General features: G+C 48.4%; 1 protein-coding gene across 1 annotated transcript; it reads right to left on the bottom strand.

Annotated features, from left to right (window-relative positions):
• Window positions 1–42,124: 42,124 nt before the first annotated feature.
• Window positions 42,125–60,475, bottom strand: LOC138581866 (zona pellucida sperm-binding protein 4-like). Its single transcript, XM_069652844.1, has 12 exons — window positions 60,263–60,475; window positions 59,160–59,281; window positions 58,624–58,717; window positions 58,376–58,531; window positions 56,784–56,971; window positions 56,257–56,351; window positions 44,414–44,544; window positions 43,547–43,736; window positions 43,305–43,452; window positions 43,129–43,207; window positions 42,851–42,952; window positions 42,125–42,313 (listed from the first exon to the last, which is right to left on the bottom strand). The coding sequence occupies exons 1-12, from the start codon at window positions 60,447–60,449 to the stop codon at window positions 42,144–42,146; spliced, it is 1,662 nt and encodes a 553-aa protein (XP_069508945.1). The 5' UTR covers window positions 60,450–60,475; the 3' UTR covers window positions 42,125–42,143.
• Window positions 60,476–72,089: the final 11,614 nt, after the last annotated feature.

Genomic DNA, 72,089 nt, shown 5'->3' with positions numbered 1-72,089 from the left:
TTCTCACAGAGAGCCTCATTGTCTCTCTGTGCTTCCTGTGTCATTTTAGAGTACTGGGCCAATTTTTGCTGCAGGAGGGTTACCTCCTGAGTCCTGTCCTTACTGGCCTGGTCACCCTTTGCCAGAGCATCTTCCATCCTCCTGGAGTGCTCTAACAGTTTTGTGTAATCTTTTTGGAGTTCACCCAGTCCATGAAGGGCCAGGTGATTTTCTTCCATCTTATCTTTTAAATAACTGACCTCCTGGCCTAAGGTGTACCTTTCCTGAATAAGAGTACCCCTCTGTGCAGCCAGGTTGTCCCTTTGTTTTTGCAGTGCACCAGCTTTCTGGCGCTCCTCATCGAATTCTGTCTGGGTGTCAAGATCTTCTAGAATTAATTTATTATTTTCTTCTTTTTCTTGGTCTAGGCGGTTTTGCAGGGTGACTACCTGCTCTGTGCATGCTCCATTAAAATGTATTTGCTGTTCCAGCTTTTTGTGGATCTGTATTAGAGAGTCCAAACTTAGTTGGGACTCTTTCTGCAGGGCAGGTACTTTGGTATCCTGCTCTACCTTCTCCTGCTGTAGGATATCCATATCTTCTTTTATTTTTGTCAGGTACTGCCTGGTTTCATTTTCTGATTCATGGCTCTTTTGTAGCCTTTGCTCTGCAGAGTCCAGATCAGTTTGGGCTTTTTCTAATGATTGTAGTTGCTTGTTTGCCAGATCTTGGCCTTCGGCATATTTGTCCTGTATTGCTCCAATGTGGAGGTACAGATATGCCGCTATTTTGCCAATCTTACTTTGCTCTTCTTTTACCTTAGGGGCCATATACAGTTCACTCAGTGCCATATGTAATGGACCCTGATCCTGCCATGCATTTAATCCTGTTGCAGTGGCTTGTTATTTAATTTCCTGCAACCACACATTCTGATCCTGCTCTGTCCATTCACCCCTGACAAGTAGTGTGTGCAGTAGGTGTTCTTTTGCCATATTGATTTCTACCAAGGTCGCCATTCCGGAAATATTAATTTCCTTTCTGACTTACAGGAGTTGTTTTATGTTTGCAAACAGACCAAATTCCTTAGAGCGTTCCTAGTGAAGGGTGCTTTTCACAGTGTAGCACAGTGTGGTAGCCCAACAGGGTTTATGTACCCCGTCAGTTAGCACGCTGTATTAGACTGTCACAAGTGGTATGTCTAATTCAGAAATCCCAGCACGAGCCCCCAATCTTGTAAGTGTTTTCAATCCGGCACTTCACCTAAGACAATGCCTAGCGTGGGATGCGCAATTGAAACCCTTAATTATTTATTTGTGTCTATAAATTCTTTTCTTCTAAACGATGTACCTCTTATATCACGCCCCTCTCTTTGATGGGATGGGTTCTGGAAGTTAGGCCCAGATGAAAGTGGTTCAGCTATGCTCTGAGCCTTTCTGGTTGCAAAGTTTCTGTAGTCTGGAACAAGGAGTATGAATGGATCTCCTTCAGAGTGTTTTGCCAATATCGGGATGGTGGGTGGATCAGTGTGTTTTTCTAAGTCCTCAGCTGTCTCTATTTATGTGTTTGATAAAGGGGTGGGTAAGCTGAATTATCCTCGGCGCACCCCCTAAGTAGTCTATTGGCTAGAGCCTGCTCTCTCCCTTGATTGGAGGAGAAAACAGAGTGTCGTCATGATGATGTGGTTTATGAGGCAAAACATCCTCCCCTTTGCTTTTTGCACATAAAATCTATTTTTGATATAATACATCTTACATGTGTACAATCTTTATACCAATAACATACATAGATCACATATTTTGTGGAGCACACCCTCTTCCAAGCCTCGTAGCTGTGAGATCTTGGATATGGATTTGACAGATTTTCGCTCTTTTTGTCCAGGACACGATATCTAATTTGTCAAAAATTTTGTACATATGTGCGCATTAATATATGGGCATAACCGTATGAAGTGTCATGCTTCTGACATAAATACAATTGCTACAAAACTCAAATTTTCACTGTGCCTTCTCCAAACATCGAGTTCTGGCTCCTTTTAAAATGTGCACATAAAAAAATCACATTAACAATGATGTTGATTCTATAATTTTTACAAAATTGCACAGTTCTTTATCAGTATTTTTCAAAAATATGCTCTCTGCGCTTTGTGAATCAACAAAAGTGTCTGTCCCCGCCTCCATCTTGCAGCTCAAGAGCAATCTCCGTCCCTTCCTTCTCGGAGAGGCCATTCTTGACACTTCACAATCTGCATATGCTTTCAGCAAAGGAAGGTCCATTGTGTCTTCTGCAGCAGCAGCCGAAGATACTCCGCCCTGATTCAATCAACACAAAGGTGTAAGTTCCCCAACTTTGGTGGGAAGCAGGAGAGATGCCTTTTGTTGGGGGGATTCTGGGGGGAACTGGTTTTGGTGACTTTGAGTTCAGCTTAAATTCACTGTCAATTTCTTACATTTTTCTTGGTTTAAAATAAAACTTACAATTTTTAAACAAGCGCTAGAACACTAATTTCAGTCCCTAAACCATGAAGATTAAATAGTTGCAACCTATATTACTTTTGATAACAGGTCACTTAATTCTCAGGCATTTGATTTCAATTGCACAAGTTTAAGCTTCTGATGCAACTAATGACAGCTGTCATACAGGCGGCCGCTGGTACTGCACCCATATTTTGACAGATTTTCACAGTCAAGCACACTTTTTACTGTGGATATTTTGATGAGAGATTCTGCTTTTCATGACATTGTATGTTCATATTGATTCCTTATGTTCATATTGATTCCTTAGATGAAGTGACGGGTAACACCCAGCGAGGATATTGGATGTTTTGTGACATTTTGGACTGACATTCTGTATTTTCAGCAACCAAGAAAAAGGGATTTAAGAGCAATTTCCAGGTTTCTTTCAATAAAGTACTGCCTTTCATGCAGTTTCCATTTTTCCTTGGTGAGCAGCCCAGTAACATGTTTCAGCAGTGAGGTCTCCTTTCCACTACTGACAACAGGCAAAGTAGATTTGGCAGCCATCTTTTTTCAGTTTCAAAGCACAATTTTCATAGGTTTTGGCGTGCATAGGGCTTTTGCTGCCATTTTGATGATACTTGCACCATCAGCACACAGGGATGTCGCAGCACAGAGCCTAGTGGGTTAAAACATCCCACACTCTAGGCGACTATCCTATTGTTGAAACTACCGTTACCAAAAAGCCTTGGGCAAGGCGCAAAAGGGATCAACAGGGGTCTAGTAAAACCCTCTGTACAATCATGTCTTTGACCGACAGATGATTGTGAAGCTAAGGGAAGTGAACCCTGTATTGTAAGAACTGTTCAAGAAACTGTGTGATTGACAAAGTTGGCAGAGTTAACGCGATCGAAGGATGCCGATAGAGATGGGGTGAAGCTAAAAGTCCCAATGAATAGTGTGATCACACGAGTGAACCCAGCAGAGGGATGTCCACCGTGAACTGTTTAAAAGACATTAAGAGTTGTGAATGTCACAGATGAGATCAAGTTGAAAAGCCATAGTGAACCCGATAGAGGGAAGCTAATATTCGAGAAGGGTCTGAGCCCAGAAGAGGAGGATCCAAGGGTGAGAAGGCATCACCCAACGTACAAGCAGAAAGGAACTTTTGTTTGTTATTTTTGTTGAATACATCAGGTCCTCGGTGGCAAGTGACTTTTTGTAGAAAAGAGACTGAACTACTGAAGCTCTGATAGCTGAGCGCAGAACTGTTGGCTCGTGCTCAGAAAGCTCAAGCGTGTTCTGTGCTCCAGAGTCCTGCCTTGTCCCCTGCTCAACATGGGGGTAAGGGAGACCCCGACTACCGCATCCTGACTTATTATTTGTGAACACTTCTTTCTTGTGAAACTCATTCCGCATTCTTTGTTTGTATTTAGCGTAAGGATTGGCAATGGATTTTTCTTAGTATAGGCCCTTTTATTTTTGACAAGACACCACTAGGACTGCCTCATTATTTTTTGATGGTTGTAGCTTGCTCCCATCTTAGATTTAGGTTTAGATTAGGCGTTTTTCCAACCCACATATAGAGTTTAATAAACACCCTTGAACTGTGATCACTTGCGTCTGTCTTGACTGTTGCCATGATGAGTTCCTTACAGCAGATGACTGCTTTGCTAATGCACCATCCCGATCAGTGGCATGAAATTCTGAGGGCTGGCACCGGCAAGGGATGGCTTTCCAACAGTAGCACCATCAGAACTTTGGTAGGTTTGCGTGTGTTGGAACTAGTGAAAGGCTTGTTGGCTGAAGCAATTTGTGAGTCGTACAGGATTGCATGGCAACATTTTCAAGAAAAGAGGGGCAGCACTAGATGGGGCTTGAGGAGGATCAGTCCAGGAACAGAGCAAAGCAATGATATTGGTGGAGGGCTGTCTTCAGTTACAATTTCAGCAAAGATATAGGGTATAGACTTCTATGGTAAATGTGCATACATGGGCCTGTGGCTAGCAGAATGGCCAGGAGGATGTTGCATGGCTGGGCCAGGGAGAGTGGGGATTGTTTGAAACCCATCTGTGGCTAAAAGGGTTGATTTCTGCGATGATTGAGCGTTACTCTGCTGTGAAAGGAGTTTCAGCCAGGATTTTCAGTTCTTTGGGCCACTAAGGGTTTCGGAATTGGGTGGGAGTTGAGTATGCAGGATATACATTGGCTGGAGGATGATGTCCGCCTGTGGATCAGAGTTGCAAAGGTGTGGCTATGGAGCTGCACAGGTCTGATACAAGAGACATTTGCCCAGTGAATGCATTAGAAAACTATGGAAAGAGAAGAACATTGTGGGGTGGGGTGCTGTTCTTTGTCCATGACATTGTAAAAGTTTGGCAATGCTGAGGTTAAGTGGGGTTGGATCTGGCTTATTTGGTGTCCAGTTAAAGTTTCGAATCCTTTTGGTTGAATGCCAAAAGGATCGAATCAATAGGCCCGGAAACAAAAGGGTCGACATTTTTTTTTTTTTACAAGTATATTTTTTTGTGGGGTTTCGTATACTTAAAAAAGGTTGTTTTTGATCAAAACGGGGGTTTGGGGGTGGAACCCCCCTCAAAAAAGGAAAAACAAAAAAAATTCGACCCATTTTTTCAATCCTATTGACTGGATCCTTTTGGCATTCGACCAAAATGATTCGAAACTATGACCTATAACCGCTTATTTTGGTACCTGCACTTTCCGTATTGGGGCAGACAGAGGGGACCAGTTTGGGTATGGGAGTGAAAGGGATTAATGCCTTTTGCAAATGGAAGTCCTGCAAGGTTAGCATGTATGTTATGGGGAAGGGGATGCATGTCTTATTGTGCCCCGCCCCACATCCATTTTAGTACCAAATTATTTTTGATATTTCATTGTAAAATGGACTGGACAGCAGGAGGATTATGGAAAGCAACTGGGGAGAGCATGCAGTGATGCAGGATTGGCATAGTTCAGCCTAGTGTGGCGTGGGGGAGCAGGGGGAATGTGTGCTGTGATCAGTTGCTACCCATGTTATTTGAACTGGAGCCAAGAGGAGGATGGTGGACTGGGTGATCATTCCCTTAGGAGAGGACAACTTTTCATTTTTTTTTGATACAGTGAATTCTTCTTGGAGAGGAAAACTTGGTACAGTGGACTTGTCTTGAAATCATGAAGGCAAGATTATGTCCAGGCACTAATATCATGTGAACCCTGCTACTACCGTGAAGGGTAAAGAGGGAAGGAGCCGACATCAATTGACAAGGCTGGGAATGGGGAAGTGTTGGGTTTTTGTAGGGCTACAGGTATTGGGGTAGTGTGACGTGAAAACAATTAGGAAGGCAGCATGCTTTAGGCAGGACAGTGTTCCTTGGGACATGGACCTAGTGGACAGTGTTATGGAGGTGATGAGTGGGGTAAGATTAGGAAGGCCAGTGGGACACCATCTGGGGAGGAGGGCCCCACTGATTGCCAGAACAAAAAATAGAGAGCAAATAAATTATAGAGAATGTTAACCACGTTTACAAAAGAGAGTAGCTGGATTTGGTTGAAGAGAGAATAACACTACTTGGTCCTAGAGCTGGCAGATAGACTGTAGTAAAGAAATGGGGGAGAACAGAAAGAAGGCCAAAAGGATAAAGTGAGACAGGTGGGGGGGACGGGGTGGGGTTGCCCAGCATGGAAGTAAAAAGGGCAAAGGGGCAGGAAGAGGAGCAAAGAAAGTTGTCGTGAACAAAAACAAAAAGGAGATAAGTGGTGGCAAATGTTTAATATCTGTAAAAGGGGGTCTGCTTTGAATAAAGCAGCCTTTCACCAACAAAAAGGCGAGTCAGTGTTTGAATGCCCCTCCCCCCAGCCCCCCACAAGGAGCAGCTGCCAGTTCACCAGCGATGTCCACACTGAGTATAAGAAGCAGGCATACCATCTACCAATCACCACTACACTCTGAAGGATACTGTGAGGGGTCTGAAATGAGAGGCAGACACAAAAAGGTAATATTTTCAACATGAGTTATTTTTATTAAAGAAAAAGTTTTGACAAAGGTGCCTCAATCCTTACCCTTACCAGAGGTTCCCAGCCTCGGAAATGAAAACTAAGACTGTTTATTCATTTTGACGAGACCCAGACTGATCCTGTGTGTCCAAACTATATCTGACCCTCACACTTAAAAGGTGCAAGGTAAATGTTCTGACTTTGTCAATGAAAAGGGTGCAGAGACCATGACAACATTTCAACAAATAATCCTTGAATCCAGGAGGAGTTCCCTTGTCCTGGATTGTTTCAGGTTGGTCAACCACAGTGGGGGTCATTAGGAGGTTGGAGATAGCCATGGCGCTATTGGCGCTATGGCTACCCCCTTACCGCATACCGGGTCCGGGTTCCCTGAATGGGGAATTACCGGGCCATTCCAACTTTGGAGGACCCGGTATTTCCCCATTCAGGGAACCCATCCCCATTCCCATTCGTGCCCCCATAGGGCTCAATGGGAATGGGGACCATGCTAATAACGGGTCCGTTGTTAGCATGCTGGCCCTTTAGCGGCTCCCACTAAGGGCGCCTGGTAAAAGCCAGCCGCCCTTAGCAGGACCCACTAAAGGACCTCATAATGCGGCAGTAAGGGGTTAACGGCACCAGCGGCATTAACCCTTACCGCCAACCTCGGAATGAGCCCCAGTGTCTTCCTTAAGGTCTGAGTTTAAAGAATGGCTGAGATATTTCTTTCACAAAAGGAGTTTCTTAAGAATTGCAAAAAAAAAGTCTTTTTCCGAACAATGATTGTAGAAGTGGCAGAAATGCCTTTTCCTATGACACAGTTTGGAAGGTGGCAAAATAAGCCTCTTCAGCTTTAAATGTAATGTCGTCTATTTTTCAAAAATACTTCGCAAATGAGAGGATGGCAAAATGTTGCTCTCTCATTACTGTTCCAAGAATGGTTTCCTGGGGTACTCCCCTGCCAGGAATTCTTTAATTATCTACTGGTATAACCCCCTCTTCCAGGCACCTTTCACTGTATCTCTCTTCATCAGAGAGAAAGAGAAGTGGTGACATCACAAGAAGTGAGCGTGACGCACAGAGAATAGTGGCTCAAGAAGAGGATGTATAGACTTTATGGAGTATGATGACGAAATAAAGGACTGAGTAAACTTTCATAAGCAGAATGAAGATTGCACATGTGAAGAGCACTGCAGAAAATGCAAGCGGTTTTATAACTGCACAGATGCAGTAACGCAAGTAGACTAAGTAATCTTAAAGGCTAGCTATGCGTAGTGAATAGACTGCAGGCGGTGCCACCATTACATAGAATTCTGACGTCCGTGTCACATAGCTCAGACCCATGGAGAAAGATGGATCAGAAAGCTGTGTTGCAGCAACATGAAGAGCATGGAAAGGCCTGGAAGAACTGCCTGGCCTGGTGTCAAAAGATGAAGTAGCCAAGAACTGGTTATCTATCTGAAAAGAACAGGAACTGTGAGACGCTGATTCATCTTGTATCAAGGTTCTTAAGAAAGAACACAATGAGTTTATTAATTGAAGACAATTAAATGCTGCAAAACAGGCCGAACTACGGTCTCCAGTCACGTGAGCCAAGGATGGAAATAGGAGTTGGGCGTGCAGACCAGAACTGTGATCAGAATGTGCCTATACGCCCTTATATTCCAGGATACTTTGCAAGGCCGAGTACAAAGACAATCTGAATGGCAGATGCATGAGCGATGAGATGTTGGGCTTATTGGGTGGGCAGACACAGTGAAGTCCACCCTCTGATACCTGGGGTACCAGCTTACATGCTGCTAGTGAGACGAAAGTTGCAGAAGGGTACTAGCGTGCCAACAAATTGAAGAGGACCATGTAACAAAGGGCCTTTTAGTTTGATAGCCAATGACGGCCTGTGTGTCAAATAACTGTTGAAGATGACTTGCACTAGGTGTGGGCTTAAATTGTCCACCTGACTGTAGAGACCCAATCACAACCCGTCCATATATAGAAAGTATAGATGTTCCCCTTAAGACAATCACAATTCCCCGTAGGTTTTTCTCATTTGCCACGTAGTTTGACGTCACGCATGACAAGTTGTTGCTATGGAAGTATAATTTTTTATGAAATGTGGAGGAGTGAACATCCGTTGATGTCCGTTGTAACTCCGTTTCAGACAATTGATAACAGTCGAGAGAGACTTTTTGCCAACTTCCTGAGTTGGTCTTATTTGGTGTGAGAGTTACTCTGCATCCCATCCATGCATGACGTGTTACTGATTTAAGGACCCCCTGGGTTCACCTGGTATACTTCCTTGCCAGCAATCTACCACCCCCATTCTGGTTCATGTATCAAGGTTGGGGGCGAGGGGGTGTTCACTCACTAGATCCGTTTCAATGAAATCTAGGCTCAAATGGATTCAATACAAGATTCTGACTAGGGTACACTGCATGCTGGGCAATATGCCCTTATACTGACAGCCTGAGCCCACGCTCTAAAAGCAAACATGCAGGTCACCTACACATGCTATGGAGCTGCCCTAGACTTTTGGAATTCTGGGACCAAGTATATGTAACAATGGCTGAGGTGATAGACCGCCCCCTAGTACAGTCCCCAATGAGTTGCCTTTTTTGGGATGAGTAATATTCCGGATAGATAAGTACTCGACATGGCATGCATACTGTGAAAGGATGCATTTTGAGGAAGTGGAAAGGTTGTAGTGCACTGTGAAAAGAATGGGAGAGACGTGCTGTGGGAAAATGAGTGTGAAGAGTTGTATGTAAACATTACCTTGACATCTAGCCCTAGAGACACCTGGATTCAATTCTATAGCTATAGCACATACTGTACAATAATTGGTTTGGGGGGGGTTTATTGAGGTGGGTAAATACAGGAGACCCTCAGATGACAATAACACAATCGACCGATTATGACAATCTGATACATTTTTTGTTCTTTTTCTTTAGCTATGTAAAAGAAAAATGTAAACCATGTACTCTTTTACTATGCAAGTTTCTAAAAACGTGCAAAACTATCAGGCCGATTCATGGAATGAATGTGCGCCGAAAAACCGTGCATGTGTGCGAAAACGTGCGATTCGCAGTGAAATAGCGAAAATCGCAGTGCAAGTGCGATTATCGCATAGAAAACAGCGCACACCTATTCATGGAAGTCCGTGCACGCGCAAAATGTGGGATGTGCACTGAAAAAGTGCGTGGCGCACGCTGGCGCACGCTGGCGCACAGGTCATCGAACGCTGTGCGATAAGGCCACAGCGAATTCGCACACAGCGCGGCGCACACAACAAAAGTAGGCGTAACATGGGGCGTTACACGCAGAATGGGGAACAACTCGTGAAAATGTGGGCGACACGGGGGAAGTACAGGAGGCAAGTGCGCGGCACGCCCACACGCTCGCCTACAACACGTATTCATGGAATGGAATAGGGAAAAACAGCGCACGGCCAAAGACGCGCACAGGCCCATACATGTTCGCCACACGAAAGCAGGCGGTAGCGTCCCTGCGCAGGATAAAAATGTGCGCGCGAAGTCCTACACGCGAATGGCCTGGGTGCGTGTATTTCAGGGGTGCACGAGAAGTTCCACACGCGATTGGCCTGGGCGCGTGTATTTCAGAGGTGCGCGAGAAGTTCCACACGCGATTGGCTTGGGCGCGTGTATTTCATGGGTGCGCGAGAAGCTTCACACGCGATCGGGCCTGGCGGAGCGTGTGCGTGTATTTCAGAGGTGCGCAAGAAGTTCCACATGCGATTGGCCTGGGCGCGTGAATTTCAGGGGTGCGCGAGAAGTTCCACAGGCGATTGGCCTGGGCACGTGAATTTCGGGGGTGCGCGAGAAGTTCCACACGCGATTGGCCTGGGCGCGTGTATTTCAGGGGTGCGTGAGAAGTTTCACACGCGATTGGGCTGGGTACGTGTATTTCAGGGGTGCGCGAGAAGTTTTACACGCGATTGGCCTGGGCGCGTGTATTTCAGAGGTGCGCGAGAAGTTCAACACGCAATTGGCCTGGGCGCGTGTATTTCATGGGTGCGCGAGAAGTTCCACACGCGATCGGGCCTGGGGGAGCGTGTGCATGTATTTCAGAGGTGCGTGAGAAGTTCCACACGCGATTGGCCTGGGCGCGTGAATTTCAGGGGTGCGCGAGAAGTTCCACACGCGATTGGCCTGGGCGCGTGAATTTCAACGGTGCGCAAGAAGTTCCACACGCGATTGGCCTGGGCGCATGTATTTCAGGGGTGCGTGAGAAGTTTCACATGCGATTGGGCTGGGTACGTGTATTTCAGGGGTGCGCGAGAAGTTTCACACGTGATTGGCCTGGGCGCGTGTATTTCAGGGGTGCGCGAGAAGTTCCACATGCGATTGGCCTGGGCACGTGAATTTCAGGGGTGCGCGAGAAGTTCCACACGCTATTGGCCTTGGTGCGTGTATTTCAGGGGTGCGTGAGAAGTTTCACACGCGATTGGGCTGGGTACGTGTATTTCAGGGGTGCGCGAGAAGTTCCACACGCGATCGGGCCTGTGGGAGCGTGTGCGTGTATTTCAGAGGTGTGCGAGAAGTTCCACACGCAATTGGCCTGGGCGCGTGAATTTCAGGCGTGCGCGAGATGTTCCACACACAATTGGCCTGGGCGCGTGTATTTCAGAGGTGCGCGAGAAGTTCCACACGCGATTGGCCTGTGTACGCGATTCCATTGGACCAAAGGCCCACTGATTGCCAGAATTCCCCATTCCCAGCCTTGTCAATTGATGTCGGCTCCTTCCCTCTTTACCCTTCACGGTAGTAGCAGGGTTCACATGATGTTAGTGCCTGGACATAATCTTGCCTTCATGATTTCAAGACGAGTCCACTGTACCAAGTTTTCCTCTCCAAGAAGAATTCACTGTACCAAAAAAAAATGAAAAGTTGTCCTCTCCTAAGGGAATGATCACCCAGTCCACCATCCTCCTCTTGGCTCCAGTTCAAATAACATGGGTAGCAACTGATCACAGCACACATTCCCCCTGCTCCCCAACGCCACACTAGGCTGAACTATGCCAATCCTGCATCACTGCATGCTCTCCCTAGTTGCTTTCCATAATCCTCCTGCTGTCCAGTCCATTTTACAATGAAATATCAAAATATAATTTGGTACTAAAATGGATGGGGGGGGGGAGTGTTGGGTTTTTGTAGGGCTATAGGTATTGGGGTAGTGTGACGTGAAAACAATTTGGAAGGCAGCATGCTTTAGGCAGGACAGTGTTCCTTGGGACATGGACCTAGTGGACAGTGTTATGGAGGTGATGAGTGGGGTAGGATTAGGAAGGCCAGTGGGACACCATCTGGGGAGGAGGGCCCCACTGATTGCCAGAACAAAAAATAGAGAGCAAAGAAATTATAGAGAATATTAGCCACGTTTACAAAAGAGAGTAGCTGGATTTGGTGGAAGAGAGAGAATAACACTTCTTGGTCCTAGAGCAGGCAGATAGACTGTAGTAAAGAAATGGGGGAGAACAGAAAGAAGGCCAAAAGGATAAAGTGAGACAGATGGGGGGGGGGTTGCCCAGCATGGAAGTAAATAGGGCAAAGGGGCAAGAAGAGGAGCAAAGAAAGTCGTCGTGAACAAAAACAAAAAGGGGATAAGTGGTGGCAAATGTTTAATATCTGTAAAAGGGGGTCTGCTTTGAATAAAGCAGCCTTTCACCAACAAAAAGGCGAGTCAGTGTTTGAATGCCCCTCCCCCCAGCCCCCCACAAGGAGCAGCTGCCAGTTCACCAGCGATGTCCACACTGAGTATAAGAAGCAGGCATACCATCTACCAATCACCACTACACTCTGAAGGATACTGTGAGGGGTCTGAAATGAGAGGCAGACACAAAAAGGTAATATTTTCAACATGAGTTATTTTTATTAAAGAAAAAGGTTTGACCAAGGCGCCTCAATCCTTACCCTTACCAGAGGTTCCCAGCCTCGGAAACGAAAACTAAGACTGTTTATTCATTTTGACGAGACCCAGACTGATCCTGTGTGTCCAAACTATATCTGACCCTCACACTTAAACAGATTATCAAAAGTTGCAAGGTAAATGTTCTGACTTTTAGTCAATGAAAAGGGTGCAGAGACCATGACAACATTTCAACAAATAATCCTTGAATCCAGGAGGAGTTCCCTTGTCCTGGATTGTTTCAGGTTGGTCAACCACAGTGGGGGTCATTAGGAGGTTGGAGATAGCCATGGCGCTATTGGCGCTATGGCTACCCCCTTACCGCATACCGGGTCCGGGTTCCCTGAATGGGGAATTACCGGGCCATTCCAACTTTGGAGGACCCGGTATTTCCCCATTCAGGGAACCCATCCCCATTCCCATTCGTGCCCCCATAGGGCTCAATGGGAATGGGGACCATGCTAATAACGGGTCCGTTGTTAGCATGCTGGCCCTTTAGCGGCTCCCACTAAGGGCGCCTGGTAAAAGCCAGCCGCCCTTAGCAGGACCCACTAAAGGACCTCATAATGCGGCAGTAAGGGGTTAACGGCACCAGCGGCATTAACCCTTACCGCCAACCTCGGAATGAGCCCCAGTGTCTTCCTTAAGGTCTGAGTTTAAAGAATGGCTGAGATATTTCTTTCACAAAAGGAGTTTCTTAAGAATTGCAAAAAAAAAATCTTTTTCCGAACAATGATTGTAGAAGTGGCAGAAATGCCTTTTCCTATGACACAGTTTGGAAGGTGGCAAAATAAGCCTCTTCAGCTTTAAATGTAATGTCGTCTATTTTTCAAAAATACTTCGCAAATGAGAGGATGGCAAAATGTTGCTCTCTCATTACTGTTCCAAGAATGGTTTCCTGGGGTACTCCCCTGCCAGGAATTCTTTAATTATCTACTGGTATAACCCCCTCTTCCAGGCACCTTTCACTGTATCTCTCTTCATCAGAGAGAAAGAGAAGTGGTGACATCACAAGAAGTGAGCGTGACGCACAGAGAATAGTGGCTCAAGAAGAGGATGTATAGACTTTATGGAGTATGATGACGAAATAAAGGACTGAGTAAACTTTCATAAGCAGAATGAAGATTGCACATGTGAAGAGCACTGCAGAAAATGCAAGCGGTTTTATAACTGCACAGATGCAGTAACGCAAGTAGACTAAGTAATCTTAAAGGCTAGCTATGCGTAGTGAATAGACTGCAGGCGGTGCCACCATTACATAGAATTCTGACGTCCGTGTCACATAGCTCAGACCCATGGAGAAAGATGGATCAGAAAGCTGTGTTGCAGCAACATGAAGAGCATGGAAAGGCCTGGAAGAACTGCCTGGCCTGGTGTCAAAAGATGAAGTAGCCAAGAACTGGTTATCTATCTGAAAAGAACAGGAACTGTGAGACGCTGATTCATCTTGTATCAAGGTTCTTAAGAAAGAACACAATGAGTTTATTAATTGAAGACAATTAAATGCTGCAAAACAGGCCGAACTACGGTCTCCAGTCACGTGAGCCAAGGATGGAAATAGGAGTTGGGCGTGCAGACCAGAACTGTGATCAGAATGTGCCTATACTCCCTTATATTCCAGGATACTTTGCAAGGCCGAGTACAAAGACAATCTGAATGGCAGAATGCATGAGCGATGAGATGTTGGGCTTATTGGGTGGGCAGACACAGTGAAGTCCACCCTCTGATACCTGGGGTACCAGCTTACATGCTGCTAGTGAGACGAAAGTTGCAGAAGGGTACTAGCGTGCCAACCAATTGAAGAGGACCATGTAACAAAGGGCCTTTTAGTTTGATAGCCAATGACGGCCTGTGTGTCAAATAACTGTTGAAGATTACTTGCACTAGGTGTGGGCTTAAATTGTCCACCTGACTGTAGAGACCCAATCACAACCCGTCCATATATAGAAAGTATAGATGTTCCCCTTAAGACAATCACAATTCCCCGTAGGTTTTTCTCATTTGCCACGTAGTTTGACGTCACGCATGACAAGTTGTTGCTATGAAAGTATAATTTTTTATGAAATGTGGAGGAGTGAACATCCGTTAATGTCCGTTGTAACTCCGTTTCAGACAATTGATAACAGTCGAGAGAGACTTTTTGCCAACTTCCTGAGTTGGTCTTATTTGGTGTGAGAGTTACTCTGCATCCCATCCATGCATGACGTGTTACTGATTTAAGGACCCCCTGGGTTCACCTGGTATACTTCCTTGCCAGCAATCTACCACCCCCATTCTGGTTCATGTATCAAGGTTGGGGGCGAGGGGGTGTTCACTCACTAGATCCATTTCAATGAAATCTAGGTTCAAATGGATTCAATACAAGATTCTGACTAGGGTACACTGCATGCTGGGCAATATGCCCTTATACTGACAGCCTGGGCCCACGCTCTAAAAGCAAACATGCAGGTCACCTACACATGCTATGGAGCTGCCCTAGACTTTTGGAATTCTGGGACCAAGTATATGTAACAATGGCTGAGGTGATAGACCGCCCCCTAGTACAGTCCCCAATGAGTTGCCTTTTTTGGGATGAGTAATATTCCGGATAGATAAGTACTCAACATGGCATGCATACTGTGAAAGGATGCATTTTGAGGAAGTGGAAAGGTTGTAGTGCACTGTGAAAAGAATGGGAGAGACTTGCTGTGGGAAAATGAGTGTGAAGAGTTGTATGTAAACATTACGTTGACATCTAGCCCTAGAGACACCTGGATTCAATTCTATAGCTATAGCACATACTGTACAATAATTGCTTTGGGTGGGGTTTGGGGGGGGTTTATTGAGGTGGGTAAATACAGGAGACCCTCAGATGACAATAACACAATCGACCGATTATGACAATCTGATAAATTTTTTGTTCTTTTTCTTTAGCTATGTAAAAGAAAAATGTAAACCATGTACTATTTTACTATGCAAGTTTCTAAAAACGTGCAAAACTATCAGGCCGATTCATGGAATGAATGTGCGCCGAAAAACCGTGCACGTGTGCGAAAACGTGCGATTCGCAGTGAAATAGCGAAAATCGCAGTGCAAGTGCGATTATCGCACAGAAAACAGCGCACACCTATTCATGGAAGTCCGTGCACGCGCAAAATGTGGGATGTGCACTGAAAAAGTGCGCGGCGCACGCTGGCGCACAGGTCATCGAACGCCGTGCGATAAGGCCACAGCGAATTCGCACACAGCGCGGCGCACACAACAAAAGTAGGCGTAACACGGGGCGTTACACGCAGAATGGGGAACAACTCGTGAAAATGTGGTCGTCACGGGGGAAGTACAGGAGGCTAGTGCGCGGAACGCCCACACGCTCGCCTACAACACGTATTAATGGAATAGGGAAAAACAGCGCACGGCCAAAGACGCGCACAGGCCCATACATGTTCGCCACACGAAAGCAGGCGGTAGCGTCCCTGCGCAGGATAAAAATGTGCGCGCAAAGTCCTACACGCGAATGGCCTGGGTGCGTGTATTTCAGGGGTGCACGAGAAGTTCCACACGTGATTGGCCTGGGCGTGTGTATTTCAGAGGTGTGCGAGAAGTTCCACACGTGATTGGCTTGGGCGCGTGTATTTCAGGGGTGCGCGAGAAGTTCCACACGCGATCGGGTCTGGGGGAGCGTGTGCGTGTATTTCAGAGGTGCGCAAGAAGTTCCACACGTGATTGGCCTGGGCGCGTGAATTCCAGGGGTGCGCGAGAAGTTCCACACGTGATTGGCCTGGGCACGTGAATTTCAGGGGTGCGCGAGAAGTTCCACACGCGATTGGCCTCGGCGCGTGTATTTCAGGGGTGCGTGAGAAGTTTCACACGCGATTGGGCTGGGTACGTGTATTTCAGGGGTGCACGAGAAGTTGCACACGCGATCGGGCCTGGGGGAGCGTGTGCGTGTATTTCAGAGGTGCGCGAGAAGTTCCACACGCAATTGGCCTGGGCGCGTGAATTTCAGGCGTGCGCGAGAAGTTCCACACACAATTGGCCTGGGCGCGTGTATTTCAGAGGTGCGCGAGAAGTTCCACACACGATTGGCCTGTGTACGCGATTCCATTGGACCAAAGGCCCTGACAGCGCGCGTAATTGGAGGATAGGGCCTCAGTGCATATACGCGGAAGTGACGTTGGACGTGTGGTGCGGTTTAAAAGGCACGTGTAGTACGTCATTTCCTTGTACGTGCTTCCCGTGGAGAGCGAGTGGGTGAAATCTGTACTTCTTGTCGGTTCACACGCGATTTACTTCACAGCGTTTCTAGTTCGTACTCCCTGTTACCTCTGTCAGTATTTTTCTGATTTTCTCTTCGACCTGTTTCCTCAAACAACGTTGACTTCTACTTCTGTCCTGTCTCCTCAGACAGTGTACAAATCTTCTTTTGGCGGGGGTGTTGCCAACGCGCACACGCGCGTATTTTTCACGCTCTTTTCCCAGTCAGACGGTGAGTCGCGCACGTATTTACCAACTGTGCTAGCCCCGTGTGTAGCGTACCCCTTCAGAGGTCATTGTAGGCTGCGTGTGACACACATACGTTCATTTTTGTGTTTCTGGGTGCCACAGCGTAGTGCGGGTTCCTTTTCCCACGCACGTGGTCTACGAGGGTCGCGTGCACGTCATATTCTGTTTTAGGGGTGCCTCTGCCTTGCGTGAGCCGTCATCTTTCCCCAGGGGTTCCATACAGCCTTGCTAGAGCACTTGGGTATGAATTCCATCTAGTACCCTACCCCTTTGACCCCCAATTTCCCAGGACAATTGTCTACTGCAACTCCCATACGCACAACTCCATCAGTGCCATGGCTGGGAGGCGAGCAAGTAGTAAGGGTGGCAAAGGTGGCCGAGCCTCAAGAGGTGGGCGTGGTGGGCGCAGTAGGGGACGTGGCCAGGATTTTTAGACTACCCCTTGCCCCCCACGTGTGGAGGACCAGTCAGGGACACACATCCCCCCCCATAGTTGAGGGAAATGTGGCTGACACCATCCCAGCTCAGCCCTTGTTGGACCGGCCCGTTGTGGCACCTGACCTAGCACAGGGTGACTCCCAGGCTGACTTCCAGGTCGCCAAGTCTAGGCCACGGGTGGCGGCGCAAGCCAGTGTCACCAGGCCATGTGGTACAGGGGCAGCCATGTCATCTGCTGCCCCGAGTAGGCGGGGGGTGGAGGCTGCAGGGGCAGCTGCAGCTCCGTCCACCCCAGCTCTGACTCTCCCAGCCAGGACAGTGTTGGTCCCGGTACATCAGACTGAGGTTCCCCCTGCCATCATCACACTTCAGCTAATGCCTGCAGAAAGTCATGTGGTCAGTGTGCCATCGCACACTACTACTACACAGTCCACCGGTGCTCCTGCCTCTAGTGTCCAGAGCGGCGTAGGGCACTCCGGATCCCCACCACCCACAAAAAGAAAGAGGAAGAGTGCTACACGGCTACACGGTCCGGCACGCCAAGGAAGCCTAGCTTCAATAATGCCGAACTGGATGCACTTGTGCAGTATGTTTCCGAACATGACGCCGAAATGTTGGTCACTTCAGGGTGTAGGATCACACCTGCTCGACGTCAGGCACACTGGCAGTCCATCGCGGACAGCATAAGTGCCCTTGGGTTTGTGAGGCGCACAGCTGTTGAGTGCTACAAGCGCTGGAACGACCTTAAGCGTAGGGCAAAGAAAAAGCTGGCCTCAAGTCATGCCGCAACTCTGGTGACTGGAGGTGGGTCTCCACAAGAGGACATTGAACTCACTCTACATGAGCATGTTGCTGGGACCTACGTCACTGAGGAGCAGATCCAAGGTGTGGGAGAACTGCCAAATTACGAGGCATTGTCCGGTGAGTGCACATGCATGTGTGTGTGATCCATGTGTATGTTGTTTGTGGGAGGGGTTCTGGTTGAGTGCCAGGTCAGGGTGTGTGTGCCTGAGTGTTTTGAGCCACCCATGTGCTTCATCCAATGCATTCGGCGCCCCGGGATTTGGGTATTGCAGTATCCCTTCTGCCCACAGTAGGCATTTTGCACTACATTGCGCCAGTTGCCCTTGAAGTGGCATCTTGCAAAAACATTGTTCCGTATTTAGCTGTGTTCATTCAGGCTGATTGTAGAAATTCACCCGGTTCTACTGCGCATCACTCTGCCCTATTGTCACATATATGACATGCCTATGGTACATGCCATCTGTGTGATGGCATGTGTCATGTATGTGTATTGGACATGCCACTCCCAGGCCAATGTGTGATGGCACTGCTAGCCAGCATGCAGCTAATGTGTTGCTCTTCCATCTTGGTGCCATCAGTGTCTGACATTTTCCTCCCCTTCCAACTCATGGACAGCGCATGCATGGGAGGGTTATAGTCATGTGGGACATGTGTAAATCAAGTACTGGTACTGTAGCTTGTCTGGCCTAATAGCGTGCCATGGTTCTAATGCCTGTTTCCATTTTTTGTCTTTCATGTTTTTGCAGAGGATGACGCACTTGATGCTGTTGAGGGAGAGGAGATGGTACAGGCCCAGGAGGGATCTGTAGCACGACCAGGCACCAGTGGGGGACGTGGTTTGGTAGTGGGGGAGAACCCTCTCCTGCTGCAGGCCATACTGTCCAGGGGTGTCCCTGGCTGCACCTCCCCAGAACTCTTTTCAGGTGTTGATTTGGATGAGACCTATGTGGATTCGCAGGTATGTGTTCATGGAAGGGATACTGTTGTGTCCGACCCACCTGCACCAGGGGTAGAGCCCACTATGGGGATGTCAGTGTTGGTAGGTGCGCCTGTGGTGGTTACGGATGCAGGGCCACACCCCGCAACATCTGATCCTGTTCCTGGGCCAGCAGATCAGAGGGGAAATGCAGTCCTGCAGCCTCAGGCAGTGCCGACACAGCAAGGCGCAGTTCGCCTTGCCCCAGACAGGTGTGGTGCCCGCCAACGCGGTGGCCGTCCGCCACCGGGTAATACCGCAGGGGAGCAATCCATATACGGTATGGCCAACCAACAGGCAGCATCATCAGAAATGATTGCTCAAGCCATGGAGAGGGTGGCCACTTCCATTGTCCCCCCAGAAAGGCAGATGGAGCTACTACAGCAGGCAACAGACTCCATTTGCCAATCAGTCAGGGAGGACATGTTGGCGTCCAACAGGGACAGACAGGCGGCCCTGGACAATCTGAGGGAATCAATTGCTCTAGATGCCCAGGGACAGAGGGAAGCCCTGAGGGGAGAGGTCCGGCACCTCAGGCAGACTCTTGTGGACCTTGAGGCTTCCACTGTCACCAGGACGGAAAATCTGCTGGAGCGCGTCACCCGTACGCTCTCAGCAGAGATGCAGGCAACTCGGGCGGAGGCCCGGGCAACTCGGGCGGAGGTCCGGGCAACACGTCGGGTGTTGCATGGGGATCTCCGCACCATATCCCTCCAGAACGAGGCCTTCCACACCCGCATGCTTGCTGCCATGGAGGACCAAACTAGGGCTTTGCGTGGGCTGCCTCCCATAGCACCACCACCTCCTGTGGCAGCAGCAGCAGAGGTTGAGGAGAGCGAATCCAGCAGTGAATCTCCCACAATTTAGTAGCCGTGCAGGCCATGAGCCCATGGAGGTGTTTTTTTTCCCCCAACATTCACACAGGTGGCTGTTGGTGGGCACCCTGTCCTCGGACCTCCTGGGTGGCCTCCCCCACCCCCCTGGCCCACACATGGCCATTTTTGATTTTTGCTTTTTTGTTGCAGTGTGTTGCCTTGTGTGGCTCCCGTGGGCATCCACTGTATTCCGGCTGGGCACATGCAGGCTTGTCCTAAGTTTGGGTTAGATGCTTGGGTTCGTGAGACACACACCCCTCCTGCTTCCCTTTTCCATGGGCTTGCAAAGGGTGTGCCCAAGTGACAGTGACTTACACAGTGACGTTGGACTCCCACGACATGTGTGGGCCGTCTGTAGTCAATGCTGTGTATACTTTCCTAGTACCTATTGTTGTTGTATTGTGCACTGCATGGTGTATTGATGTGTGCTTGTGCATCCATGTCTCCCTCCTAATTTGCAGGTTCATTCCTCATGTCTTCACAAGGAGCTCATGTTGTGCGCAGTGGACTTCCAGATGTGCGTGGCAACAAATATTGTTGTTGTATTGTGCACTGCATGGTGTATTGATGTGTGCTTGTGCTTCCATGTCTCCCTCCTAATTTGCAGGTTCATTCCTCATGTCTTCACAAGGAGCTCATGTTGTGCGCAGTGGACTTCCAGATGTGCGTGGCAACAACACTGTACAGTTGGAGGTGGTGGATGTGCTGGCATTCTCATGTTGTAAGACTACGTATCCTTTACCTTAGAACTGTCATGTTTATGCTATGTCAATTGTATTGTGGTAAGTATTTGGTCATGTGTGTTGTTGTTTCTACATTTATGTGGCCATATTGTGTGTGGCCAGTTTCCATTAGGGACACTGTACTTTGTGACACGTGTCATGTTTGGGGGATGACTTTGTTTGCTCTCACATGGCATGTCATGCCATGGTGTGTTGGATGGCGGTGCTGGGGAGGGGTTGGGTGACATGGAACTGTTGTCATGTTGTATCTTGCAAGGGGGTAATGATTTTAGCAGCATAGAAGTGTGTCTTTTGAACACAGCATTGGTGGTGTTTGTGTAGGTAGGGAAGCACACAATGGAACACTTCCAGATGTACAATCTCAGGCTGGTATGGTTGTGACAGTTGACTGTCCATTGACACATCATAATTGTCAGTTACAATCATCATTGATTGTCAGCTGGTATGTGCCAGGGCTTTGTGCACTCCACAGGGTTGTGATTTTATGTGAAGTAATTAGCCATGAGCTGCGTACGGGCTGCCTCACCCCATGCCCTTTCCCCTCCCATGCGCAGTGGGCATGCATGTGGTTGGGGATGTGGGGGCACCACCATGTCCACGGACAGGCCCCGGCGTGTTGCAACGTTGTGCAGGACACATGCTGCCACTATGATCCTGCACACTACTGGGGGAGCGTATAACAGCTGCCCGCCAGAACGGTCAAGGGAGCGGAAGCGTGACTTGAGCACTCCGAATGTGCGCTCCACGATGCCCCGGGTTGCAATGTGGGCTGTGTTGTATCTTACCTGGGGTGGCGTGGTGGGGTTCCGAATTGGCGTCATCATGTGGGTGCTGAGAGGGTAGGCACTGTCCCCTGGGGAGGTGGTGATGGGTATCATTAGTGGGGTTGTGACATTACTCAGTATCTGACATGCATGCATGCGCAGTGGCATTTATACTCACCGAGCAGCCATGTATCGCCATGCCGCCCAGCTTCTATGTCCCGGTTTAGGGTAGACATTCTGTAGATGAAACTGTCGTGGGTGGAGCCTGGATAGTTGGCGTATACTGAGGTGGTGATTCCCTTGGCATCACATACTACCTGTACGTTGATGGAATGCCAGTGCTTGCAGTTTCTATAGATGTGCTCAGTTGCCCTGGGGGGACGTAGAGCCACATGGGTGCAATCAATGGCACCTATCACTTTGGGGAATTGTGCCACCCTGTAGAAATCTTGGGCGACAGCCTGCCTTTCTGTAGGTGTTCTGGGCAGGTATATGTGCCTGCGGACTGATGGGCGTGCAGTGATGATGGCCAAGACCTGGTGTAGGCAGCGTGACTGTGTGGCCTGTGACACCCCCCCCCACTATGGCACTTGTCCGCTGAAATGATCCAGTGGCCAAGAAGTCCAGTACATTGAGGACCTTCTCCAGGGGGCTGAGTGCTTGGGAGCACAGGGTGGTTGATGTGAGGTCATCCTCCCACTCACTGACCAGGTCGAGTATTATGTGAGGTGGAAACCTGTACCTCTCATACACATGGTCATCAGGCATCCCAAAAAGGCTGGTTCTGGGTGTAAAAATTCTGGCCCGGACTATCCTCCTCCTCCTCCAGCGGTATCCCACGGCCACTGCTGCTAGGAACGGTATGTTCAACCTGGCGTCTGAGCTTGTTTGTTGTTTGCGTGCACTTTTATGCTGTGCGGGTGGACGTACACCTACTTCCTGCTGGCGTACGTGTTTCCGGATTGGCCACGTTCGATTCCATGAATACGTGTTGTAGGCGAGCGTGTAAAACTTCCCGCGCACCCCTGGAATTCACGTACCCAGCCCAATCACGTGTTGAACTTCTCAAGCACCCCTGAAATACACGCACACGCTCCCCCAGGCCCGATCGTGTGTGAAACTTTTCGCGCACCCCTGACATACACGCGCCCAGGCCAATCGCGTGTGGAACTTCTCGCGCACCCCTGAAATACACGCGCCAGCCCAATCGCGTGTGGAACTTCTCGCGCACCCCTGAAATATACGCGCCCAGCCCAATCGCGTGTGAATCTTCTCACGCACCCCTGAAATACACGCACACGCTCCCCCAGGCCAATCGCGTGTGGAACTTCTCGCGCACCCCTGAAATATACGCGCCCAGCCCAATCGCGTGTGAATCTTCTCACGCACCCCTGAAATACACGCACACGCTCCCCCAGGCCAATCGCATGTGGAACTTCTCGCGCACCCCTGAGATACACGCGCCCAGACCAATCGCGTGTGTATCTTCTCACGCACCCCTGAAATACACGCACATGCTCCCCCAGGCCCGATCGCGTGTGGAACTTCTCACGCACGCGTGTTCCCGAAACCCGTCATACACGTTCCCCGCTTTGCGTTTGCTGTTTGCCAGTCCGTTGAACTGGTCCGGGTTGGCGCAGCCCTTGCCGATGGTTTTGCGATCTTGATGGCTTTTCCTTGCGCGAAGGTGTTCTTGGGGGCGTAACTGGCGCTGCTGCAGGCTCGCTGCGCCACGTCTGCTTTTGGAGGCGAGAATCCATGAATACGCTGTGCGCGGAAATTGATTTTATCGCACGCTGCTGGCGCAGACATTCGCACGGGCACGCTGTGCGCCAGCCGCGTGCGACACTTTTGTGAGGAATTACATGAATCGGCCTGTATCTATACAGTACATCTAACCTTTGTACAGTGATTCTTTTTAAAATGTGATTGTAAGTGAGCTATAAAAAATGATTAAAAATATCTAGTAAAAAAATGTATTTGGGTTCTTAGATCAAACTTCATGCCAGCCGGAGTCCAGGCTCCCAGCATGGGACCGGCATTGAAACACATGCTGCTTGTTGCCTTTCTTACAAGAGTTGATAAGGTCCTTTTGGTTTGTTAATTCATTAATAACTTTAAATATTAAAAATGAATATAAACATTTTATTTTTCCTTGATCACTATTTTAAAAAAATGTTACTATTAACTCAGGTCAAGATTACATTTTTGTCAATGGTGTTTTTCCATGAATTACTACTTTTTTATTAATATTATTTCAGATCAGTATTATGGTCACTGAAATGTATGAATTACTAAACATTTTTATTGATCATTGTTTCTGCGCATTAAAAGGTGGTGTGCTTGGATCATCCCTATAAATTGCTACCTGAAAAGTGTTACATTAGAGACCCTGATGATTGGCTGAAGAGTCCCGCCGCCAGTCCCTAGCCCCTGGTGTCCTCATTGGTCAGGCCGTGGGCCCCCAAGCCTGGGACCACCGTTGTTCCCAGCCCGCAAGACACCTGCTCACGTATATGGTGTATTGCCAAGGTGGGACTATGTGACAGTGTGCAACAATGGGGGACTTCTACTAATGCCATGAGAGAGGTCAATTCCCAGCGCATGCTGTAGGTGGATTGTTACAATTTGTTGCAAGCTCGGTCCCAGGCGTGAGACGACTTCGTCTTCCCAGCCTCCAGGCCTTAGCATCACGTCAGTTCGGCCGGGTCACGTGTGAGACGACCATCAGTGAGGCTGAATTACTTCGATTTGAGTTGTATTTTGGCTTGGCATCTTCTCCCCTGCAGCCAGTCTTACTGTGGCGCGGTGGATGTGGCATGTCACTTGCAACATCATGGCCTTGGAAGTTACAGTCCTTGCCAGAGCTATTCTGCTTGCACAGCATCTTGTGGCTTGAGGTTTCAGTGAGAAGAGTCTGGCTTTCTGGATATTCCTAAGGCCTACTTTGGCTCCGACTATGTATTCAACGTAATTGTCCATAGGTTTAGGATTGTGCCATGGTTGGTCAGGTCTCTTGAGTGCTTCTGTCCTTCCATAAGGGTAATAGCATGTAGCATCTGCAAGCATATACACGAGCGCTTCCAGCATCTTGTGTTTCTGTGGTGCTGTAGCGGGCCTAGGTGGCAAAATAATAAACATGCAGACAGTATGTACATGTCACTGTCCTCTAGCTCATAGAACTGTACACGTGTGTTCTTCGTCTGTGTGTGTCCCAAATGTGCAGATTGCACGTGTGCCTCTTGTCTAATGCAGATATATTGTCATGACGTCTCTAAAAACTTGCAGCATGGCTTGTGGGGGCGTCAGTCGATTTGGTCCATATATTCGTCTCCAACTCGGTCTTGTTCATCCTCGCTTGCTTTCGGTAGCGTTCGTACCACCGCAGGGTTGTATGGTTGGGTGACTGGGTACCACTCATGGTGCGTGCCTATGCTGCGAGCGGTGGGGACCGGTGCAAACTCATATGGTCGGTGGTTATTCTGTCAGGGGTACTTCTTCAAGTTGGGGGGGGCCCACCAGGAGGGAAGCGACATTCGGGTTTTCCCTCTTCGGTAGTAAGTTTGATATTACTAAACTTGGTTATTCACTTTGACTAAAAAAAGAAAAAAAACTTGGATACCACAGATTACACAAAAACCCCCAAAATAAAATCTGGAAACATCTGATGTATGCCAGCAGGTGAAGGGCAGTTTTAATCCCCTTATAAAAGGCATTTGTTCAGACTGACCCGATATTGCTGACACAGTGTACACACACAACCCGTGTACATTTGTTTTAATGTTTGGAAGAGGCATCTTAAAACCTTGGATCTGGCAATGCACACAATACTACAGTACCAACGTCCTAAAACCTGCTCTGGCACCAATTACAACACAGACCCTTTTCCCTTCAGGCTGATCTTTGGCAATAATGTGTTGCACCTGACTAGGAAGCAACACTGCAACTGCAGTCATGAAGACATGTTTCTAGATGAATATAGGCAGGCAGATTTGGTCCCTGTGGAGGGACTGTAGTCCAAAATGCATGGTTTCCTTTTGTCTCGAATACATTCTTCCTTGCTTTTTAGATCTATGAAAATTGATCGCCATGTATAACAATACAGGATTTGAACAACACAGGACGAAATAAACTATCATAAATCACATGTGTGGTCCTTCCAATTTTCTTGATTATACTATCAAGAATCAGTTTACACCAATGAAAAAGTGACAATTCATTCCTTTTGAGTAGCACCCGTGGCAGAGATGTATGGTAAAATATAAGTGTGCATTTTAAAATATATTCCCAATAGCACTGGTGAAATCTGCTAGCTGTACAGGCAAGTAACTCAAACTAGCTCTCTTTACCAAAAAGGAAAAAACTAGCCCGGCTGCGAAGGGCAGCTGTTGTAAGCCACGGGACCCAGGAGGAACAGGAAGCAATAGTTGATGCTGCGCTGTCTAAGCCACGCCCTCCTACCCTTAAGCGCTCCCTGGAGGACCCGGAGCAGGGAAGCCCGGCTGTGAAGGGCGGCTGTTTTAAGCCATGGGCTGTTGGAGCAGCATGTGAGTGGAGCACCAACAGCTAAGAGCGTCCCTACGGTAAGACTGTTGTGGCACTGCAAAAGATGTGGTCCCCAAGACAGTTATGACTATCATGACTTCCAAAGCTATTGCCCATACGGCACCTTTTATTTTTAGGACAGTTTTAGTAGCGCTCCAGGAGCAAGCAGTGTATGAGGCTATTCGATTAGCTGGGTGTGTGGGAGTGCGCCTGAGCCCCCACAGTGAACTGTGAGCCAGCCAGACACAGATTGTTGCAATCTATTAAACTCTAATTTGCTTGAAACTGAACTTTTTCTAATCCACCAAAAGTTCGATTTCTTTTGTTTTTTGCAACCCCCTACATCAGTTGGCCCTTCATTAGCACCCTAAAGTCTGTCGCCTGTCCCTCTTTACTTCCTCTTTATGTCTCACACGACTTTACTGTCTGCTGCGCAGCTGTGTGTGTGCGCGCGCATGAAGGACATAGAAGGGCAATTAGGGGGTGAACAACAGTATACTAGCCTCCCCCTGGAATGCATACTAAGGTATTTAAACCCTTGGTACTATTAGCCTAATAATGGTCAAAAGAAAGGTGGATGGACCAATTCCCCCTGGTGCTAGCCAATGGAAAGTCTCGAGACTGTTTAAACCCATAAAAGACATTAATCAACTAATCTCAGAAATAAAAAGGTCTGGGGGCGCTGTTGCGCGGCGATCAAGATGGCCGCCTAAACGTGGTGCTCCGGGCCGGCAGAGCGTTCGATCCTGCTCTCTTCTGCCCGACGCCATCTACGGACCTGCCCTCTGCACCCGATCCTGCGGGAACACTTCTACCGCAACCGGACGCGGTTTGCAGCCGCTGCGAGCCCCGCGGACGGAGCTACGCCCTTCTTCCTACCCTGCGGCTGCGGCCTTCCGCCCTCCCCGAACCGCGGCTCCGACAGCGTCGGCCCGCCTTCGACCTGAGGCCGCGGCGCTGCGGGCCGCTTGGGGGAGGGGCGCCCGCCCGGCGAGAGACGCATCAACTTGGTGGCTGCTTGGAGGTAGGGGGAGAGCGGGGAGGGGACTGCACCTGACTACAGTGATTCTGGCGGGCCGGCCCGCATCCTCCATACCCTGCGGGTGCCTCCCGTGTGCCGGCGCTGCGGTCCCCTCCCGCCCCCCGGCCTCTCTCTCTACGCTGCTAACTCCTGCGCCCTCCTCCCGGCTCTGCGGCTACGGCCTTCCGCCCTCCTCGACCCGCGGCTCCGACAGCGTCGGCCCTCCTTCGCCCTGGGGCCGCGGCGCTGCGGACCGCTAGGGTGAGGGGCACCTGCCCGGCGAGGGACGCCAGATTGCTGGGTCCGGCTGTGACCAGGCGAGGGACGCCAGATTACTGTGCCTGGCTGTGACCACTTGGACCACCACCTCTTCTCCTGACTGGCGCGGGAGCCGACCTGCCCCGTGCAATTGGTCCGGGCCCCGAGGGGCCACTTCAACTTTGTGGCGGCTTGGGGGTGGGGGGTGCGCGGGGAGGGGACTGCGCCTGACTGCTGTGACTCTGGCGGGTCGGCCCGCACCCATCACACCCTGCGGGTGCCTCCCTAGTACCGGCGCTGCTGTCCCCTCCCGCCCCCCTGCCTCTCTCTTCATGCCGCTGACTCCTGCTGCTTCTACCCAACCACTGTGACCCGCTGGACCGTGCTCCATTTCCCCCCGGGCTGCAGGCGTCCTGGGGCTGAGGCGCTGTTGAACATTCCTTGGAGCTGCCTCCGCTGGACTCCCTGCACCGCGCCCCGGCCACTGTACGCCATTTCACCGGTGCGCGCCTGGGCCTATCACGGCGACATCCACTCTCCTGTCTTAGAGGGGCCACAACCTCCACTCCGGCCTCAAGGTGTGCTCGCTTGTTGCTCTGTGTCTACATTACCCCGGAACACGGATTGGCCCCTATATTCCGGAGGACGCCCCTTGGCACTAATATTTGGCTCTCATCTCTCCCCCTTCTCTTCACCTGACACACTCATAAAACAGGATGACCAAGGGAGGTGCAAGGAAACAGAGCTCCATCAATATGTTTGCGAGAGCTGCGGCAAGGCCACCTGAAGAGGCCTCCGAGTCGGTCTCCGACGCCCCCCTCGACACATCCCCGGATTCCCGAAATATGATTGATCTCATGCGTGAGGGATTTACCGCTCTCCACTCCAAACTTGATGACATGACCGGCACCATATCCTCTATTAAGGCCCACATTGAGAGGACGGATGGCCGTGTGTTAGAGGTCGAGACACGGGTGGGCTCTGCGGAGGATGCGCTGGGGGCTCTTCGCGCCGAGGTCGGCGCTCTCTCCAGCCGAGTCACGGAGGTGGAAAAGAAGAACGAGGATTTGGAATCCCGCTCGAGGCGCAATAATCTCCGCATCATCGGGGTTCCTGAGGACGAAATCCACGAGCCTATGGAAGACTTTGTTCAACGCACACTCCTGTCGCTTCTTGACGAGCCTGAGCTTTCTCCACACTTCGCAATTGAACGGGCCCACCGCGCCCTGGTGGCGAAACCAAGACCTGGTGCCCCTCCTCGACCCATCATAGCCCGCGTACTAAATTACCGCGATCGGGACGCCCTCCTCAGGGCTGCGAGACTCAAAGGTGAGCTACTTCTGGGTGGCGCAAGGATCCACCTCTATCCCGACTTCTCGACTGCGGTCCAGCGGGAACGCAAGACCTTCCAGGCGGTGAAACGCAGGTTGCGAGACCACTCCATAAAATACGCTATGCTCTACCCTGCCAAGCTTCGCATAGAGTACTCCAATCAGGTGCTGTTCTTCACTATCCCGGAAGAGGCTTCCAAGTTCATCGATGAACACTTCCCTGGCTGATCCCCTCCCTCTGATCTCGGCACAGCGGTGATCCTTGGTCCCCGATGGGAGGCGTATGGTCCACTCGCCCCCCCGGAACTGGGACCATGCCAATCCTTTCTCCCGCAACCTGCTTGTTCAGCTCGACCTTGGTGCTCGCCCGCTGTTCCCTTGGCGAGAACTTTGTCTAATATGCATCTCTCATCCGTCACGGGCTTCCCATGCACTATTTGCTCTGCTGCAACCCGGAGCGTTACGGCCAGTCGGGCCTTCAGACCCCCAGGCGATGATGCCTCTGCTTTTGTTTTGTTTACTAAGGGATGGGCTGGTCATCCCTCTGATTGGGAGGGGGGTGTGGGTGGGGGTGGGGTATGTTGGGGTTGTTTGGGTTTTTGTTATTGGAAAAATGGCGATGGCAGCGAAGGCGAACTGTGCTGGGGCATTTGTGATATGCTCCTGTGGAACTGTTAATTTGACCTCTCGGTCCCCGACATTCAGCTTTATTCTTAATACCGCCATACTGTGACTGAGAGTGCCCTGACCTTTATGAGCTGGAATGTGCGAGGTCTGGGGAACTATAGGAAGATGAGACAGCTCCAGCTGCAGGCCGAACGCCACCGATCCAAGATTCTCTTCCTTCAGGAGACTCATGCTCGTTCTATACACTGCATGCGCTTCGCCAAATCCTGGGGTCCTCACCGGTTTTTCACTGATTATTCTTCCCAGAGCCGAGGAGTCATGACCCTCATTCATAGGAGCCTCCACTTTTCCCTCATCTCCTCGAAAATCGACCCCCAGGGTAGATATGTACTTCTTCACGCCATGCTGCACCATAAGGAAGTGATCCTCCTGAATATCTATGGCCCTAACCTTGACGACCCGGAATTTTATGTGCAGGTCACCTCCCTTCTCGATGGCTTCCCCCTTGTTCCAATCCTCTGGGGAGGGGATTTTAACACGATCTTCGATATAGCCCTGGATAGATCGGGCTCCAGGCCCCGTCACCTCTCCAGGGCGGCCTATGCGACACTTTCCTCCCTTCCCCGTCTGGCCATGGTGGACGCGTGGAGGTTCTTCTATCCGGATTCCCGCATCTACTCCTTTTACTCCTCGGTTCACGACTCCTATTCTCGTATTGATAGGTGGGTGATTTCTAACATACTAGTCAAGAATGTAACACAACTAACGATCCTTCCGAGAACCCTCTCTGACCACTCTCCCGTCACCATTACAGTAGACTGGGGCCCCGATCCCGCCCGCTCCCGACACTGGAAATTAAAACCCCTTTCCCTGCTGGACCCTGAGTTTTGTACCGAACTTGAACTGTCGATTGAGGAGTACTTCGAGACCAATATGGGCTCGGTAACGTCCCACGCAACCCTATGGGAATCATTCAAGGCTTACACTAGAGGGATTGCGCTAAGGAAAGCTGGGTCCTTAAGTCAATCCGCAGAGACCTCGCCGCCAGCGAATCCAGACTTTCATCTCTGGAAGCCACATGCTCACTACACTCCACTCCGGGCAACCTCGCTAGCATTGGGGAGGAACTGGATAACTTCCGCTCTCTTGCGGACCGCGAGCAGAGGTTCCTCGATAACCCTGGTGTGGCTAGGAGGTACGGGGAGGGGGAACGACCCGGCCGCTTCCTCGCTAGGTTGATCCGGCGTGAGACGGGGCCCCCGCACATCCTCGGGGTTGAGAGATCTGACGGTTCCATGGCGGTCTCTTCACAAGAGATCAATAGGGAATTCTTCACCTTCTATGAATCTTTGTACTCCAATGCCGATGAAGTCTCGTTGGCGGAGATTGACTCCTTTCTCGATACCCTTCCTCTATCGACCCTATCCCCGGAGGCCGCGGGCTCCCTCGACTCCCCACTCACACGGGAGGAGCTCTCGACCGCAATTGACTCCCTATCCTCGGGCCGCACACCTGGCTCGGACGGTATTCCAGTCGAGTTCTACAAACGCTTCAAGGCACAACTGATTCCCCATTTGCTGGCTCTCTGGGAGGAATCTGTTGGGGCTGGGGCACTTCCTCCTTCTCTCCGTGAAGCCACGATTGCTGTGCTACTTAAACCCGGCAAACCCCCTTCACAGTGCGGCTCGTATCGCCCACTGTCCCTCATAAACTGCGATGTCAAAATATTTGCCAAGGCTCTGGCTCTCCGGCTGGCTCCCCTTCTGCCATCTATTATCCATCCAGATCAGGCCGGTTTTATCCCAGGTCGCTCCACTTCTCTGAACTTGAGGCGGCTATTCAACATTATTGATAGAATCAGCCCCGACACACACGCTGTGGCTGTTGCCCTTGACATGCAAAAGGCATTCGACTCGGTCTCATGGAAGTATTTATGGCGAGTCCTTGAGTGCTGTAAATTCGGCCCCTCTTTTATCTCCTGGATCAGACTGCTTTACTCTGAACCGGTTGCCAGGGTCAGTACGGTGGACCGATACTCTCCCCTTTTCAAGATCGCCAGGGGAACGAGACAGGGATGTCCCTTTTCTCCCCTGATCTTTGCGATAGCAATCGAGCCATTCGCCGACATGCTCCGCCAACGTCATGCCGACAAGGGTCTCCGCTCCGCGGGACACACAGACATAGTGTCCCTCTATGCAGATGATGCCTTGCTGTTTGTGCGCTCTCCCTCGGCCAACTTACCCCCTATACTTGCAGACTAGTCGCTTCGGCCGGATCTCTGGCCTTAAAGTGAACTGTTCGAAATCTACCCTTTTTCCGCTCACGGAATGCACCTCTCACTTCCCTGATGCCTTCGGTTTCACTTGGGCTCAAGACACATTTACGTACCTTGGGACGGTGGTGACTCGCCAACACGAGCGGACATTCCACGAAAACTACCAGAAATACCTCACGCACTTGACAGCCAAGATTCAGGTCTGGGACAAGCTCCCAATATCTCTGGCTGGCAGAATTGGCCTGTTGAAGATGGTAGTATTACCCCAACTGCTCTATAGGTTCGCTAATGTTCCCTTATGGCCGGGGGCGGGCTTTTTCCGCGAATTAGACTGCACCGTGAACTCCTTTCTTTGGCACTCGGGTGCGGTTCGTCTTAAAATCGGGACCCTCTCCACCCCCATGTCTTACGGGGGCTTCGGTGCCCCTAACTTTCTTAAATACTGGATGGCGTCACAAATCCAATATACCTCCTATTGGTTTGATACCACGGATCCTGCCCCGCATGTCCGACTTGAGAGGCTCGCAGTAGCTGACCGAGACATCCGCTCCCTGGTGCTACAACCCGCCCCCTTGACTCGGAACTCGCAGAGCCCGGTTACCTGCACAGCCGTTGCACTGGCAAAAACGTGGAGTCTGTTGGGGACTGCCTACGCCTTCCACGGTAATCTTCCACTGTGGAACTTTCTCCCCGGGGTCCCGCGGGTCCCATTGGTAGCAGTGCGCCGTTGGGCGGACCTGGGCTTCGAACTGCTACGCGACGTGTTCGACCAGGGTATATTCGTCGAATGGTCTGACCTCCCCCTACCCCTGAGAAGGGGCCAGAGCGTATGGCTCCAATACGCATCCCTTCGAAAGACCCTTAAACGACACTACCAAACATTCCCCGCAATACCGCCTGATGACCCTGCTATTGACGAGCTCACTTCTCCCACCCCTAGGAGGGGCAAGATCTCTAGGCTATACACCATGCTGCAGTCCAGATCGATTCCAGACTTCACCAAACTGAAACTCGCCTGGGAGGCGGACCTTGGTGTGGAGATGTCCGATGATCGTTGGACCCATCTATGCGACCGCACACAACGGGTTTCTTTCAACTCTCGGTTCAAACTTATCCAATTCAAAGTTCTTCACAGATTCCACTATACCCCGATCAGACTACATCGTATGTCGGCCGACTACCCTGCCAACTGCCCCAGATGTGGTCGGGATGAGGCTGACTATATCCATATGATCTGGTCTTGCCCTCGCCTGGCCCAGTTCTGGGAGGCCGTCTGCTCGACTGTATCCACCGTGACGGACCACCCCATTGGTCTCTCCCCGCTGGTATGTCTCTTCCACGATCTCCCGGGCCTCCCCCGAGACTCCAAGAAACTAGCTGGTCTTTGCCTCCTCCTCGCGGTGCGCTCTATCCTGCTCTGTTGGCTTCGCCCCTTCCCTCCTACACATGCCCAATGGTTGAGGGCGGTCACATGGGCCTCTGATGCGGAAGAGGCCTGGTCCCACCTACAACCCACACATTCCAGACCGAGAAATATTTGGCTTCGATTCCGCTCTTATATCTTAGACCTGGCCGTGACTCAGACCTCCCCTCCTTCTCCGGTTTCCCCTGGCCAGCCTGGGTCCTCAGCTCAGTCATAGCTCCCCGATACCCTCCTACTAGATCTCACTGCTTTTTGCTCTTTGATTGTTCGAAATGTGAAGTAACATCTGCATACCAATGCTATGTATACTGTTCTTTTACAATGTTTTGCCTGGCGCTGTTCGCCTGTGTTTTGCTGCCACGCTTATAATAAAAAGAAGTTTAAAAAAAAAAAGAAATAAAAAGGTCTTTTATCCGACAGATGGAACTGGATGAAAAGGCCTTCCAGCTCCTTTGCTCTGGACATTAACCCCCCCATATTGAGCTCAACTCCAAGGGAGACCACCTGAATCCAACTACGCGATTAATGAACACACTTTGGTCTTGATCTAATTTTGTGATACTGCTACAATTCCAGCTTCTGCAAATGCGCCTTGGGCGCACCATGGTCCCCATATTTCGAAAGAAGATATTTTGGTCCGTTTCAAACTTTCTAAAAAAACAAGTCAGCTGGATGGTCAGACCTTTTTACTGGAAACATCTATCAATGGTCTGATAAAGGGGCTGGTGGGCCCTAATATAATTGAAATCCACCAGCATCCTAAGGCCGACAAAGTATTGAATACATCGGCTCCAGTGGCTGTAGCGACCGCAGTGGCAGAACCCACTTTAGCCCCTGTACCTGTGACAATTCCTACCACTGTACCCCCCTCAAATCAGGATGTTTCAGAGGGATTAAATACCAGTGGCCCTGGTGGGGGATTGTCGAGTGATTTAGTTAGCTCCCAGGGCCCACCTGCTTTAACAGTGTTCCCTTCACTGCCACTTAGTAACCATTTTTAGCTCCTCTCTGGTGAGCCCCTTATGGCAGAGGACACTTCAGCATTAGTTCCTCTGCCCCATGGGAACCACCAATGGAAGCGGGCATCACGGAAAAAGAAGGATAATTCATCTGGGAAGCTTTCTGCAGGCAACAAAGCACAATGTGAAGCCCTACTAGGTTCCGTTAAAACATACTGCGAAGCAAGCTCCCAGACCTGCGGGCTGGAGACCACTTTTAGCGCTCTTAGCTTTAGAGTCAAACTTTTGCCGATATTAGAAACTTAATTGTATTAAAAATGGACAAATGGGTGGGAGAAATAACGGAAGAAATCAAAACCATTGGGTAAGCTGGACTCTCTGGCCGCTGGGTCAGGACTGTCATCCCTGCCGGCCAGGCCAAGCCCCCCCCCCTAAAGGAGCTCCGAGTAAGAGCGGTTTGGCGTTTGTCTCGAGACCTGCTCCATTCAGGCCCCAAAGTAATTTGGAGCAAACCAAGGGAGAGAGTATTGCAAAATCAAGCTTTAATCTGCACTCTGTGCCAGCGATGGTGGACTGCAGTCGGAGGGCATATCACCCTGATGGACGAATTCTCAGATTGACTTTCCTTTGCCTTCTTAATCTGTATGATCTACGCAACAGGATTACCCACTCTCCTTAACTAGTAAGACCACATCCATGGCTTGCAATCCCCTCCCAGACGGGTCGTATTTTCTGTCAGCAACCAGCTCACTGACCCAGAGTGTCACAATGAAAACCAGGGAAAAAGCAGTCCTGAACAAGATTTAAACCCGACTGCAGGCATGGATTTAGGCAGTCTGTAATATCTCAAAATCAATTGGCCCACACCGATCCTTCCTGGAGCCTTCCATCCAGCCCCATTTCAGTGCAGCTCATACCACAAAGCTTTTTGTATGGTCCTCCCCATCAGCTTGTAAATTGGCTTTCAGCCCAGCTCCTGGTCTCCCCCATCCCAGTGTGCACAGATTAAAAATGCCCCTCTTCAAGCATCCCTTATGAACAACCCAGCATGCGTGACACTCTGGTAACCAGAACCTCACTCATCTGAGTGATCACTCTGAGATCCCAGAGCATCCAGTCCACAACACCAGCTGCCACCATTAGTTCCTGAACTGCGTCCACTAGCTGCCACCATTCGTTCCTGAACTGCACCCCCTTTTGCCAGGCCAAAGCATTGGCCTTCAGAGCTTGCCCCACTGTAAACAAGAAAGACAATCAGCTGGCATGTTCACAATACCCTGTATACAGCGTGTCCTGAACTCAATATTCATATGTAAGCAAACTTCAACCAATTTCCTCAGAAGGCTCAGTACAGCCATGCAAGATGCCAACTCCAAGTTAATGGCTTGCCCAACTGCCTTATTGTTGGACCGGAAACACACCATCTTGGTGAGACTCACTTGGCCACAACATGAGGACCATGACAATCAAACAATTCTAGCTCCAAGATATTCTTTCTTCTACCTTTCTTGCACCATTATGTCAGCATTTCTGTGAAAACCACTCCTGCCCCAATGTAACACCAAATTCTCTGTTGCCAGATGCATCAGAGTACATTGGCAGCACCCCACTTGTTTCCCATGGCATCCTCCACAATCCCACCGTGTTAAATTCCAGCCAAACATGGTGCTGTTTGTAGGATCCGCTGTGGTTGCCCTTGCCAACCTTCATGCAAACACCTTCCCCACCAGCAGAACCCTGGATGTAAAATGTAGTTTTACCAAGCAATTGCTGGACCTTCTCCAAGGTGGTCCTGTCTTTCGACAGGATGTTCTCAATTTCGATGACCAGTCCCTGCACCTTGTCAGCAGGTAACCTGCAAGTGCCATTGTCAAGTCTATTTCAATGCTCAGAAGTGGTATTACCTCAGTGGGGCCTTGTGTGTTTTTTTTGTTTTTTTTTCTTCCAGGCAACAGTGGGATGCCCCGACTAACCATCAGGCTACAGAAAGAGGCCATTGCTTGGGCACAGCCAATGAAGCCCTTCTTCCCCATTGAAAGGAAATCGAGGTAGTGGGTGAGGCACCCTGTGTACGCAGTCCACTCCATAAATTACTAAACACCTCAAAGAACACGCAAACCACCAAGCAGCCCATGGGCATGCACTTGTAGAACATTACCTTCCCACTGAAAGCACATTAGGTGAAAACTGTCAGGGTGCACCAGCAGGTACCCAGGCCAGCAAGGCAACCCTGCCCATCTCAGCCACTAGTTCCTTGGAAGCGTAGTTCTCTGAGCAGTGCCCCAGGTCTAGCCAGTCGTTGACAGACTCCCCTTTGGGATAAGAGTTGATCATCCTGAACTTGCCCCCCTACTTCTTGGGCACATTACCTAGTGGGGACACAAAATTGGGCAGGGTGGCAACAGGAAGGGGGCCCACCGCCCTGCCCATTTCCAAATCCTTCCTGATCTTTTCCTTAACCACTGCCGGCTGCTTTACCGCTGACTGCAAGTTTTTTGCAATCAGCAGCCACTCATTTTATCCGGAACCCATCCCCAAATCCTCAATTAAAGTCCTGCTTTGTTATTTAAAAACTCCTGCAACACTAGGCTGTCAACCGGGGAGGGCCCTTTTGTCCACTTGGGCCTCTCACACCTCTGTGTTGCCCTCTACCCTTGGCACTCCCCCTCCCCTTCAGACCTGTAACATTTTGCCGCTGGGTGCCCGCCCCCACACATTCATGTGTGTACTTGTGCCCCAGATACAAGACCACCCCCCCACCCCCTTAACCTGCAAGAATTTCCGTCACTGTTGACCCGTTGGATTGAGCATCACTTGTGTGGCAGTTGCCTTCCCCTTGGCGAAAGGACCGCCAGTTACCGCTTTGGTAGTGCTCATAACTACTGAACCATGCTTCACGTGAGACCTACACCAATCACTTTGGTGGCCCCATCCTTTCCAATCATGCCGCTCTATCTCCACAATGCAGCTCGTTGCTCAGGAGACCATTCCATCAGTACTGCTGCCAGTAAAGAGAACGCCTTGTTCGTTAGCTATGGTCTCTTCTGGCATAGTTATCCGGTATCCGGTCTCCGGTCCCCCCCCCCCCCCCCCCATCTTCTTCCTTGCCAACCATAATATCTGGCCCCGTCCAGTGGTCAAGAGCAGTGCTCCAAGTTTTACTGTTCCTATAGTTTTATTTTCAAAAGAAAGCGCTCCAGAATGGTTGTTTTAAGATAAAAGTGGAGGAAGACGTGCACACTTGGTCTGAACTGAATGTTCCCGCAGGTGCATGTCTTTGGGAGTTTGTATTGTGCGTGGCTGTGGCAATGGGGTTTGAGGGGAGCGGCAGCAGGCAATATAGTTCCATTACTTATTTTCGTACACTTCAAACACTGGCCCCACTGATAGCAAAGAAAGAAAATATGTCCAAGTACTCCCTGGTGCATATTCGCTCTTTACCCTGCGAGGGAATGTTCCGTGCTAGGCAGGACAGCAAGGGGGGGCAATGGTAACAAGGGTGCCACTGCCCATCATGCTCCCCGTTACAACCCGCTGACCCCACCAACATATATCCCCTTCTCCGCATTTGCTGTGGGTCTTTTTGCCCCTACCATCGCATTTGATTGCTGCAGAGGGGGCACAACCGGGACCAATGTTTCGGACAACCCCCCCCCCCCGCCCCACCTTCTCCCCTTGGCCCTGTCCCACCAATTCACACAATATTGGGTTAACCTGTTGCAGCAACGATGCCCTCCATGGAGCAAGAGAGTCCCACTGCATCAAGGGTGGTTGATGCCCCGGGGCATCCACAATCACAGCAGGCACTGGGGCCCCTCCCATACTCATTGCAGCCTCAATGTTGCCCCTTCAGAAACCCTCACAACAACCTCAGCATTTTCTCCAATGCTCTACTTACTGATCCATTTCCAAACTGGTTAGCTGTTGGCAACTGCACCAGCTGACCTGTACTGTCGTTTTGTGCAGGATCCACCACAACCTGCAATACCAACTGTTCTTGAACCTTTGCAGTGGCTGCCTTACCCCTAGGTTGATGCACTGCCCCCTGTCCCTTAGGTTGTTCTTCCTTGGGCATCTCAGTGGGCAGTAGCATGTCCCTCATGATGGGTGGGAACATCTGTGCTTGCACTACTTGCTCGTATGTGTGCACCTCATGCCCCTTCTCCAGCACCTTATTTGCCCAACATTTTCCTCTTGCTGCATAATCTCTTGAAAGACTGCCCATAGTTCAGCCTCATCAAAATCGTGCCCACTGGGGCCGCTCTCGCTGCTGGTGAACATGTTCAGTGACCCCGTCCAGACATCTTGAAACCAACCTACGGCGACAGGAGTAACACATGCGCTCATATATATAGGGCAATTTCACTGCAAACCACCGTACTTGCAGAAACATTCCTGCCCTTCCTCCCAATTACCTGCAACTCACAGGTGGTCACCACCTGCACTGAATCCAGCGCTAATCTCTATAGTACCTGCACGCCTGTTACAGGACTCCCAAAAAAAAATGCCAACCTGTTGCACCTTCCCCACACAAGGCATGCCAACCACCGTCCCCAAAGGCCTGGCAGTGATGCAGCAAAACCGTACCAAGATTTCAGTTGTAATCCTGGATCGTGTCCTACCGTGACCAAATGGTCCCTTCAGTCCTTGCAGTAGAGCTTTTTATCCGTGAAAGCACAAAAACCAACTGCAGCAGCCCTTCTCCTACAGCTTAACCTAGAAACAGTGGCAATGCTATGCCGCACTGTTCTAAATTGCAATTACCATTCTTTGGGTTGGGAAAACCTAAAAGGAATTCTGCACATATTACATTTTCAAACCTTACACAAGTTAGGAGGACCCAGTACCTGAAATCTGCATGCATCTACAGTCCCTTGACATACACAGCGCACTTACTAGAAGTCCTTTTAGCAACAATCCCTTTTCACAAATATCCATACATCTTTGCAAAAATTCCCTTTCCCCAATTAAATGGGCATAAGGGTTAGGCAGGAGCTCGGTCTCTGCACCCCTATTAAAATCTGCTAGTACACCAACACACGTTGCACCTGGTATAATTAAGCCACGCCTGATCAAGAATCCTGGTGATTCCAACATGGTCCATGATTTGCAGTGTTCTCCACTAATATCATACACTGTCACCTGCCTCGGCAACCTACAACTAGTGACATCCCAGACCTGTAAGCAGTGCAGAGTGAAGCAGGGCTGTACACTACAAACTTCCAAACAAAAGACTGCCGATCCACTGGCATAGCGAGGGCCCATGTAGTGCAGGGGAAAGACAGTTTCTTTTCGAAGTCACTCTGCCTTCAGGGGCATGTGGCAGGGCAGGGATTGTGCAGTAAATTGCAATGGTCATCCATTGCCAGGGTAAGCAGGCATGATATGTAGCATTACTGGCTAGAGAGGCATTTTGGTGCAGCCAGTCTAGCTTGACTTAGCAGGACAGATTTATCAGAGATGCCCAGTTAAGTGTAATTACCTGGCTAGAAAGGCATTTGGGTGCTGCCAGGCTAGCCGTTTCATTGTATATTTTTCTGGGCACCTGTTTTGGTTATTGCTTTGACTGGCGTTTTGGTGCAACCAGTCTAGGTATGTCTAAATGTGGCCTGGCATGCTTTACTGTAATGTTATTACAGTGTCTAGAGTGGTCTATAATGTGCAGCCAGTTGGACATGTTTTCATATTGTGGCCTTTTTCATAGCAAAGCATTAAATATGTTCCTGTGCACTGTTGGTGACTTGCATGTATCGAATCTTTCAACTGGTGTTAACCTATGTAACAATTTCAAACGCTAAAGCCAATTCTTTTTGCAGAAAGTGTATATATGCTTTTCATAGAACTGTGTGGGGTGTACCCCTGAAGCAGCACTTTCGTGCATATTGATTAAGCGTGGTAATGTAGGACAGGCCAGTGTGGCACGATCATTGATGCTGAGCTGGGGTGCACCTCAGTGTGGCTCGCAGGGGGTCCCCAGTTACACCACTGTGGTGATTCCCAAAATGCATACTCACAAGCATGCTTTTCTGACCAGCCGTAAAGAGACTCCCAGCCCCTATCACGTTCTGCTTCATCAACACCTGGCACAGCGTTGCAAGCTGGAACTAGGCCTTTTAAATAAGAACAGCGACTTGCTGGTAGAAGCAAAACCATTCCCGCCGACCACAGGAAAGTGTTACAGTCCATTGCAGTATGGATTGAACGCACAGAACCCGTAGGGACTAGTGTGCCAACTACAGCTTATACACAACATCAATTCCCGGGCGAAGTGGCGCAGAGGTTGCCATAGAAAAACCCCTTGTCTGCCATGAACCCCAAGCACGGTAAACTGTGTCCTAAGCCGAATGAGAGCCTGCCGGGCAACAGCTCGCCCTACCACAATGCATGGACGCCGTGAGCCGGTCAAATAGAACCATTTTACTACAATTTAAACCTTAGCGGACACTGGTGGGGGAAGGGTCAACAGTAACGTCACAGTTTTGTTGGCTCACTATATATTGCCCTCCAGCTTGAGTAGTTGGGAGTTGAATGTTCATTGCATGGCTGCATCTCATTACTCGTGGTCTGCGCAGACCACGAGGATTTCTAGGTTGCTTCACCTCCCACTGGGGGATATACTGATGTACAGCCATTGTGCAATTGAACATTCTTAACTCCTCACTAATATATACACCAAGTCACCGTAACTGAAAACGTTCCTTACTATATTGGAGTCCTTAGCAATCAGTCTCCTTCAGGCTTCCTATAGTACTTAGCCTTGTATGGGACAGTGTCTGAACACGCTTTGGCTGAAGTGTTGATCCTACCGAATTCAATTCCCGTTTAACAAGCGCACCAATTATAGGTGCTGATTTAGAACAGATTTGAGGTTTATAATCTGTTCTGGTTAATGAAATAATTCATATTGCAGAGCCACCGTGCTTTTTTAGTTACCTTCCGAGGTTGGGAGTAGAGGCTCAAGGGCTGCAGCAAACCCCACTTTACTCTCATCTAGCGCAGCAAGAGTCGGATCTACCCACTCCATTTAATCCAGACTACTAAATGGGCAAGTTGGTGGTCGCAAGGTGGGGTGTATGTACTAATGTGAGTTTTTTTCTCCAAAAACCTGGGGGGAGGGGGGGGGGGGAGATCTGGAGCAGATGGAGGGTCTACCCAAAGGCCAGACGATATTTAAAGCTTGGGAAGGTGGCTTAAAGCAAATCGGCTGGCATAACTGTTGCCTGCCGCGCTGTTCACACGGATGTATGAACTGGAAGATTGCGGCTGGTGTCTCCATTGTATGGGCGTTTGCTCAACGCAGTCAGTGTGCAGAATATGAGATTGAAGGTGCAGTTGGGGAGATTTTGGGCCAGGAGGTTACTGAATGGGACAATGCATTTTGTCAAGAGGGTTTCACAGAATGCAACATGGCCTCCTGCAACTCAATGTGCTCTACCGAACATATAACACCTAGTCGAGTGGCCATGTTCGATTCTAAAGATGCCCGTGTATCCATGGTGTGGGGCTGCAGATCTCATCTGGCAGTGCGTGCTTTCTGGCGCCAGGTAGAATTGGCTCGTGCTCGGGTTAACGATGTGATTATGCAGTATCAGTGGGCTCAGATTAAATGTTGCAGCCGAATGAATATAGGCATGGGATCAAATTTACGGACCCAGCATGTGTGTTAGCAAAGAGGCACATAGCAATGCCCTGAAAGGGCCACATTATGGTTTAGTGTGCAGCAGAGACCGCCACCTGCAGAGATGGTGCTTGGGGGCCTTCAGAGAATGTGGAGGCATGGAATGCACTCCCTGCGATGTTTCACCCATCGGCCGATAAGCCCCCCCCCACTAGATTAGGATTTAAGACGTTTTCTGTTAGAATGCTTACTTCTGTGGGCGCCACCTGGGAAAGGTTCCCTTGCCAGGCGCATGCTGACCCCCGCCGACTCACTAAAAGATGTTAACCCAAGATGCCATATTTTTTCTTTGCGTTATGCATTTTTTTTTTTCTTTGTGATGCGATTGACTTGATGGATCTGAACAAGATTGTTCACTGCTAAAAATAACTTATGGCCCAAGAATATGGATTTTTAGCGCAGTAGTTCCACCCATCTGAGAAGTCTGGAGCAGAAGGTTCAAACCAGAGTAGGTTTCCAACTGACTGAAATGGTCACTAGTGGAATTGGAGGCAAACAGGCAGGTAGTGTCCAGCCCTAGGTCGGAGTTCTGCCCCATGGGTAGACACAGGTTTCAAAAAGTCCCCAGACACAAAGATAACTGTCACAAACTTTATTTCAAGCTTTCACAGTAGCTTTTTCATGCTTCCGATCATTGCGGTTCTTCCAAAACCCAACAAACTGTGCTAGAGCAGGGCCAGCCAGAGCGAGGAACATCAGGAAGCCAACTGCAAGCACCACCGCTACAGTCCACCCTGGCACCAAGAGCACCACCGAGCTGCGAGAGCCTGAGGAGCCAAAAATAAAAAAAGTCAATGCGGTCAAACCTAATAACCTCTACACACACAATGTTGTGCAAAACCGCTTCTCAACTCTTCCCACCTAGAAGCAGATAATATGTTATGGTTTAAAGCACAGACCTAGCTCAAGACTAGCGAGTGCTGTACAGGGTGTGGGTAGCAAGTGTTACGCTTCCAGTAGCCCAGTATTGATAGTTGGGTCTGAACATTCATCACTTATTGCAGCCTTGCATCACTTGGCTGGGGACTGAGATACAAAATTGTGGGGGTGGGGGGCGAGGGAGGGGCAGATGGGAAGAGCAGATACTAGGATAAAGTGGGGTGGCAAGGAGGGAGGACACGATGAGCAGGACGCTTTGTGGTCCTTTAAAAAACTAAAAAGCCATGTGGGGGCGTGTCATGTCTCCAACATTTCCCCCTCAATGAGTCACTGAGTAGTGATTATACCTGACACTACATACTATACAACGAAGCAAATCCGATACCCATCACCACTGCAGCGATTCTTTCCAGTCTCACCAATACCTGCGGTTCGTTCTCCATCTTCCTCTTGGGATGCAAAGTAGACTGGTCCCTCTGCTGTTACAACAGCACCATTTCTTGTGGCCAAACTCCTCACTGTTCTCTCTGCAAATGAACAGTTTAAACATGAGTGTGCAAGTCACCTAGACAGACATGGGGACAGCAGAGCGCTTGTGACACATAGAAGTGTGGTGGTAGTTCAGAAGGAGTTGGCTGGTGTGGTTAGGGGAAGGTGGTCAAGAGAAGCAAAACATTGCAGCAGAGTGGAGGCCAGGTCTTACTCCTTCTCGATGGGCAGGAAGGCAGGCAGGACTCTCCAACAGACGGGACACACACCGAGGTACTGCAATGGAAGAAGATCTACAAGAAACAAGGGCATGAGTGGACGACATGCTTAGACAAACAGAACAGTCCCCATCTCCAATACAAGTCAAACCATGTAGTGTGGAGAGCTCACCTGGCCCCTGATATTACTCAGAGTATTGTCCACAAAGGTGAAGGTGCTAACAGCGAAGCGCTGGTAGTGCGACGGAAACTGGAGTTGTGAGGAGGTGGTAGCAACCGGGATCAACAGCGACCGGTAGTTATCCCCAGTGAAAGGGCACCTGCATCAAGGCAAGGATATGCAATTAAATGACCATACAAACCTGCGAGCATCTCTTCCCCCACCCTTCCTGACAATCCTTGGAAATGTGTCACCTGTTCACCAGGATGGGCCACTGTGGCTGCTGCATGGGATTGCTAGAAGGCGTGGCCCAGCACGCATTCAGAACCAGCACTAAACTGGGGTCAGTTCGCTGCAGGACTCGAACCTCCACAAAGACTGGGTCACGAAGGATCTTCACCACTGGATACTCGCGCTCAATGTAGTATGAGTCATAGGTGCGTTCTGTGGAAAGATGGACAAAGGCTGGTGATATTGTAGTCTCGAATGGTCTTACAATGTGGCCATTGCAGTGAAATACGGTTCCTCAGCAGAGGAACATGGGTGGAGGAAACGAACATGGGTGGAGGAACCCAACTGGTTCGGGGCAGCCCATGCTAGTAATGGTAAAAACCATTCAGTGTCCATTACACTTGTACAGATGCTCCTTGATCTACAGATGCTCCTTGATCTGGAAGCAGTACAAATACATAATGGATCAATGTTAAGAAACTAGCCCCATATGCCCCCACCACTCATTTAACACCCACAAGTTTCAGGGATCCTAAACACCCCCAACTCACAGCATGGCACCAAGCATCTTTCTAGTGGCCAACGGAACACTCGCAGCAATAACTGGCATGGCGCAGGTTATTTGGTCTTGATCAGAGAGCTGTGCAGCAGATCATACAAGTGAGTCAGGAGGAACTTGCAAACATTTACACCTCCACCCATTTACACCTCCACCGAACCCACATAATGGCACATCAGGGGCAGCACTAGAAGGTTAAAGTGTCGCTTTAACAGCAAGCATTTTTGACCACCACTGTACTGCTCACCTGGGCAGAAAAGCAGAGTCCATAGAGTTGCGAGTGAACACTTCTCGCTGCTCATTGGTTCCGAGATTAAGTCCTCCCACTTACCTCTTGCAATTCTCATCTCAAGTAGGAGGGGCCCAGGGCTGCTCACTGGAAGGGGTGGCGGGAGGGTGAATACTTCCACCTGCAGTGGGATGGAGCCGCTACTGCTGGCGAAGGTGCAGCGCACAGTCAACCTGAAGCAGACATGTTGCAGTGGATTAAGAATTAGCACGATGTTTGAACAGCTCATGTACTATCCAGTAATGCATGGAATCGCCCAAAACAAGCTTCTAATTTTTGTTTGTTATAGCTGAAATAATCAACTTTTACAATGTTTTATCAAATACATTCACGATTATCACATTGTTAAAAAAAATTCCAAGGCAGAGCATGATCAAGTTTGATTGCATATCTAAATTAAAAGATGACAAATTCATAAAAATCAAATCTACTCAGGAACATCCACAAAAATGTTCGTAATCTCGGATTTACATAAGATTAAAAACCAAAGCATCAATCATTATGATCTACAGTGTTCAATTTAACATGTTAGTGGCACCTATTCAAGGATGTATTGTGTCCATTAAATATCAGAGCCCACAGTGATTCTGGAGACAGTGTTCAATATGGTTCTACAGCTGGTTTAAAATAGTGTGTACGTAAAGAGAGTTCTTGACAATGAACTAAGATGTTGCATTTTCTTTTTGTTCAGGATTCTTGCAAAATCTACATGTATTTGCATGAGAATGTATCACTCTATGAGGTACATATACTTGAAATGATTTTATGCGTATGGCTTACTAAAGATATTTGATGTTGTGGAGAAGGGGAGCGGCGCAGATGGCCACAAAAATAAATATAAATCACCTGAGCCCCAAAAGCTGAGCATCATAGTCTGATAGCTTTGAAATAATTTCGCTTTTGCAAGATCCAAAGAAATGAGAGCCTGTAACACCACTGCTCTCCATTTTAGCACAAATACATCATCCGGTTTAAACATGTTTGGACAGCAAGCCTATGAGCAAATTAGAATTGAGAGACAAGACACTTTCTAAATAATGCCATGACTTGCCACAAATATCTTGTATATAGGGAAATATTCCCAATTCATACCCAATTGCTGATCCAGGAACACTATTAGGAAGCTGCAATAGGCGCCTCCAATGTTGGGCTGAAATCACTTCTGATCCTTATAGGGGTCACTTTTTGCAAGTAGAAGTTGAGGGCAGGAGTCCGAATTTTCCACATTTAGTCTGAATAATAACTGCTTGTGAAGTCAAACTACTGAGTTTCATGTCTAAGATTGCGTAGCGCACCCTAGCATCAACATCAAGACACGCTGAAATGGTCACTCTTTCTCCTACAACATTTTTGATGACAAATCAGGACCTTCGTCTTTTCTAGATTAATAGTAAGAATTACTCTGCATGAAATTTGCCAGGGCATTTTAGGGACCGTTGTAGTCACTGGAGACAGACAGTAATACCAAGTCATTTGTGTAGAAGACAGGTGAAGTCAACTTAGAGGCGCAAGCACCTGTCAGTATCCCTGCAAAAGCTCCAGGTCTGATAAGGGTAGAGGCAAGGATACATCCCCGCCTCAGCCCTCAATTTGTGCAGATAATGCTTGCACTTGTATTGGTGTGCAAATCTCCAATAAGGTTAACAAGCTACGGTTAATTATATAATAATTTGAGAAAGTCAAATGGTGCATTTTAGATCAAAGTAGGCTAGGTAAATTGTCATTTTCAAAGAGAAATATGATATTCCTGTGATAACACCGGTTTGAAATATATCCACCGAGCACATTTATTCAATGGTCCATGAATTAAAAGTCTCAATAATATGGTAAATAACTTGCCTGCAGCATCAAGAACCGTGATCTGCCTGTAGTTGGTCAGACAGGACCGACCACCATTAAACATGGTACCACCACTGAGGATCACCAAGAATCAGGGAGACAGCCAAACTTTTTTGGAATAATTCATAAAGAATCTGAGACCAGATGCTAGGATGTTGCTTAAACAGCCAGTTGCTCAAGCCATATGGGCCTGGAGCCCTTGGATTTTGATGTAAAAGAGTAGGTCTTCTGAGGTCAGAGAAAAATTCCCCATCGAGGAACCCATTGGTAATTAGTAAAATGCGAGACCCTATAGTGTTGTGCAACTCCATTGATCTGGACCTCTAGTTCTGTTGAGTGTTGCTCCTCTTAATAGTTACCACACTTCTGCTGTATTTTTAGAGTATATTGCCCCTAGCATAGATCTTATTGGTAAAGAGTTGCTTTATGTGACCTTATCCAATTCTTATATTATTTCCATTAAAATGGAAATATAACATGTATAAGAGCTAATCTCTTCATCCTACATAGTTTTTTTTTATGAGACAAAACTTCTGCATCAAACAAGTGCCTAAACGAGTGCCTTGCTCTAAAGTGGTTATGTGAGGTGGAGTTTTGCCAATGCAGAAAGAGTTGTAAAGTAGAAGTATAAGGTTCTCAAGGCCAGATTGTGCATTTAAGATAAAGTAAGGATTGAGCATTCCATCGAAAGCAGGGGCGTGCAGTGTTGACATTAAGAGGTACCTGATGCCTTTAACATCCAAAGTCAGTTTTACAATCATTCATGGTCCATTTTACTGTTAACTCATGGTTGATAAAGGCCTGAGGTAGGACTTCAAATTCCTGACTAAAGGTATCAGTGAAAATGTAATCTATGACTCACTCCTACCTCAGCACCATGTGCTTCTAGGAGGCATGTATTTGATCAAATAAAAAAAGTGGCGTTCTGTCATGGAGTCTGACGTCTTTGTGCATTTGCGTTTGAGAGAATTATTGGAAGAAATGCATTGTAAGATATACGTCACCAACTATGAAAATGTTGGTGGTCTGAGGCATTTGCAATCATATCCAGTAGCAGTTCTAGATCTCAAAAGAATATTTGATCAACTGGTTTGCGATATGTATTGAGCAAAGCCATTTCAATTTTAATGCTTACTAGCTGTAGGTAATGAGTCGCCCACGGAAGAATCCAAGCCTTGCTTACTTGCCACTGCAACCAAAATCCAGATGTAGGCCGGCCCTTTTCATTAGTTCTAGCCAGATTCATCCCACTGAGGTTGAAAGCCAAGTATATGAAAGTGATTAGTGAAGTTGCACTCGAGTGCAGCAGATGTTTATAGCCACAGATGTTCCAACTAACAAGCGTAATAGCTTCCACATTTGGAGGATCTGTCAGTTACAGCAATGAGTGATCTTTCTGTTGTGAAGAAGTCCCAACTTGGTCTGCAAAGCTTTTGTCTGGTGCTTATAAAAGCCTTGTTGATCACAGCCCTCTTGAATCGGTTCTTTGCAGGTTGATGGATCCAATGCCAGCAAGAATCCAAGGGCAACGAGAACTAGTTTAGCCTGCAAGAGTATATTTCGTACTGCACCAGACAAGCCATATTCTCACTGCCGTGATCTGTCTTTCAGGAACTCCACCTGTTAAAGTAATGTCTTGGAGGCTGGGATCTCTTTAAAGATCGCCAGCACAGAAGATCTGTTTAGATGGTAGGCCGGAAAGGGTGCAGACCGACATTTTAAAATAAGTTATTTTGAGATGGGTGGAATGGCTTTTGAACTACCCTTTGAGTAATTTTGTTGGGAGCTTAACTACCTTTCCTGGAACTTGTGGGACTAGCTTTGTCACAGGTAAGGATGCCATATTAGTAGGGGCTAAGCAAGAGCACATTAATGTTTTTGTTGTGATGTTGTGCTAACACATTGCCAGTCTAATTTTGATTTAATTGGGCATCAGCGGTCAAGTTAGCTACTTGGAGGTTCTAGCACACCACACTTGTCAGAACAGAAATATATGGAATCATGGGAAATAAGGGACTGAATCCATTATATCAGGTTGAATCTCTACAGGAATTTGAATAGTTTGTGGACTACCTTTAAGGCTGCAGTCGTTTTAGGGGAGCATGATCAATGGGCTGTAACTTTCCGGTTACGGCAGATTTAGTCAGTACCTTGCTCTCATCAGCCCTGGTTCGCTCTCGATGTAATAAGAGCAGACGAGACCCGTCTAGCATGTTTTTGGTTAAGAAATTATATTTGTTTTTTTGGATCGTTTCAAACTCTACTTAGCATTCTGTGATTTGAAATGAAACAGGTTGAATGTATTCAATTGGAACCCACCTCATTCTGTTTTTTTTGTAGTTTGAGTTGCAGGGTTACTAAAGGGGTGAACTAAATCATTTCTAAGCTCTTCGGGACCCGCAATTGTTGGTCTGATATGCATAGGATTTTAAAGGAGCTTTACGGCCTAAGCAAGAACTTCCCACGCCCCAATTAGAGCGAGCTGTTTGATCAAACAATTTGAACAGATTAAATGGATGCATTCATTGCCGCGAGGTGACGTTATGAGTTTCACTAGGAGGTTCCCGCAAATCAGCCCTTACCACGGGTAGGGGTTTCATTAGCAAAAGAGAGGGAATGACTAATCTCTTTAGTCAGTTTTCTCAAATAACTCTTAGAATGATTTTGCACTTACGTTATGCTTGAGATGAGTATCAATTATGGGAGAGAAGACAATTGTCACATCCATTTTATCAATTAGCTTCATTTACACATTTTCTTCACTCAGGAGATCAATATCAAGAGATCCCACTAGCTACATCTATGACAATGCGCGCGACAGAAGGTCACATAAAGCCAAACACACTACATAGAGGGGTTGCCAAAGTCGCAAGCCTTGGAAGAGGTTGACTGGTCAGATCAGTGATCAAGGATCAGATCAAGGATCTAGCAGGGCACAGATGGCCCACAGGCTCCAGATATCATTTGCAAAGAAGTACAAATTAATGCTACATGAGAAATGTTCCAGGTCTCACTGATCGCAGGCTGTGAAGTTGTCCACGGCACTCGCAGACTCGTTCAATCCAAAAGCACGTGGCCGGCAAAAAAAAAAATTCTGCAGCTACATTTTTTTGCTCAAGTCTGAAGGTCGCCAGGCCAGTGAGCTTTACTCTATTAGTAATGGCTGGCGAGGGCACCGCCGGCGTTGATGTCAAAGTCACGGATGCCCTTGAAATCACCACGTGAGCCGGCATCCCCGAATAAGCGTGTAAAATTGGTTTTGCGTCATTGCACAGGCTTTCTGAAAGCACACAAAAAAAAGATACATTGCTTGCAGTTGCTTTGTACGTTGCACGTTCGCTGGGCTGCAACAGCAAAACGTCTCGGCGCGTGTGGCCTCCCGTTGTTATGGACTGCTGGGTAATGGGGCGTGTCCTCGTCTAAAACGTGCATTAGTCCTCAGAACATTTAAATAAATACAAAGTCTCCACAGCTCATGTGCATACATAGGGAAAGAAACAGCCCGCCCAGTACCGTGAATGCAGTCCAGGAAGAGTCAGAGTCAGCAGATCACAGAGCGTGGACAGCAATCGTCTCGCAACTTGCTCGGAGCTTCTATTGCACTTCATGTTGAAGATGCCCAATTTCGGCATCCCTATACTTCTGCCATCTTTCAGTACCGACAGACCCATGGCAAAACAATTATATTCTCCTAGCACCTCATTTCACCAGCTCCTGAAGCTAATTTACAACTCACTAAACAAACACGGGCAATGCCAACAGTGTGGGCTTGTTTAAGCATGGCAGAGGCACGCACAGCTGTAGTAATATTATCTACCCATTGTTGGTAGCAGGTGCAAATACATGGCATCCAATAGCAGCGCCTGCCAAAAGCTTACGCCAAAGAAATACTTTGCCAACACCCGAAGGTCTGGCAAGAAACTCCAATTGAGTCAATAACTAAGAAGACCGCTTAGAGAATTCAAAGACAGTTAGCAAAGCTTGATTAAAGCGAGCTCAAAGAGTTTCCATTAGGGGCTTTTGTGGAGGCAGAGGCAGAACGGCCACAGGGCCGACACATACCCAAACTAGAGACTGGGTCCCTCCTCATGTCATTCCTCCGTGTCCCTCCTCATATTTCACCCCATCTGTTTTCCAATGCAATCATTTCTGCTTATGGTGTCGCAAGCTGCACCAAATAGTCCAAAAGTGAAGAAATGATGCATTCACCATTAACAAATGTGCGATTGCAATAGTGTCTCAAATTATCTGTGCGCCATCTTAAACATCCCCCCTCCTTATGTTGGCATAGGACGAGGCAGCTCCAATGCTAAGGGACTTCTTAGTTAACATTTTTATGGCACAGTTTGTCTTGCATGTCTGCAAAAGCATTTCGGCACATGGTGCATTTTGCAACTTATTTGTGCCCGGATTGTCATCTTTGGAGTGTAGGCAGCATCTGCTCCTTGTATGGGCAATGTTGTGAAGTATTCGGCCCTACAACCAGCCCGGTTGTACGGGACCATGGCAGAACACCATAATGGCCTGTAACAGCAAGGCATAAAAGGGGGCGAGAACCCCCGCCGGCCACCTCAAAAATCAAGCCGCAGGCAGTGGGCCCATAACATGGACCCTAGAATTAGAACCCACAAAGGGGGGCGGGGAAGAGCAGTCCATTCGCATGCCCACTCCCCTGCAGCAGGTTAGCATCACTGCTGGGCACACAATACACTTCCTTGCATTGCCCACCTGGACCCTTGGTGTGCCGGGGGGGGGGGGGGGGAGAAGGGGGGGTCGAGGGGGTACACCAACTGTCACAGGAACACAGTAGCCTGGGGACCTCAGCTGACCCAGCAGCAAGCAGAGAATACTGGAAAGGTTCCATGCAGTGGGAAAGTGCAAACTCCCACCAGGTCCCGCCCTGACACGAAATGCAAGTTAAGTGCCATCAGTCCATGGAGGGAGAGGGGGGGGCAGCTCAGAGCTCACGGGAATAATTTGGTAGTAGTGCTACGCACACCAATGGACCTCTGCAGACCAAGAACGAAAGCTGGATTAGAGGTAAGGCCCTATGGATGTGGGGGCCCCTATGGCGGCCATCTTATGGGCTCACATTACATGGTATGAAAGGAAGGACTGTTGCCGGAAAGGAAGGTAATCCGAGGAAAGGACCCTCAACATGACGGCTGTGTGGAGGCCATTGTGGGTCAGTGATCACAAATGAGCCACGTGTGAGGTTTCCTCCCCTCAGTATTCATAGACATTGTAGACAAAATTGAGAAGGAAGCTTTTGCCAGCAGCGCAGCACACAGCAGTAAGGTGCAGTGCCAATCAGCAAAAACCCCCAAGGGGGAGTGGCTCTGCACCTAGTCACCTCAAACTTTTTTTTTTTTTAAGTAATGAAGGACAAAGAATGAACAGTCCAGATAAGAGATTACAGACCTAGTGAGAAGACACTAAGGACAGGTGTGGAGTGGCTCATAGCACAGGCAACAGCAGAGAAAAAAAAGGAGCAAGAGTAGTGCTGGAAGAAGGGCTACAAGCCAGACACCACCCTGGAGGGTGGGCAACTGGAGCCAAAAGAGCGAGACATAGTGAGGTGCCAGGGGGGAGAGGTTCAAAATACATCGAAGTACTAGAGGGAATGGACGCAGCTCTCAAAAGGAAAGTCATGGAAGAGGAGAATAATGACCCACCACGCAAAGGGCCTGGAAGGCATTGTTGAAAGCAGCAGAATCTAGTAGAGAGACAAGACCTGCCAAAGCAAAAGCAGCAGGTGAATGCCAGGACTAAGAAGTTGCTAAGGTCCTTAACAGCGGCAGCAGACCAGGACGCATTGGGTGAGAGGATAGTAAGAGATGCATGCAGAGAGTGCTTAAAAACTTGGACGACAGCAGGTCGAGAATGTGAATGCTTGCAGGGATAACTATGGGTTGCAGGCCAGGGCAAGTGTGGAAGGCAGCACAAGAGTGGGAGAGCAGCAGGCCTGCAACAGGGGAAACTAGTCAACCATTGCAGGTAGAGAGTGCTGGCAGAGGGGCAGGGGGCACAGCAGCACCCAGTCAGTCACTGCAGGGGAGAGGCACAGCTCCAGAGCTAAGCAGGGGATGTCAATCAGGAAAGGATGGAGCCGGTCCCCCACCAGTGGGCTTGCCTTGGGAAGCATGTGTGCTCGAAAAGAGGGGCATCCAAGCGGCAGAAAGAATACCAGACATAGGCGCATCGGTAGTGGGGTCAGGAGGGTCCCTGGGTGCACACCATGACCACTAGGGCTGCATGTCTTGAGGCACATGCCCTTGTAAGTCAAGGAAAATATTTGGAGCAAGGTCTCAGACATTTACTCTGCTTGAGCAGGTGGGGCTGGACATGGAGGACAAGAGGCTGAAAAGGAGGGAAGGCAGAAGAGTTTGAGAAGGAAAGAGGTACACCTCAATCATGGTGGAGAAGTAGAAGTTCCCGGGGGACGCATACGAGCAGCACATCCATGAGGCATACAAGGGGGTGACGCCTGGCTTGAAGATGATAGCCAGCAGCAGTTGCAAGGTCTTGTCACGGGGGTGGCAGCAACCAGAAGAGGCAATACCAGAGCTGGTGGGGCAGGTCCAACCAGGGTAACAAAATAGGGCAATTCAGGCTGATGGTATCTCTCCTACCCAAAGGGGTCATCTGAACAGCGGGCTAGATTCAGACCAGTGTTGGGCTGGTGAATAAGGCAGGCAGAGGGGCTCTGCTGGCAAAGGCGGACATGGAGTCAGTATTCCAGCTGTTGCCAGTCCACCCAGATGGGGGCTCCAGGACAAGCTCTCCTTCAACAGTTCAGCACTTTCCTCGAGTGGGCAGCTAGACTAGGTGCGCAGTGGCACATTACAAACACAAATTACTTCCCATTTGTAGAAGGAGCAGCAAGGAAGGTTGTGGAGTGGCGCTAAGGGCTTGCGAGAAACTGACGAGCAGTTGGGTGTCCTGCTAGCCAGGGAGAACGGTTACACGAGTCAAACTTTCCTGGGTGTTCAGATTGACACCGAGGGCCTCTGCAGGTTACAACAGCAAAAGTAGAGCAGTTCAAGAAGGCTGTCTTGAGAACTGGGAGGAAAAGAAAAGGCAAACTAGTGGAGTTGCAGAAGCTGATGGGGAGCTCAACTGCAGGTAAGTTGATCCCAGCAGATTTTTGCAAGAATACTGGCCCTCAAGAAGATGGGGCTGGCACCTTTAGGTGTGTCTGGGTGTGGGGGTGAAGAGGTGTCCGACAGCTTCCTGGAATCTTCGTTGGAGTGTCAATATGGAGGGGGCCATGGCGGTCCAGGTAAGAGGGGAGTTGTTCAGACTCCAGGTGGCGTGGTGTTTAAGCATTTTACCCGGGGAGCTGGTGCGCATGGCCAGGGGCATGGATTGAGGAAGGGCTGACAGGGAACAAACATTCCTGGAGCCGTTCCCCGGCACAGTCAGCTTCCATATATGGCAGGAGAGGTTGGTCAGTAAGAAGATCACATTGTGTGGCGACAACCAGGCAGTGGTGCAGGTAGTGACTAGAGGTGCAGGTAGCTGTCCGTTAGTGCTTGCCCTGCTAAGGTTATTAACACCGACATGGCAGAGTCTGAACACAGAGCTGAGGGCTAGGCATATCCCTGGCATGCATAACAGCATAGCTGACGCTTGGTCTCGTTTACAGCAGCAGAGATTCAGGCAGCTTGTGCCGGGTGTGGAAGAGGAGTCAGTGGCACCAAAGTGGCTCGGGGGGGAATAGCAAGGATGTTTCTACAGTGCCCCTCCACCCCCCGCATATTGCAAGTGGCATTGGAGGAGCTTTCTGGCAATAGCAAATCTCAGCAGGGCATCAGCAACCACCAGCCTGGCAGTGGTGGCTTTCTTCACCAGGAAAGGGGATGGGGGAACCCCACAAAGGTAACCATGAAGGACTGGTGTAGTATGGAATGGCGTTGGATCACAGGTGGCCCATCACCTTCCTAGCTCTGACAGACATTAGGAGCGTGACCACGGTCGTATGCAATGGAGCGTGCAAGACCAGCCTCTTCAGAGCGGGCTTTCGGGGTTAGTGAGCTGGCGGCGGCAAACAAAGCAGGGTATATGCCTGGGAGGCTGATGTGGAGCTGCAGGAGGTCAGACAGACCAGGCTGTGAAAGGGCAATGGGTCTGGTTGCACTGCCTAAGAGAGGTCAGCTGCTGCCCAGTGTCTGCTGAGACTTTTCCTGGCCCCAGGAGCACAACAAGTCTCAGTTTCAGTTCAGGGCAGTGTGGGCATAAGGAGTGTGCAGGGACCCGAGGCAATGTGGCACCCACTCTTTAATACGAGCAGCCTCCACTGCAGCAGGAGTAGGGACCAGCATTCAGGAGATTGGGCGGGGGGGGGGGGGGGGATACATCATGACAGAATGTATTGCTAGCCACCGATGGTCTGCAAAATATTTCTCTAATCCCATGCCAAGTGATGCCATGCAAGACAGACGGTAGTATTGGTGATCTCCGCAACATGCGGCCAAACATCAGTTCATAGCGAGATCAGCGGAGTGGTTGAACATCAGGAGGCATGAAGAGACGGTGTTGAGCAATACAGACATTCTCTGGTTTGATATGGAAGGAATGAGTAGCTGGAGGAGGCAGCATTATTGGAGTAGCGGCGACCCTCACAACATCCACCTAGGTGGAAATGACCTAGCCCAGTTTGGAGAGTGGTGCACGAAATGACTTGGGGGCTTGCATCCTGATGTGATCAAAAAGGATTTCTAGGTTTATATGGAGTGAGGCCACGTCAATCGCAGCAGTTGAAGTCCAGAAAAAAAAAAAAAAGCTGAACGTGGCCAGGTCAACATTTTGCAACGTGGCTGGCTTCTTAGCAATCAGGCACAGGCTCATACCATGAATCAAGACGGGGATATGGGCTGGTACCTTTTTTTGCTGAACTGGACACCCTGATAGGGCGAGGGAGGGTGGAGGGTGTGAATAGGCCAGTCAGCATGAAAGGGGCAAAAAAAAAAAACACTTTTTTGCTGTGGCGGTAACTCAGGCGATGTGAGCAGTGCCTAAACTAACCCCTTTCCCGGTAGCCTAACACAACAGGGAGGGCTGGGGGGGGGGGGGGGGGGGAGGGGGGGTCCGCATGGTATAATGAGGACAAACACCGCCGTGTTAGCCAACTTGCAGCTTGGGGTAGTGGATAAAGCCTAACGGCACTCCCTGCAGCCCATCAGCGCCAGCTGCCAATGTGTTGCGCCCAGTCTGAGGCTTTGGGAGGTTCGGGGAGTTGCCCCAAGTATGCTGGAAAGGAATGGACAAGTAAAAGAGCCGACTGGAAATAAACAAAACAGACAAGGTGTGGGCGGGAGCTGCAAAGGATGTGTAAAAAGGTGCTGCTAGTGGGATTGTAATGTATTGAATATGAATCGCCAGGTTTGCAGCGACAGTGTGAAAAGGTCTGAAAACTGGCCTTGTTATGTGAAAGTTGGTCTGGCCTCAGTTATTTAGACAAGGTGGGCTACAGCAGGATATTATGTAGCTTTCTGGTTGGGGAGAGCAGAACCAGACTACCCATGTTAACAGGGCCTGCAAAGCAGAGGACCACTCCCAAACTCTTTCTGCTTGTCAGGGACAAGCAGCTGTGGCAGGTCTGAGGGTGGGGTCTAATTCGCACCGCAGTAAGGCTGTGGTCGAAGTGTACGAAAAGAAGTAGTGGAACTATGTTCGCTACTGGCCTGCACCGCTCCACACAGACCCCATCGCCGCCACCCTCCCCCCTCTACTCCCCCCCCCATGCACAATAAAAAAAAAAAAAAAAAAAAAAAAACACGTGCCTGCTCTTTAAAGGAAGCGTCCTGTGCAGTGCACTGAAAGCTCTTGCTAAGATTTTATTTTAAAACAGTTCCGGAACGGATGATTTTTAAAATAAAAGCATAGGAGTAAAAAAGTAGAGGAGCACCGTTCCCACCCACTTCGACCACTGCAGTAAGGGCAGGGTCATCCCATGGCAAGATCTGCCATTTGTAGGCAAAACATGTTTCAATCACGCCATTACTTGCGCTTACAGTTCACAAAACAACACAAAGTGCCAGTACCTGAAGGTGCTGTCCCGGCTGATAAAAGCCTGGTTGTGCGTCAGAATGTCACTGATGGCCTCCAGCCGGTTTTCATAAACAGTATCAGCCAAGACCTGCAAGTTTAATAAAAAGGCACCAATTTAACATCCAGAAACAAGGGTATGCGGCACACTCGAGCCAGAAACGTTGCAAGGCAATAGAGAAGACACGGTGGGGCCCACTCGCTAGGGGCTACACTTCAAAAAGTTCAAAGGAGAGCTGGGTAGTATTCCAGTAACCTCAAGAGTCAAAGGCTATCACATGGCGATGGCATGCTTCCGGACTGAACATTAGTTGCCCCAACAAAAATGTTTGGATATAGTAGGCAAGGCAATGAAATTAATGTAGCTAAACAGCCAGGGATACCCCCAATCAACTGGTTGCTTTTCCAAGGCAACTAAGTAGTGCATATCCGTTCAGTGGAGATGACCAGCCATCGTGTGTGATCTAGTTCAGACACACAGATTACAGTACTTCTCACTCACCACACAGCAGCATGATCTCACCTGCACAACCCCACCACAGGACAGCGGGAAGCGATATACCTTGAAGGCCTGGTTACCATAGGAACTCAAACCCCGGCAATTACTGGTCACAGTGAGGAGCCGAAGAGAGTCCAGGTTTAGAGCGGGCACTGCTGCGTCCGTAGATATGGCAATGGTTGCTTGACCATCAGCGGAGCATTGGCCAGTCACTGGGGAGTAACAAGACATAGGTTCAAGCCTCAATCCTCGCTACAACTCTACCATACCCACTAAGCAAACACTGAAAAGCAAAGACTATATATCACCTTATAACAGGCACAGTCACTACCAATCCATCACAACAATGCCCCCCCCTAGCCCCCACCCCGGGGCCTCTAATCGCCCCCTGCATTATTTGGATTGGCTTCCCTGCAAATGAACCCCCCAGCCACAGCAAATCTGCTACTCTTCTTGCGGTGGGCAGGGAGCTCAAGAACAAGCCGTCACCAGGAGTCCCAAACAGCCTACCCCAATCTCCCAAAGGGTCCATCTGCCTGGAGATCATTGAGGCTACTGCTGGAAGCACAGCCCAGAATGTCCCTGGGTGTATGTAGTTCACAAGGACAGGGGGTTGGTGGTGGTTTTAGTTCAAAGCATCACCTGGATTCCACTGGATGCTAAGGGACATGCATTACCTGCCTGGTGGCCAGGCTCAGGCTTCAGAGCCAAAGCCCCAAGACCAAGCCCCTTTGGTGGCCATCCCTCAGGCCAAAGAAGCGACAGATTTAGTAGTACCCACAGAGTCTGGTTGCATTTTTAAGAGGCAAGTTTAGAGCTCCCATAAGCTAATTCTTAAACCACTGCAGTATGGGGTTCCAATCAGAATCAGAGCTAGCCAAGAGACTTCGCCAGAGGCTCACTTACTTGCTCACTTCTTAATTAGGACATTGGCCGTTTGCCATGGTAAACCACGAGAAGGTTCCTTAGCCAGCACTTCCCTCCCCATTAAAGAAAGCGGTCCCAGAAACTAAGGACCGACCAGGTTTTGTCAAGGGCATACATAGTTAATCACTTCTGTAGGTGTACCACTCCAAAAGACCATTTAAAACAGAGTGGTACCTGCAGCCACAATATCCAACCTTCCCCACCCATAAACTGTGGGTCTGCTGCCTCGGGTCTATGCCAATAAGCTAGTCACAATTTGTAATTTTATATCCAACCACATCTAGATTAGAGCCCTCACCCAGTATAAAGGGTGCATGTTGAAAATTCTGCAAAAATATAAGACCACCAATACAGGCCATCCCCGCAGCTGCTGAGCATGGAGTCCACTAAGCCATTACCTTACCTTACTACCTTGGTGTGACCACCAATACAGGCCACACCAAACCTGTGTGACACCACCACTCATTGGCCCCCTCCCTTGTGTCCGGGTTTAAGCATACCGCATGGAGGCAACCATGTATACATCACGGACCATGAACCGGCCATGGCTTAACCAGGCCTGTGGCTGGTCTAACATTTCATAAAAACAGTCTCCAACTGCACAAAGTAGGATAGCCAGTTAATTCAAGATTAGGACAACCTAGTATTGGTTTCATTTCTAGTTTAACTTTTGGATAAAAATCTCTAACCTGGCTTCCCAAAGTAGCAGGGCTTGGAAGAGTCACTGGGGTCATAACAGCAGTCGAGGTCCTGGCAAACTAACTGGGTGATCGGGAGACTGCCACAGGAGAGCCGGTTCACTCTAGCAACGGCAGCACAGGCATCGGGACTGGGAGCATCCTTGGCTGGAAGGAAAAATCAAAGTAGCAAACAATGGTCAGTTGTCTTTGGTAATAGTCAGCCCGATTGATCATGCGCACAAAGCAATTGTACTTACCAAGCAAGTTAGGGCACCGTAGTCGCTTCCTCGAAGTGGCATTCTGCCCAGGCAAGAGGTGATCAAGATAAAGGGTCAGGACATACTCGCCATCCTATTGGAAGGCAAAGGCCGCGTTATCACACAGCAGGACCACGATACAAGCAGTGCATCGGTGTGAAAACAGAACAATCCATTCTACATCTACTACACCAAAGGGGGAGAGCACAAGTCAACCATTCTTATCAAGCCTAGACACTCACAGGCAATTACTTATATAATACTAGGAATATTGCACAATGCACCTCCAAAAAGGGAGCCAGGAGTGAAGCAGTGGGGAAAACAATACAGGTCACGTGTGCTCTTTGAAAGGTGTATTGAGCAACTATGACCCTCGCTACCCCTAGCGCTGCTCTGCAGCCTGGGCTCATCCCAATGGAATGAAACAGATAAGCATAGAACCAGCTCCATGCAGATCCAAAGGGCACTTTTTCCCTAAAGAATATTTTGGTGCAAACCCGAAACACTAGGCAGAGCACCAATCCCAGGATCCTCACCTGCTCACTGATGTAACACCCTGTGTAGTCCACTCCAATGACCACAGAGCCATCCGGCCGCCAACTGACCCAAGTGCCACAGCGTGTGTCGTTCTGGAGACTAAATGACTGTCTGTCCACATCTGGGGGGGTGGGGGGAAAAAAAAAAGATGTTGGAGATTTAACCCAAGCATGAACGAACCCATTCTTCTTGGCTCCCCCCCCCACAGTTGGCCAGTAATAGCAAACGTTTACACAGGTTGGACCTTCAGGCCAAGGTCTCCACTCCTAACCTTCAGGCCAAGGTCTCCACTCCTAAAGCAGCGAGTGACAGGTATTACCATCAAAACGGTTCAGTGCTCCCCAACTTGTGTCCACTGCTTTGATGGCCAGTCAGTACCTTGGCATTAACTGACAGCGGGGTAAATTCATGGCGTTTGGAGAAAGGCAGATGGCACTCCTGCCCCACACCCTGGAGGTCAGGGGTTATTGCCTAACAGCCCACGCCTGAGCCTTCTGAAACTTACTACAGTGGCAATTGGTGCAGTATGAAATCCTACAATCATAGTTACGATTCCCAGTAGAAAGGGGGAGTGGGGTAGAAGGGGCCACAGAAAGTTTGAGCTCAACCTCTAGATATGAAGACACTTTTTGACTAAGCACTTCTGTGTTTAAAGCATCAGCAGAACTATAGTAGGTGGTTTAGTTTGGCTGGCCAGCACCACACTCTGGTAGCTTGTGCCAGGGGAGCTGGTGGTGTCAGGGCAGTGGCGTCCAGCGGCTGAGGCATTGGAAGGCGGCCCATCTGCCGTGCTGCCAGCTGAGCAGACATGGCAGCTTGAAAGCAGGACGAGCATTGGAGGGCAGCCCTCCAATCAAAAGACACTGGATCAAAATGATTTAATGCATCCCAGCGAGAAAGAAAGATCTGGTATAGGGAAAAGTTAAGGAAGTAAATGGGCCCATCTTGGGGTTTATATTCAGTTTAAGCTTACTCCCCATAGGGAGGAGGGGTCACTGAGTGGGAGGGAATTATGCAGCCAGGGAGAAGAAAGGAAGTGTCCCAGCATTTGTGCCAGGATATTCATGCCAACTGTTAGGTGCTAATCTAGTGCTGCCCTCACCTTGCACAGTCAAAGAAGTGTTGCCAGCAGAGATCGCGGGAACCACAAGCTGCATACTCCGTGCACCACAGCTCAACAGCCGTGCATTCCCGTCACTCGGCATCCTTTGGGGTGTACCATAAACCCCACAAACAGCCGTGAAGCAGCACAGGCCGATGAGCACCACACACGTGCGCAAACACGGCATCTTGCGGAATGGGTGTTCCTTCCGTGGGGGAGGCGGGGCCTTTATAGTCTGATGCTGTGAGATCGAGGTAGTGAGGCAAAGGCCTCTCTGAGTGATTAATGCCAGCTGGAGACTGCAGGTGAAAGCCGTCACCTGTCCATCAGACCGCCCCAAGAGAAGACGCATCATCTATCCGCCAGATCAGACCTGAACTCAGCTGAGAACCATCAACTGTCAATCAAGCCCGCCCTGAACTCGGGTGAGACCCATCGTCGATCTTTTACATTTGACAGATTCCAACTTCAGGAGTTTAAAAAAGAGTGAAATGCTGTTGCCGAAATTAATTGTGTACAATATGAAAATTACATTGTTACGCTTTGTTATTTGAGATCTCATGTTGCAACATGTCGGGCACGAGTATCTCCTCAGCCTCTTGCTTTATATTCTTTGCATTCTGGTACTTGTAGTCCTCGATGTGTGTTGGGACGCAGAGAACAAATAAGGATGAGAGAGCAAGTCACATTTCACATAGAGCACCTAGAAAGCTATGGAGGTCGCGTCTAAAATCCGCTACACGTTCAAGTAGGGCAGGAATAATTTCCCAGCTCGACTGGCGCATGTTGGCATCTATATGGCTGCTGCATCAGGGAGCACCTCAGAATGCTTTTCCTAATTTCTTCCTTGAATGATACTGTGCGCTTTTAAGACAAGGAACTACACGGCGCGGGGGGAGAGGTCTCATGTATCCCGTGCCCACGCGAGAGAAGGGCATCCAGTCCTGGTTTTGCTTAGGATTCTGGGACTTGTAGTTCTCCTAAATTTCAAATCCAAAATACCAACTACAAGTCCACTAATCTAAAGAAAAACACGCCTTGGCATTTGTGTAGGCACGGGAAAGGCAATTGCCAGGCCCTTGTTAGTAGTATTAACTGCCACTGATGGTGCGAGTACACGGGCAGGCAGTTAATACTGCTACAGAAGGGCCTTTCCCATGCCTACACAAAAGGCCAAACCGTTGGCACTGCCAATGTGTTGTAATGTGAGTTTCCTTTGTATTAGGTAGGACGGAGTGTTGTGGACTCTGGGTTAGTGTTTCCGTTCGGGACGGTGGCGGGAGGGGGCGGGGGGGGGGGGGGGGCGGGGGTGGGTGGGTCATGGGTTTATGTGTGTCTAGGGCCAGACTGTGTTGCGGGGGCGTGTTCATGTTGTGGACCCTGTTACCCCACTAGTGTTCATTATGTTTTACTTTTGTTAGGTTTGCCTTTCTGCTTTAACCTGCTTTTTCTTTCTAGGGGGAATCTGGACCTGTGGGTATGATATATGATATGATATTGCATGTACAACGCGCCTATACACAAGTGTTTCAAGGCGCGACAAGGCAAGGGAGGGGAAACAGAGGGACAACAGACAGTGATCCTACTAGGTCAGGTGACATTGATATCGCGCAAGTGCAGAGGAGGGGGAATGGGAAAACGTGCGGGGGGAAGAGGAGAGGGCAGTGCAGTACATATGATAACAGTAAAATAAATGAAGACAATAAATAACAAATGAAATAATAAATAAAAGTGCGGCCAACTGGAGGCAAGTGCAAGGGTCAGTACAGACATCGGGTGTCAAGTGCTAGTACAGGCTGTAGGGATACAGAAAAAGTCTCAGAGTGCAGGGGTTGCCAGGCGGGCAGTGCAGGTGTGCAACTGGTGGGTAGGGGACCCGGGCCCGAGATCAGAGGGTAGCCAGGTAACCAGTGCAGTAGGTGGTTCAGTATATGGCTAGTTTTCCTGCATTTGTGAATTTAGTTCTTTGCTGTTGTTTTGTATTGGTTTTCTTGTGTGTATGGCGGAGTGTGAGTGCATGGCTATTGGGCTACAGTTGAAGTGATAGTGTGTGTGTGTTGAGTTACGGTTAGACTGGTGGTTACGGTCGTGAAGCGATTTAGAGTCTCCACTGTTGGTTACAGTGGAGTTTAGAGTTGGTAAGTTATGGCTGTGGGTTTACAGTCGCGGTGAAGTGTTGAGAGTAGTGTTAACTGTTGATTACAGTTGTGTCGTGTGCAGTGTATAGACTGTTGTTACAGTCGGGGAGGATGGTGTGGTGAGTCTAGAGTTTGCCGATAGGCGTTTGGAGTTTGCCGATAGGCGTTATAGTGGTGGTGAGTTTGCTTATTGGCGTTTGGTGTTGCCGGTAGGTGTTGTTATCATTTGTGGTTACAGGATGGTGAGTTTGGAGTTTGCCGATTGGCGTTTGGTGTTTAACGGTAGGTGTTTTTACCATTGTTGGTAACAGTGGTGGTGAGTTTGTACTATTAGTGCTGTCCGCAGTTAGAGGCCGGGAGTCATGTATTCTTGGATTCTAGGTTGCGCATTTCTTGGATTTTTAGTTGCGTATTTCTTGGATTTTAGATCGCATATTTCTTGGATTGCAGGACACATATTTCTTGGATTTGTGGTCGTGTATTTCTTGGATGTTTGTGTTGTCTTCTTTGGTGATAAGGAAGGGGTGGAGGAGTGTAGTTAGTGGTACGCAGTGGGGTTTCTTGTGGTGGCGAGGTAGGTAGTGATTTCTCTTGTGGGAGTGAGGTTTCTAGTGCTTTCCCTTGTGGTAGCGAGTTTTCTTGTCGGAGCCAGTGATAGAGAGTTTTTGTGTGTGCATTGCCTGTATGTTGTGCGGGTAAGCACATGTCTTCATGTGATTTTTTGGGTGTTGGTGCATCTTATTTCCATGAGGGTGGTTTGAGCATTGGCTCATGTATCCATCTGGGTTAGTGGTACTGTGGTTTCTTTTTTGATCTGTGCGCTGGCCACACATTGGATTTTATGAGGAGCTTGTTGTTGGTGGGTTTCCTTTGTTTTAGGGAGTGCAGAGGGAAAGGTGCTGTAATGTGAGTTTCCTTTTTTTAGGTAGTACGGAGGGAAAGGTGTTGTAATGCGAGTTTTCTTTGTTTTTGGTAGTATGGAGGGAAAGGTGTTGTAATGTGCGTTATGGGTCGTGATGTCATGAACAACAATGTGTGTGGTATGTAGCAATGTCAAGTTGGAGTGTTGATGTGTGAGTGGCTCTTAGGGTTCCAAGTGTGTCAGTTAAGATCTGGAAGCTGGCTGGATGGGATGTGCCAGTGTCTCCGTACCAAGTAACATACTTGGAATAAACTTACCAATGAAACTTACCTGCTGGCTCCGGTGTGGTGGGTAACCTATGAACACTACTACTTCATTTGTGTGGAGTTTGGAGTTAGTGAGTTATGGCCGTGGGTTTACAGTCACAGTGAAGTGTTGAGAGTAGTGTTAACTGTTGATTACCATTGTGTCATGTTCACTGTATATATAGGCTGTTACAGTCGGGGAGTGTGGTGAGTCTAGAGTTTTCTGATAGGCATTGGAGTTTGCAGATAGGCGTTTTTACCATTGTTGGTTACAGTGGTGGTGAGTTTGGAGCTTGCCGATTGGTTTTTGCCAGAAGGTGTTTTTACCATTGTTGGTTACAGGCTGGTGAGTTTGTCGATTGGCGTTTGGTGTTGCAGATAGGTGTTTTTACCATTGTTGGTTACAGTGGTGGTGAGTTTGGAGCTTGCCGATTGGTTTTTGCCAGAAGGTGTTTTTACCATTGTTGGTTACAGGGTGGTGAGTTTGGAGTTTGTCGATTGGCGTTTGGTGTTGCAGGTAGGTGATTTTACCATTGTTGGTTACAGTGGTGGTTAGATTGGAGTTTGCTGATTGGTGTTTGCCAGTAGATGTTTTTACCATTGTTGGTTACAGTGGTGGTGAGTTTGGACTATTAGTACTGTCCGCAGTTGCAGGTCAGGGAGTCGTGTATTTCTTGGATTGCAAGTCACTTATTTCTTGCATTTTTGTGTTGCCTTCTTTGGTGATAAGGAAGGGGTGGAGGAGTGGAGTTAGTGGTACGCAGTGGGTTTTCTTGTGGTGGCGAGGTAGGTAATGATTTCTCTTGTGGCAGCGAGTTTTCTAGTGATTTCTCTTGTGGTAGCGAGATTTTTAGTGAGTTCTCTTGTGGTACGAATTTTCTTGGCGGAGCCGGTGGTAGAGAGTTTTTGTGTGTGCATTGCCTGTATGTTGTTCGGGTGAGCACATTTTCTTTTCCATGTGTATTCCATCTTCATGTAGTTTTTTGGGTGTTGGTGCATCTTATTTCCATGAGGGTGGTTTGAGTATTGGCCCATGTATCCATCTGGATTAGTGGTACTGTGGTTTCTTTTTTGATCTGCGTGCTGGCCACACGTTGGATTTTATGAGGCACTTGTTGTTGGTGGGTTTCCTTTGTTTGAGAGAGTACAGAGGGAAATGTGTTGTAAGGTGAGTTTCATTTGTTATAGGTAGTACGCAGGGAAAGGTGTTGTAATGTGTGTTATGGATCGTGATGTCATGAAAAGCAACGGGTGGAATGTACCGATCTCCGGTTGGTGTGTTGATGTGTGAGTGGCTATTGGGGTTCTAAGTGTCTCAGTTAAGACCTATAAGCTGACTGGATGGGATGTGCTATTGTCTCTATAGCAAGTAAGATACTAAACTTACCAATGAAACATACGTGCTGGCTCTGGCGTGGTGTGTAACCTAAGTACCCAGCTACTTCACAATTCTTGTTTTTAACAGTGAAGGACGCACATATTGCTTATAAATAGAGTAGCTGAAGGCATACCTGGTTAAGACATTCTTTTACACCAGTAGCGGATTACAGTTCCAATTGAGCCATTAACTCTGAGAAGACTGCTTTGAAAAAACACTGCAAGCACTTGAGGCTTGATTAAAGCGAGCTCAAAGAGGACCCACGTGTTTAGGGAGGAGAGTGGCTGGAACTGGGTGGAAATGGCCAAAGGGATTAGAATGGCCATGGGCAATGACTGTGTGGGCAAATAACCAAAACGTACCTTTAAACGTCCCCCAGAAGTAGCTCCTGCTTTGTAAGTGTCTGATATCCGAGAGCCTTTTGCAACCCCTGCTGAGCATATCTTAATTTTGACCCGTGAGCATGTAACAATACATTTTATTGAACCACTACATTTTATTATCAGAGCATGTTTCGCTTAGAGCATTGTCCTTGCGTGTGACAGCTTCGAGCTGTGGTATGCAATGTAATGATACAACATAGAGAAGTAATTAATACCTTACGTTGTAACAGGAGCCTGGAAACTGCTGCTCACTGGATGCATTGGACTACAACTAGCATGATCCCGCGCCATTAATTATTGACCCAAGGACTGATGGGAACTGATGGGAACAGGTCAAACCATCTGGGGGCCTATAGCTGGTACATATTTTGCTATACCTTGACACGCATGCACTACGCCCTCGAGCAGCATCTGTGAGCAGTTGGCCAAACACCTGTACAGGCTTGGCCTGCTGCCAACTCCTATAGTGGTGCCGGTGTTGTTTTTTGTTGTATTTACAAATTTATTGAATTTGTAACCATAAAAACATAACATTAACATCAAATTCAAACATATACACATATAAAGTAAAGTTAATTTCTTCACTGTTAGGTCATGTAACATTGGCAAATCGTCTAAATAAATCATACAGCAACATTGAATTTAAACTAATGAATCACAACTCTAAAAATCTTTCCCAATTTGTTCATACAAACTTCTTTTCTTGTCACTGTAAAGGTTAAGTCTCTCCATCCTCGACATTTGTTGCAAGTCCAACATCCAATCAACACTGCTGGCGTTTGTTCACTCTTCCATATCCTTAGAATATTTATTTTCGCAGAATTGGAAGCCCTGAAAAACCAACAGCGCTGCGGGAAAGAGAGATCCTCCACCACCCTCTTCCCCTAGAACATACTTGTGTAATCATAGTCTCCATCTAGCATCGGAACCTTGTTCATTGTTAACGTAACCTCTTTCCAGTAGTTTCTCAAGCTGTTGCATTCCTAAATCATCATCCAGCGTTTTTTCTAAAGGCAAGGTTGGCTAGTTACCTCTGCCATCTTACTGACTGTGGGATGCAGGGGGGTGGGAAGGAGTGGAGTCCGATTCTATTTGTGCTAGGGTAGATGTCCATTGTGGGAGCAGCTCCCGGAGCAGCGTTCATCCTTATTTTAGCTATTGGGGCATTTGAAGACGTTTATCTAGACTAGTTCTGTCCCATGTGTTCCCCTCACCTCCTACTACTGCTCGGATTCCTTACCCTCTCCATCCTCTCTACCTCCTTCCTCCCCACCCCCTGCTCTCATCTAGTCCTACTGTTTCCTCTCTTCTTCCTCACACATTCTAGCATTCCCTCTTACTCCCGCTCTTACCTCCACTAATACCTACCAATCCCTCGCACACCTATGGCCCTCCCTACTCCCTCCTCACCTCTGAAACATTGTACTTTATACTGTTTTCAAGTTGTGATTCAATTGCCATCTTATGCTTGTTGTATTTTACTTGTTCTTATGTAAAGCACTTTGGATTAAAGGGCTATATAAATTCAATAAAATACAAATACAAAAATACAAAAAAAGAGACCATCAATTTCAAATATAATGCAGTCTATTGTCAGACAGTGCAATGTGCCATGACTGTCGGAACTAGAAGTGTCATACGGTGGTAACAACACTTTTTTAATTAAGCAAGAGAAAATACAAACATCATACATGGGTTAAACATCTCACATCTGATACAAAATATAGTATTGTGACAAAAGCATGATAGTGTACAAATTAGAATCACAAAGTACCGAAAAGCAGAATTCCGAGTGATAATTTAGAATGTTCACATTCATTCCTGGGTTTTTAGACAACATTTGCTTGTGGCAGGGCTCTTACCTGTGTCCCAGATGAAACAGCTGCAGATACTGCAGCGTTGAATTCCCGGACAGCGGCTCACGTGACAAAGTGCAGATGTTGCAGAAGAAAAGTGAACTTAAAAGCAGCAAGTGGCCTACAAGGCATCCACCCAGCGTTCGCATCATTCCCTCTAGACTACGCTGCGGTGAGCAAAGAAGAGGACGGAGAAGCAGCCAATGCCGCATAAATCTGTCACCAACATACTGCTTGATTATCCGAAATCTCAGCTTACACTTTCATCAGCGAGGCGAGGCGAAGTGGAAGGAAGGAAAGGAGGCAGGGAGGGAAGGAGTAAGGAAGGAAGGAAGGAAGGGAGGAAGGGAGGGAGGGAGGGCCTGCCTATCTGCTCTAAGTGAATGAGAAAAGTATGATGATGGCTATATTACACGACCCATACGCACGCGGATTATTCCCAGAACCAGGCTGTCGAATGTTTTAGGAATTAAGTGCATGCCTCACACTGCAGTGTCTCACTGCTCGAGCGACCACTCCTCATACTGCCAATGCACAATGCCTTACAGCAGTACAGTTAATGTCTGACAAGTTTAAGGCTACAATACCTCACCGTACTAAAGCTAAACAAACAACTGAAATCCTCACATAGAGCTGCATGCCTCGTACTGTAGAGCCTCTCACTGCTCCAGCAACATGCCCTCACACTGCCAACGCATGAAGCCTCCCAGTGGCAGTTAATGTCTCAATCTACTAACATACAATGCCTCAACTACTAAAGCTACAAAACCTACTAAAATCCACACAGAGATAGAGCACATACCTTACACGCCAGACTGCAGTACCTCTTGTAATGGTTTATTGAGAAGCCACCCTCAACACTGGGAGTTCCTTCCCTCCCCACTCAAGGTGTTAAGCAACAAACTGTTAATGAATTATTTTCTTTAGTCTTACTTCAGACACATATATTACCCCTTTCACCCCTCCCCCTGAGCTAACAATGAGCCAAGAACCAGGCTGGTGTAGGGGAAATCTATTGGTATTTATTTAAATTAAAAGTAATAGAAATGTGCATGGAAATGTCAAACACCACATTATCCGTGGCACAACACAATCAACGTCTCTCAGCATAAATAAATCACAAAAGTGAGTTTAAAAGAACACAATCACAATTCTTCACTTTCAACTAATTTTACTTAAAAAAATAATTAAACTGATAAATAACCAAAACTGCAAATGTAGTCTTGTGCGATTTTGATTTTCCTGTGGGCCTAAAAGGCTAGCCGTAGGATTTCAAAATGGACACAAATACATATGGCAATTATGATTTTGCCCACACTTTTGGTTTTGGTTGTGACTCAGCGGTTTGTTTTTCAGCCCCCCTCCTTTGGTCAGTGTTCGGGAAGCCGGACAGAAAAAATGGAATGATTTGGGGAATTTTGGATTTCAAGCCCCCCCCCCCCTCCACTGACAGGCCTGTGTTGGGAAGCTGGATAAAATGGTTGGACTGATTTATTAACAAAGACACTCCTCTTCCTCAGAGTCATCAGGACAAAAAGGATTACCGAATTAGATATATAGGCTATGGTTTTCAGCGCACACTGGGAAGTGAGCTTTGTTAATTTTGTATTGGAAAAAAATTCACCCTCTAGTGTTCTGCCAAATGGGGAATTAATTAAATTAATATTTTTAGTTAAATAGGCTAAGGATCTACACAGTCCACTCCTCCCACCCCCACCCATTATACAGGGAAAGGATTTACGGCAAGGAGACTACCCCATCTTTTGGTTTTCCAGGGCTCAGTTCTACTTACACAGAAAGCCTCTGTTTAAAGCTCATGAAAGCCAGCTGCATCTCAGGACACTCTGGAAATATAGGGCAGGGTTCTGGTCACTCCACTCTCAAAGATGGCCTCCGGATCTCCACCATAGGACCCAGTCAGCCTTGAGGCCTTCCTAGAAATAGACAGCTCCACCCAGATTCCTTACAGCTATCAGGTACGTACAGCTACAGCTGTTTCAGCAGCCCTCCTGATGGTACATTTCACCAGCTCTGTCCCTTCCTCCTAGTGCAGTCCCCCTTACATAGCAGTGATGACAACACCAATTTTAAAATCTTGGGGAAGAACCTTGCCATAGTTCTTGCAACTAGGATTGGACAGATACCCTTCGCTCTCCTCCCAAACCCAGCCTCCCAGTCAGGATTGTTTTAGGGGTCTGAAGCAACATATGGCCATTCCCATTTGGAATCGCCATTTGTTCTCCTTTCAAAGTTTTTGCCAAAACTAGTTAAGTATTAAAAGCTTCCATAATATATATATATATATATATATATATATATTCCTTTGCAGCTAATCATGGGGCATTTAAGTTCCCTACCTCTCTCTATCCGCTCCATCCTCACCTATTCCTCCTTCCGTACTTCCTTGAAAGCTCTTCTTCTCCACTCCCCACCCTGATACTCCTATCCCCTCCTTTCACCTTCCTCTTTCTTCCCTTATACCCTCCCCTTCTTACCTTTCTCTTCCTGCTCCATTTCCTCTTATGTTTCCTTCCCTCCTCTAGCATCTTCATTCTATTCCTCTTCCTGTCTCCCTCTTCCTTCCCCTTCTCCACTCCCTCCTTTCTCGTTTATCTTCATAGGCAAATTATTCTACTTACTGTTCTACTGGTTTTGTTATTTGCTTTTACTGTTTCATCTTCAATGTATTCTTGTTGTTATAATGTAAAGCGCTTTGGTGTAAGGCGCTATATAAACATAATAAAAACAAATAACCAAACAACAGCTGGGTCAACTCTATGTTGCACGACAGTCTGGCAATTTCCTGCCATTTTTACAAAAAGCATAATAGTTCTGAATATGTAATTTATTACCCATATTCCTGATTTTTCTCTCCACCCGTTCACCAACTCTCATATTTGAACCTTTTCAGACCTGCCGGAAATCCATCTTAGTTAGCCACTACAGTTTGCGGAGTCACATGTGGATGAATTTTGTATCTCCACAATCGCCTGGAAATTACATAAAAAATAACACATACATGTAATGAGTATGACTTATGGTTGCTGAGAAAAAGGCCTAAATCAAAATAGTTGTTTTAAATTAATTGTGAATCTTCATGTGAGACACATGCCCATTCTCCTGTCTTCAGGCCATATGGTCTCACTGGGTCAGCCTGTGACCAGAGTTTTTATTTTTCTGTTTGTGTTTGCAGCTTGCTCTTTGAAGTTGGTTGTCTCCACTTTCACACCTTTTGGTCATGCTCCAGCCAAGGGAAACTTGTCCACGCAGTAACTGCCTTAAGAGCAAGACAGTCTGGGGGAACACTGGTTTTCCACACCTTTAGTAGGACACTTTATTGCAGTTGGTAATTAGATGCGAGATGTAACATCCAGACTGGCAGTGGGGGATTTCCTTGTGAAGTTTGCCCACAGTCAGCAAAAAGGGGATACCTCAGGCTGACATTCTTCCATGAAAACAAAGTGGCTTTTCAAATGTCGCTGGTATTTTGTATGTGAAACATAACATACATTACCTTTTGTCAACATGCACCATGTCTTTTTCCCTGACATTTTTCTTGATAGCAGTGGTATATGTTTACATTCAAACTACAGATACACATTTCAAGCCATTTCTGGGGTCAGTGTTGAAAAATCCTGCTTTTCATGTGAAAGGGACTACTGTTTGGGGCCTTTGAATGCACCCCACATGCCCCCACCCCTGTTCTTCCATGACTCTTTGTTGGAGAAAAGCAGGGCAGAGTGGGGTTTCATTAGGCATAATTTCCTTTATTAGGGAGTGGGCACTTCCGTCTCCCCTTCTTTCTCTGGTTTGTGGGGTATGGCATGGCACCCCCTTTTCTCCTTCATTAGGGAATGGTCACTCCAGCCTCCCCTTCCCTCTTTGGGTTGGAGGGTGTGGCACAGCATCCCCTCTAAACTCCAGGCTGGAAGTCAAGGAGGTTAGTTCTCTAATAAAAGAAAGAAAAAGAGGTTCAATACTTTTAAAACACATATTTCCCCAGAAGATTTACATAGACTTCACAACAACAACATACAATTATAACATGAAATGTTCATCATTTCACAACGCATATTTTATTTATTTTCTTCATTTGTACAATAACACCAAGTAAATTACTCCCTGTTATATATATTTGTCTTAGTTTCCAACTGATTCTTTATCCTTCCTTTTCATTCTTCAGATGGTTCCTCTGCTCGACTTTCATTAGGCTCATCAATCAGTCATAAAGCATGTCTGGGATGTGTGAGAAAACAGAAGGTTTCTCACCCACTAGTCCCCGAGGATCTTTCATCCAGGTGGCCAGGACACAACCATCACTTTTCGATCCAGTTCCTGGGCGTGGACCAGTGTGGGAGGATAACCTGGGTGAGGGGTCTTTGGGGCGTGGGACACTGGATGGTTCCCTATAACACCTTTACCCCATCAGACCATGTAGGATATTTAGGGACTCTACCCCCGCAATCTACATCTGGGGTGTCTTTACTCCACTGGGCTGTCGAGAGTTCGCTACTAGCACTTGTTTGTGACCTGGTGACAGCGGCAACTTGGATTGCACCCAGCAGGGATTCTGTTTCTATGAAATCACCCTGCAGAGCTCCGGTTTTAGTCAGCTGGTCATCCAGGTCATTCCCAGTCTTAATTGGCCCCTCTATTTTGGAATGACCTCTTACTTTCTTCCAATAGATGGCTATCACTTTGGCGGTCACCAGATTGTTGATTGACTGGATCAGTTTGGTATGCTTTAGGGGTTTGTTGTTGGCACAAAGCATGCCTTGATTCTTCCAGTTAATCTAGTGCTCCACAAACCCATTCCTGACATAATCAGAGCCAGTGATTATGACTTGTTCATTGAGTTGGTGGTGCACTGCAGTGAGGATGGCTTGATAAACAACGGTCAACTCT

Source organism: Ambystoma mexicanum, chromosome 3q, assembly GCF_040938575.1.
Source record: "Ambystoma mexicanum isolate Mex_15411 chromosome 3q, UKY_AmexF1_1, whole genome shotgun sequence".
NCBI classification, from domain to species: domain Eukaryota; kingdom Metazoa; phylum Chordata; class Amphibia; order Caudata; family Ambystomatidae; genus Ambystoma; species Ambystoma mexicanum.
The sequence above is the reverse complement of the archived record's forward strand: the minus strand, read 5'-3'. Positions and strand labels throughout refer to the sequence as shown.

What these genes read in the sequence shown, in the direction of transcription:
- LOC138581866 (XM_069652844.1), bottom strand. Translation starts at nt 60,449, where the DNA reads ATGCCGTGTTTGCGCACGTGTGTGGTGCTCATCGGCCTGTGCTGCTTC. An exon ending in CTGCTACTTTGGGAAGCCAG is followed by an intron (nt 56,972 to 58,375) that starts GTTAGAGATTTT and finishes GTTACTCCCCAG; the next exon opens with TGACTGGCCAATGCTCCGCT. An exon ending in AGATGGAGAACGAACCGCAG is followed by an intron (nt 42,314 to 42,850) that starts GTATTGGTGAGA and finishes TTGGCTCCTCAG; the next exon opens with GCTCTCGCAGCTCGGTGGTG.